The sequence below is a fragment of the Danio aesculapii genome, chromosome 12 (assembly GCF_903798145.1).
Source record: "Danio aesculapii chromosome 12, fDanAes4.1, whole genome shotgun sequence".
In the NCBI taxonomy this organism is placed as follows: Eukaryota; Metazoa; Chordata; class Actinopteri; order Cypriniformes; family Danionidae; genus Danio; species Danio aesculapii.
In genome coordinates this window covers 32,399,222-32,471,310 of record NC_079446.1, presented here as the reverse complement: position 1 = coordinate 32,471,310, position 72,089 = coordinate 32,399,222, and the positions used below count along the sequence as shown (strand labels likewise).

Sequence of the window (72,089 nt, the reverse complement as noted above, 5' to 3'; positions counted from 1 at the left end):
ACGATTTTAAAAAGGGAGGCGTGGCACCTAACCCCACCCCTAAACCCAACCGTCATTGGGGGATGAGCAAATCGTACTAAATTGTATGAATTAGATCATATGAATTCATCCGAATTAGCCACTAAATCAAAAAGTTACGAATTGCTATGGGATTGTGTTGGCCCATTCAGAGTATCTGTAATGAGCCGATTTTGTAGCTTTGTTTTGATAAAGTTAACTTTGGAAAAACATGTTCACATGACGCATTTGAATGGGGAAAAAACGAGAACATCAAGGGTAAACTCCCCTGTCCTTCTCACCTTCCTTTTCAGGACTACTTTTTAAAACTTTATTGCTTAAACAATCAACCTCAACCTGAAAACGACTGACTAAAGCACGGCCGCATGCGGCAGGAATGTTAACTCACGAGAGAGAGCCATTCTCCACGTTGATTGGCAAATGTAACGTGAAAATGTAACGTAAGATGAGATAGAAAACATGTCTAACTCCACGTTCATAAGTATAGAAGCTCTAAGATTACAATGAAATTCATTTTAAATGCCATAAAATCAGAAATTATCGTACATTATAGGATTTTTTTATTATTGATCGTACATTGTACAAAGGTCGAAATTATCGTACTAATACGATAATTATCGTATGTCTGGCAACACTGGTACGGCTTTACTGTGACATTTCCTCGAGTAAAAATGACATGTGGACAGTGGAAACGCAAGCCTGATAAAGGTGACCCGTACCGTACTATACCTCTAAGTGAAAATGAGCCAATATATAGGCATCTCTAAAAATATGAAAAACTATTAAAGAATGAAAATTGTAAAAAGTTTGAAGCTACTGTTTTCCATCCTTTAAAAAAAGAAAATCACATTCACTTATGTCAGTTCGATCTAATAAATGTCAAGCAGTTTATTAAAATACGATATCTGTAAACACTCCAGCTGGAATGGATTTCTGAGATAACACCATGGCAACCCTGACGTTTAAATGCTGACCCTCATGCATTTATTGGCAGATTCGATCCAAGAATATTTCCATGCTGTCGCTCACATGGGACCGCAGGAGAGCGTAAAAGAGTCGGACAGACATAAAGCAGGAGAGACAGAGTTGTTCCTTGCTTAATATGACCGAAGTGTGCCCTTTTGCGATGTTGTGCATCTCTTTCGTCTATCTCCAGTGCCCTCAAACTTCCCCAAAGAAAGCGTAGCAGAAGAGAGCCTCTGCAGCTTTGATAGGGAGGGGGGCTGTTGTGTAAATATTTGGTGTGAAAGAATGCCTTTTGAGCGTCTTAATCGTGCGTTGGGTGATCTCTCTCGAGCGGCGCGGCGGGTGCTGGCTTTCATACTCACTCCCGGCTGGTGATGGGGTCTCTGTAATTCCAGGAGTGCTGGGAGCGAGAGTTCACTACGGGGGCGTTAAGTGTGTCAAGAAGAACCGTTCCCCCCATTGCAAGCCCCAGGCCCTCTCCGCAAACATTAAAAAGCATAAACAGTCAATACCGAGTGTTACAGTCAGGGAAAAAAAAGTTGGGAACGTTGGCTTTCTGAGGAGTTACACAACATGGCAAGATCAGAGTGGAGCTTTGCCTCTGCTGCATGGCTTTTCACACTCTTGGGGAGGGAAAGCGCTTGTTCTGCTGGTGAATCATTCATACCAGGGGGTGCGGAGGGTGGGGGCATTGCAAATAGTGGAAGAGGGGGATCAAGGAAACCTACACCTGGTGCAAAGAAGAGGTCAAAGCATCCAGAAGAAGAAAAAAAGCCAAAGGAAGGATTGCTCTGCGTCATACCTTGAAGAGACGTCCGCTCTCCATCGCACACGGCAGTATTTAAGCACGCACGGCGGATAGACAGGCTGTCTATTATCGAGCTGACATTGAAAGCTGCCTTTCATGATAAGTGAGAACAGTGATGATGAAAAAAGAATCACACATCCGCGTCGGAGACTTTCCTTTTGAAATGTGAAGGTTTGTGTATCTGTTGTGTGTTGCGAGAGAGTTCTAAGTGAGAGTCTTTGCAAGTGAGGAATAAAAATCTGTCTTGTACACACACACACACACCGAAAATAATTTCTCAAAACACTCGACACCTGCCTCCTGACTCTAGATCTGTAATAAGTGGAAGTCCGGATGTTTTCAATGTATTTTTTTGTTTTCAACAGAGGCGCTTTCGTATGAAGACAGAAGGTGCAATTGATGTGAATTCTAGTGAAATCCCTTCGATATTGACTGAGTGTATCAGGTATTATTTGCACTCTCTTTTGTGCCCTGACTCAGCTGTGTGGTGTAAGCTTACACTTTTGCCAAACTGCTGATTACACTGGAAACAGAATAAAGTAAATGTAACATTTCTCAAGGTATCAACATAGTATTAAATCAAATTTACTTAACTAGTTAATGTAAAAGTAACGATTCAGCATGTGCATTTAATAATGTTAAAGAGGTTTAATATGTATTAAGTAGATTATAAGCCTTACCATTTTATGAGTGAGTGCATATTCTGTGCTTCTGAATGGCTTTATTTAAATTTCTGTCGTGTTTCATCAGTTGCAAAAAGCCAAATTGCTTATCATTGCAAATCTCGTCAGCGTCTTGTTAGGACACGGGGTTACAATGTAACCTGCTCATCTAATGTTTACGTTTGTAATACTTATATTATTAACTTCATGTAGAACTCTGAATCTGCATCTCATTTTGGAGTCTGCTACTGTCCACTGAAGGACGCATGCTTTGAGAACCTTTCTAAATGAATGAATAAAATATGTGTTTTAACAACAAGGCAACCTGGGGTGCTCAAATATAATTGGCTAAAGTGGCATTGGGCGGGTTAAAAAAAAACAAAAAGACAGCGTTCCGCACGTAACAGGTATTTTCAAAGGTGAATATTTGACTTTAGCATTGTTTTTTAGATAAACAAGAATGTTCACTTGGCATGTTTCATAAATATCTGCTAACATATTATGCTATTTTTATGCTTTAGAAGGAGTCAAAAACTTAACATACAGTACCTTCAAAGGAATGGACGAATATCCAGCTCCTTATTTAAACCTCTTGGAGACAACGTATCTAAAGTGAAGATCCAAAAGGCCTCACGTTGTAACAGCATTTTATCAAGATCCTCCACCTACAAAATCGCAAAAATATTAATTAGTCACAAAATCAAAACAGTTACAAATTGCTGTATGATTGCTTTGACCACATCATCAACAGCATAACCAATGATGCCACAATGATGATTGATACGATGAAGACCCACAACAACATTAAAAGGTGATGCTAATCCGTCACCCCAAACCGTTAAACTAAGATAACAGATAGTCTTGGGCTTTGGGATCTCGACAGTGTGTCAAAACCTCAGTTTCAAGTCAGCCATCCCTAGTTGTAGGAGTAGGTTGCATTGTGTGAGAGATTGTTTTATTGGCAGATTTTTTTTCTTGATTTAGCTGAACCAGCCTGTAAAGACTTTGTAAAAATTGTATAGTTTATTTTCTTTATTGTTATTTTGTCACTTTCACCTTTTTGCTAGATTTTTTTTCTCCATTTTGTGCCAAAAAAAATAAAATAAATCACGCTTCACTTTCATCGGCAGCCTCTGGGCCGTATGTAGTCCACGAGACAATTTGATCCGGCCCATCAGTCAATTCCTGATCACCCCTCAGGAAAGAAAAAAGAAAAAAATGTCTGTGACAGAAAGTGACAGTAAATAAATAAATATTTTTTGAAATAAATAAAATAGAAATGTAATATTATAGATACTATATAATACACAATACACATGTCCCTACATCTGAGTAACAGTTGGCATGAATGCACAATATGCACATAATGTTTGCGCTTTTGTGGTTCTCATCACTGATAATCATGGCGACAGGTAAGAAAAGAAGATGCAGAGTGTCACGCTTTTCAAGAAAAATGGACAAACGTTTATTTTTTTTGTTGAAGTCAAAGGCAAGCCGGTGTGCCTAGTCTGTGGGGATGCGCTTGCAGTGATGAAAAAAGCCAATCTCGAGTGTCATTACAGGGAGACAAATGCGCTTGAATAAAGTAAACACTCTTTGGTGGAGTTTGGGTGCCCAACAAGCAGCTTTTATAAAACCGCATTCTGAAAGAGAGTATGTTATTCATACAAGTTTAGCGGTAAGCGAGCTAACAGCTAAAAAACTCAGACCTCATTCAGAAGGAGAGTTTGCGAGTTTCTTATTGACGAGTGTGTCTATGGAGCTGCTTGCACCAGATAAAGTAACAGTGTTAGTTCATCTCAAAGAACTGTCGCAGAACGAATAACTGATATGGCACAAGACATTGAAACAACAACACTTAATGACACTGGAAAAAATTTCCAGTTTTTCTCTCTGGCCTCCAATGAAAGAACAGACATGACAAATACCACCCAACCAGCCATCTTTGTTCACAGAATTACTGCTAAGTTTGAAACGACAGAGGAATTGCTGTTTTGCAAGCCATTCAGGGCACTACCAAACATGAGGATTTATTTGAGCAAATTGTTTTGGCAATGAACAAACTTGTAATACCATTGAAAAGTTAATTGCCTTGCCACAGAGAAGCAGTTTCAACCATCACATTAGAGAGGTTAATGATGTATACCAGTGTTTCCCAACCATGTTCCTGGAGGCACACCAACAGTACATATTTTGGATGTCTCCCTTTTCTGACCCATTAACTTCAGGTGTTGGAGTCTCTTCTGATGTTATGATAAGTTGATTCAGGTGTGTTTGATTAGGGAGAGGTTGAAAATGTGTACTGTTGGTGTGCCTTCAGGAACAGGGTTGGGAAACACTGATGTATACAGTATGTTGAATAATGGCCCCAAACGATGTTGCAAAAATGTAAATGGCCCTTGATAGAAAAAAGATTCCCCAGCCGTGATGTAGTCTCTCACACTCATAATTCAGTGACATAGTAATTATTATACGTGAACAGGTGTTTTGTGGGCCTGGTCTTGACCAGTCAGAATCCAAGACCATAACTCTCCATTTTATAATAGCATTTATCATATCATCTAACAACTGTACGTACAGGCCCACAGTTCAGCAGAAGAAAAGCAAGGCGCTGACGACTCTCTGGGATTCCGACACTTTCCTTTTGTTGTCAAACAGAATCATTAAACATGCTCATTCCCATAATACCCTGGTGCGCTGTTATTAATTTATCACTTTGGAGTTAACTGTGCTCTAATACACGTGGCCTTAGATGAATGGCAATGTGTTAAATTTTGTTTGAATTTGGCTGCTATAAATTATGTAACCCAGGATTCTGGAAGCTTTGTTGCTTCTTTTAAAAGCTCCCTCAATGGAGGAGCTCACATACATAATGCGAACCGTGCTTTACTTTTATAATGAGGTGACCAGGAATGCGGTTTTTGGTCATGTTTTCCTGATTTTTAGGGCTCTTGTCGTGACTGACAGAGAGTCACCATCGCTTTCCTCCATCCGAGAGACAAAAACAAGCCAGCGCTTCTCCCAGGAAAGTGGGACACTTCATCCCATCATGGTTTTAGCTCTGATGTTAGCTGTGATGTCTCAACAGGCTGGTTTACAAAATAAATAAATAAAATGAATAAATAAAAAAGGGGGCGGTGGCGGAGCTATCAGAAGTTGATCGTTGTGGCTAAGGCAGTCTTTGATAGGCTTCTGAGGAGTGACAGGACTATTTTTCCCCAATGCTGTTTCTGTGAGACGGCTGTAAGAAATAAAATAAATATCTGCTTCATTTGATTGGTCTGAACAGACTGTCAAATGTCAAGCTGTTATCAAATGCAAGATGTGGTTTTTTATTTAAAAAAGAAAGATGCTGGGAGAGGGGGAAAATGTACACCTATGTCCCAGACAGGGTGCTAGATGTTCAGGCATTATGTGTGGCCCCCAAAATGAGAACTTTAAAATTTACTGCTAGTAAATAATGCAACAAATAAAGGAGCTATTCTTGCATTTTTCCCCACATCCATTTTCTGCTGTAGTCGGTAAAATATTATGAAAATGCAGAAGGGAATTTTAAATAATTTCATGTGGCAAAACTAATTTCTGAAAATCTGCTAACCTTAAAGCAATTACAAGTTGTCTGCTAAAAGTTAATTTCCAAACAAATATTTAAAGTTAATAATTTAATGGCCAATTTAAAAAATATTTTATTATTTTGCATATATGCCTTACATTTAATATTCCGCAACGTTAATTATTTACATTTATAATGAAACCTTATTAAATAATGTAATGTAATATGAACATTGAGAACTCTAGGCTCAGTTGAACCTCTTTTTGGACAAGTTTTTAATTAACAGTATGGTGAGCTGGTTTTACATTTGGGGTTATTTGTACTTGGATTTTAACCTGTCTTGATATACGTTTTCTTCTATTGTAAAGCACTTTGTGACTTCTTGTCTGTGAAAGGTGCTCTATGAATACATTTTACTCATTCAATCCCTTACTCACTCACTCACGTACTTACAATAACAGTATAAATTTGAACATTTTTGATTATTACAATATTTTTTAATTAACAGTTTACTCAGCAATTTATTTATTACAACTGACAATATAGAGATTTACACTGTTATAAAAAAGTCTATTTACAGCCTGGTTTGAAGATGTGATGTCTTTTCTAAGACTAGAAAAGAATAAACACACACTAAGGGGTTCTTTAGACAGGTTTTATACGCACTGGGAACCTATTTTACCTATGAATCTGAAAGAATTACCCTGCTGTTAAATAATCTGTATATCATCTCTTTCTATCCACTTCATGGTGTTTTTTGCCTTTAATATAGTTTCTCCTGCAAATGTTTTTTTCTTTCCCTGTTATTTGTAATTGTTTTTTTTTTTCTTCAATCATCACTGTTATGTCATGACATGCATGACCCCAGACTGTTTAATTATTGTATTTGACCCTAATTATTGTGTTAAGCTGCCTTGGGATGTTCAGGTCTTGGGGTGGGACTTGGGTTAAAACAAACAAACAAAAAATATTAGAAAGACGGAAACTATGTTTATTGTTGTGTTGTATGTAACGTTATTTTCCTTCAATAAAAAAAGGCTATTTAACATGATTGTTTGTTTTTTTACCCAAAGAATCCTGCAAAAATGCATATACTGCAAAAGCAGCAGCACAACTGTTTTCAACAATGATTATAAGAAAAACCTTTCTTGAGCACCAAAACGGTCTATTATCATGATTTCTGAAGAATCATATTACATTGAAGACACCAAAGATTACTGATAATTTAGCTCTGCATTTACAGGAATTAATTACATTGTACAATTTTAGAAAATAACAGCAAATGAATTCAACAATAATCCCATTTAGTGTATTTTTTGGTTAAATAAACATTTAATAAATAATTAATAATAATAATTCCTTACATTTTTTATAGTGCTTTTCAGGACACTCAAAGCATTTACACATTTTTTGGTGGGAATCTCCTTATCCATCCCCAGTGTGTAGCATCCAACTGGATGACACAATGGCAGCCATATTATGCCAGACCACACACCACATACCAGCTGATTGGTGGAGAGAAGACAGAGTGATAAAACCAATTATGATATAGGCATGGTTAGGAGGCCATGATGGACAAAAGCCAATGGGTAAATTTGGCCAGAATTCCAGGAGTTTTTCAAAAGACATCCTTGGATTTTTAACGACCACAGAGTGTCTGGACCTCAGTTTAATGTCTCATCTGAAAGATGGCACTCACTGAGCAGTATAGAGTCCCCATCAATATACTGGGGCATTAGGACCCACACAGACTGCAGTTTGAGCGCCCCCCGCTGGCCTCACTAACAGCACTACCAGCAGCAACCTGGCTTTCCCATGTGGTCCCCCATCCAGATACTGACCAGGCTCAGCCCTGCTTAGCTTCGGCGACGATGTGAGAGTTGCAGAGAGCTAGCTGCTGGCTGAATGCAGGTTTGGTGAGCAATAAAGACTTTCAAAAAAAAAGTTAATGAATCTTATTGACCCTAAACCTTTAAACAAATACATGAAATAGCATAAAATGGCACATATAACATTGGTTTGTTTATCTGACTCAATGTTTCTCTAAGGCCTTGACATAGCCTTAATAGACTGCTATATAAGAAGCAAACAACGTTTTTGACAAGTTACATAAAATATAAACAAAAACAGTACCTCAAAAAAGACAACTACTAGAGTTTTTATTATTAAAGTCATACTGAATACTCCAAAAAACATGGATTTCAGAAAAGCTGATAAAAACACATTTTTGTGGCTAAGGGCTTTGATTAAAATAAATGTTAAATTACTCAAATCCCATGTGCGCAAGATTGACTCCACTGTTTGCATTTTGAGAGCCGTTGTGAACTCCTTGTCCTGCTCTTTTCATTCTCAAACAGTTGTGGTGAGTGTGGATTCATGCGCAGAGCTGAACTGGCTTGCGGCGGTCCTGTCAGAATCCTGACACTCCAAAGACTGTCCTACTCTGTGTTTACACTAGAGGAGCCTCATGTCTTCATCTTGCCGGACTGGGGGAGACTAAAAAGAGAAATTTATCTGCAAATACACTTCTGATTCTTGCAGTCCACAGAAAGATCATCTAGGGGCATGTACACAACTGCTTATGTGAGCGAATGATTTATTGTGATATGAGGCTCCGCTGATGCTAAGGCAGCCTTAGTAATCGGTTGGTACTTTATCCACAAATATATTACAACACTCACAGAAATAAAAGTACGAGACCTGTCACTGGGGTGGTACCTTTTCAATAGGTACAGATTTGTACTTAAAGGGTATACACTGGTACCTCAAAAGTATATATTAGTACCTAAAACACTTAGGATGTACAATTTTGCCCTTTTTAGGTACTTAATATGGACCTCTTAGGTACAAACGTGTACCTTTAAAAAAGTAAAACCCCAGTGACAGTTCTCGTACCTTTATTTCTGAGAGTAAAGGAGAGGATGATTTATTTAGTTTCATAATGCACTAATCCTCTAACTATACATTATAAAAAGTTTAAAGGTTATTTACAAACCTATGTAGAACCAAATTGATCTGATGTATTATTTTATGCTGAATTCTTTGTTTTACACTGTAAAAGTATCTGTTAATTAACAGTTTCCTAATTTTGTGATTGTGAATTGCAGTCTGGGGCTTATAACTCTACAGCTTAAAGTGACTTTTATTGACATTTTAGTAGTTTGAACTAATATATTGTCTAAGAAATAATACAGAGAGAAATAAGTCTGTAAAATAACAGAAAATGTAGTAGCAGTAATTTAAAAAATTTTTGGACTATAATATAACACAGTAATCCAGACAATATATCACTTTAAATCAGGGGTTTTCAAACTGTGGGGCACGCCCGACCAGGGGGGAGCCAGCACCTATTAAGGGGGTGCGAGACATTGAGGCGTGCACTCGAGTAAATTATGATGACGATTCTTATGCGTTCACTAGAGGGAATAATATGATTAACGTTAGCTCCACAGCTAACTATCAGGCACCTGTAGAGTTAATGTGCTCCAGTAAAATATATACAAATAAAATGGACCAGGTGCTTTTTAAAACTAATGACGGTGAATGAATGAAAGTCAAACCGTGAAATCAAGTAGCTGTTGCCTACAATGGTAAAAGTGCAGATTCTCCTTTTTATTAATCACCCAAATAAATAAGAAGCAGTATCTGAAAATGGGCTTTTCTAGACTTCCCTTTCTGTGACATCACAAGCCCCAGTCATGACTTCTGGCAAACTGTCCCAATTAGCACGTAAAACTCTGCTGGCATTTTAATGCACAAATTCAATATACACCTTTAACTTATTTCCCATCTTCATTCATTTGAACTTTAGAGTGTTTAAGGCATAACACCAAATATGATATGTACACTTAGAAAATGATTCATTAGGAATTTTAAATTTAGAAAAATGCTCATGGCACTGAACTTCAATAACTGATAAAAACAAACAGATGTTCAGTCATTGACAGTATCTGAGAAACAGGCTGTAAAGCCTCCACCTTATTCTGCAACGGGGGTGGGGAGTAGCAGCTCATTTACATTTAATGAGACATAAACACAAAAATTGCCATTTTGAGCATAGCGTAATCCATGATCTGTGGGCTTTTAGAGCTGAACCATCACACTGTTATAAAAAAGGGCATAACAGGTCCCCACCAGCAAACAGTATTGCACTGTTCAATCAAAACATGCCCTGCATTTTTGTCATCTGCCAAATTAAATGTTTGAGTTTTTAAACCTATGAGTCCTGACTGGCTGTCAATGTATTTTATCATCAGCTGAAAATAAAGAAAAATCCTCCAGGAAGTGTTATATACTTCCTCTCTACCATTATCATTAGTTTGTGGTGTTGACTTTGTATTTTTTAACGTTCATAGCAATTTTATTTAGACCTTTATCATTATAATTCCCATCCATGATGTGAATGGGTCTTTCCGCTTTGAATTGGATCTCTGTTTTAGCAGAAAAGGAAATATCAAGTCCTTTTTTTCATATACGCCCATGAAAAAGCGCAATGTTAAGTTTCATTTAATTGAATCTCTATTGAAAAGTGTAAGTGGGGGATTGTGTTTTATTTATGTGTGTTTTTCCTCCTCTTCTCCTTTCTTTGTTGCTTCTCTTCGCTCTCTCTGACAAAAGACGCCAGCCTGCCAAGCAGGGCTGCTCTGGGACGAACCTGTCAATCACAGCTGACGGCACCCTGACAACATGTACGTTAAAAATTAAACTAGCTCTCAAAGCCGGCGCGTGACAGCCGAGCCTTTGAAAGTGGCTGCAGTGCTCAGCGACAGAAAAGGCAGAACGAGAGAAAAACATACTAAGAAAACAACAGTGTGATGGGAGTAGAGAGAGAGCGAAAGAAGGGAAAAACAAAAGTTAAAAGCGAAAAGAATAAGAACCGCAGTATTGATGGTGGGAATTGGTGTTATTTCCCTGCCTTTTTTAATTTGGTGATCTTCTCTGAGGACCTGCAGGCATTTCTAGGGATGCTGCTGCTGCTGCTGCAAGTCGCTCTTGATTCTTCAGGCCTTTCAAACAATCTCAAAGTTCTAACCAGTTCACCAACAGAGACTCGCTTCAGCTTACATACGCTGGCATGACCCAGACCGCTGTCAGTCTTTCACATCATCGAAAAGAGACGCAGCTTCTACAACGGTATAGCAGATGTATTTATCAAAGAAATAGAGTCGATGTTTCAATGCAAACATATTATAAAGGCAGGAATTACATTTCTCAAAGCCCAAATTACATTCACAAACATTATTTCTGCAGCTTGTTCTAACTACTTAGTTAAAATGAGCTGAAACAACACAATTCTTGAGATTTTTTTGGGACAGCTTCTTTTTTATGGTCAATCCACATAAGTTTGTTAAAATAATAAAGTTAACTTAGTCGATTTGTGTTGGGTCAACATGAAAGAATTATGTGGAACCCAGCAATTTGTACAGTGCTCTAAAAATACCATTTCTGCAGCTTGTTTAAACCTCTTTGTTAAAAAGAGCTGCTTTTTCTCAATTCTTCAGATTTTTTGGGACAACTTAATTATTTTATGTTCAATCCACTTAAATTTGTAAAACAATTCAGATTTAACTTAATCTAGTAGTGTTGGGACAACATGAAGGAGTTTTGTGGAACCCAACATTTTTACAGTGTTATTATAACATCTAATTATTTTGTATGTATGACAAAGTTAGAATAGCTATAGCTTTGGTATACATACAAAATAATTAGATGTTACTGTACTTACAAACTATACTTTTCAATTTCATAAATTCAGCAAAGATAGTTGGATTATATTAGACAAGAAAATACTACATCAGTATTTGTACATACAAAATATATACATAATTCAATGTTGCTTTGTCTAATAAATAAGTTGTGAAAGAAGTGTTTCAACATTATTAGAATTTACAATATGCATATTAACTGAATGCCTGGAAAAAAATATCAGCGATAATATTTGCTAGAATTTGCTAAATACAGCTGAACACACTGGCAGGTACATCCCACAATGCAAACTATGGCTGCATGATTTTGAAAAAAACTTGACATTGCGATATTTTGTTTTTCTGCTATATATATATATAGCAATATAAATATAAGTTCATCAGGGGATTTGAATAGCTCTATTTGGGAAGATTTAATTGCTTTAGATTGACTAGAGTGATCAAATTTTGCATAAAAATATCATAAATTACAAGCATGTATAAATAAGACAAAGCAAAAATAAAAGTGATATAAAGAGTACTTTATGGTTTTCTAGGAGGTCTAAGTATTAAAATATAGAAAGCAAACAATCACATGTAAAATAACATGCTCATTAGAGCTGCACGATATTGGAAAAATCTGCAATACTTTATTTTTCTGTGATAAATATTGTGATAAGAATACTGTTTTACAAGAGTTTGCATTTGATAGTCTTCTGGGGGGTCTAACAGAATTGAATAACCACAATAGGAAAAAAAAGCTTTTTTACTTTGTTTTATTTTGTTTCCAGTCCAAATATCTAAAAAAATTAAATAAAATTCTTAGAGCAAGTAAAAATATTGTTTTGTTTTCAACGTCAGAAGACATACCTCATAATTAAGAGATTTACCTCTTAAACAAGCAGAATTATCTGCCAGTGTGGTAAGTGAAATAATCTGGTTTTCACATTGAAATGTAGATATTTGGACTAGAAACAAGACAAAAATTCTAAGTATGATTTTTTTTGTTGCATAAATCATATAAAATCATACAAATACAGTGATTAAATACAATTCTGTAGCTTCTGCTCAACTATAATTCAGACTCAACATTGCATATCTTTGCGATGTGACTATTGCGGATGCGCACATTGCGATAGAGGCTAAAACGATATATCATGCAGCCCTAATGGTCATGATTGTAAACAATAATATTGTTATCCTTTAATCTTCAATAAATAATCTTATCCTGCGATGTGACTATTGTGAATACACACATTGCGATACCGATGCTTAAACGATATATTTTTCAGTATGAAGTATTCTTTGCCAAATTACAACATTGTTCACAGTCAAACAAATAGTGCTAATGTTGTTTTGAAGTCATACGTGCATGTGATTTCAGACCCAATATTCAAAGCACCATGGTAAACAATATAAAAAGCATGTCACAAGTTGTCACTGAACACATGTGCGAATATAAAACCAACTTCACCTCAATCCTGGACAGCAATTTACGGTTTACACATGCAACATCAGGTGACAAAACTGCATACCACTCTTACTAAATCAGCAGTATAGCTTATAATTTATATACAATTCACATATTTTCTGTATGCTTGGAAAGACTACATCAATTATCACATTTGCCAAAATTAGCAAATTACAACAAAATGTAAAGGTACACCATATTTAACAATGCAAAGCATGACTCCTAACAAGCAGTAACATTTCTATACTAAAAAAAAATTACGGTAAAATTTTGCTGAATTACAGTACGGTAGAATTTTACTGTTAAAAAGATGGTAGTAACGTAGAATAAACTTCTAAACTGTATGGTAAATTGCCTTATTTAATTACCTTATAGTCAAACATCAGTGTTTTGAAGTACTAACATCTACACAACGTAGCTTTGTTACACAGACAAAAATACAACCATAAGCAAGTGTGGATGAGAAAGTCATACAATGAAGCTTTGCTTATCACAAACAACTTTTCCCACAAGCAAAGAAACATACTAATATATAGAAGGGGCTCAATATCATTCATACAACAATTAAAAACCATCATACATGACTCTAAAGTGACGCAATAAACATTCTATATCAACATTACATGTAAAATAACACTACTGTGCATAACGGATGACAAAAAAAAAACGAAAGAAAAAACACTGATGTCAACAAAACAGCATAAAAATTGAATTATCATGCAGGGAATTTTGGGAAAGTGAATTTACGGTTATTCATCATGTATATTAATTAAACTTGCTCTTAACCAGGTAAGTGATTTTTACTGTAGCATTTTACAGTTGACACTGCAGTAAATCATTTATTTAAATCCAAGTTACTGTACATCTCACAATGCAAAGCCTTATTTGTAAACAATAAGTTTCAGTAAAAACTGAAGTCAATGATCTAATATCTTACCAAGGATATATCAAATCATTCATTAAATCATCAAGTTAAATATCTTACCTCTAATATCTCACTCACAATTATTGTGTACATGCAACATACTAGTCTTAAAGTTTCTGCAATATATTTTACACACGATACTTTTTTTACACACAATATATTAGAACACATTGGCATACTACATTCCACAACACAAAACATGACACATTAAACAACAGAAACATTTTAACTAACTTCTTAATCCTTCTCGAGCAAATTAGAAATAGCAAAAGTCTTACCTAAGGAGCTTTGCTGGACACCAAACACTGATCATGGAAGTAGGTGAGGTCATGTGACAAACTGAGTCAGGTCATGTGACATTTGAACGGTATATCACCATACTTTTTTTTTTTTAACTGGGAGTACAGAATTATACATAAAACAGTATACAAGGGAATTAACAACAAAAATTAATCATGTACATGAAGTATTTTTTTTTAGCAGCGGGGATGTCTTACGAGCTTTGGGATTACTCTGTATAGAAGTCAGGGAATCATAAAAAAGTTTTAGATCAGTGAAAAATAGGTTACAATTTGGTACAGTCAGCATTTATTTTGTTTTGTGGATGTGGTACTTTTGAAATAAAATAAGAGTTTTTGTCATTTTGTCCATTTCCAATAATCCAGAGTTTTAATCCATAAATAAAACCATGTTATCAGTTATATTGATACATTTATAATAGACTTCAAAAGGTAAGGTATATCACCGTACTACTCTTCTACTCTTTCTCTGATTTTCCTTTTCATTATTATTATTTAAAAATAATAATAAAACAACATGGCAACTGGCATGCTATATCCCACAATGCATTGTAAGATATGAGGTAATTCATTCATTTTCCTTCGGCTTCCATTTATTCATCAGGGGATGCCACAGCGGAATGAACCACCAATTTATCCAGCATATTTTTTACACAGCGGATGCTCTTCTAGCTGCAACCCAGTACTGGGAAACATCGACACACACTCATGCACACACATACACTACGGCCAATTTAGTTCATTCAATTCACCTATGGCGCATGTCTTTGGACTGTGTTGGAAAGCGGAGCAACCGGAGAAAACCCACGCAAACACGGGGAGAACATGCAAACTCCACACAGAAATGCAGATTGGCAAAGCCAGGACTCGAACCAGCGATATTTTTGCTAACCACTGAGCGACCGTGTCGCCAATATGAGATAATATTTAACCAAAAACAACAACTCATTAAATCTTTTTTAAAGTAGACAGTTCATTTAAAACCTGGTAACAAGGTAACACACAATGAATTACGAGTTAGCATGTAGCATTTCTTTACAAATAATGTAAACAAATGATTAAAAAGAAGGCTTTCTGCATATTATTATTGTCAATTTTAGTTGCAAAGAAATGTGTTCATTTATTATATATATAATTTGGAGGCGGCATGGTGGCTCAGTGTTCAGCACTGTCACCTCACAGTAAGAAGCTCGCTGGTTCGAGTTCCAGCTAGTTGGCATTTCTATGTGTAATTTGCATGTCCCCATCCGTAGTACATGTCCGTAGTGTATGTGTGTGAATGAGTCTGTATGGATGTTTCCCAGTACTAGGTTGCAGCTGGAAGAGCATCTGCTGCATAAAACATATGCTGGATAAGTTGGTGGTTCATTTCGCTGTGGCGACCGCTGATGATCGACTAAGCCGAAGGAAAATTAATATTTTGTTCTCATGGCTGATAAAAACTAACAACTAGACAAGAAACAGTCACGTGTCCAACATACATGCAGCAACACTCCAGAATAATGCAGCACCAAAAACAAATTGCTTTTACATGTGTGCACAAATCTTTTGTGTGTGCGTGTGTGTGTGAATGGCCTGCTGTTCTCCAGGTCGGCTCCTCACAGCAGCTGTTTAAAATGACCTGCGTCTGAGTCTGAGCCCAGAACAGCACCTGCTGCCGCTGATAGGATTTCGAGCACAGAGAGATGATACAGCCAGTAAACACATATCTGTCTGCGCACTTCTTCCAGGAATCATTTCACAAATAAATAGAGATTGTGGAGAGCGACAGTTAAAGCTCTACTGCACTCTAGTGGCGTCAAGCGGAAACAGACTGAACGTTCAAACGGCTCCCTGTTGGATGCAGCAGCAGATTGATGTGATCGATTACATCGTTTTGATTATTAGTAATTCATGATTTTTTTAAAGCCTTATTAAAAAATCTGCATTATTTAAATACTCTGCAACAACAGGTGTCTTAATCTCCATGCTTTTCACAAAATTTATCATTTATTTAAAGCAATATAACATAATGTGCAACAATAACTGGCTAGGCCAGTTAGTTAGCGATCAACTAATGCAGTGTTTCTCAACCACGTTCCCGGAGGACCACTAGCACTTGTACATGTGACCTAAACCAAGCACACCTGATTCAGATCATCAGCTCATTTGCTGAAAGACCTGGGTGTAACAGACAAAGGAGACACCCAAAACATGCAGTATTGGTGGTCCTCTATTATTATTATGTTTACATTTGCATTCAATTTTGTCATATGTTATATTGCAAGAAAGAAAACTGAAATCAAGAAAACTAATCTCCATGGAAAATTCTCTATTGAAATTACAGTCAGCAGTTTTTATTCATTATTATTTTGTTATTATAATAAATATTATAAATATTATATTATATTATATTATATTATATTATATTATATTATATTATATTATATTATATTATTTATATTATATTATATTATATTATATTATATTATATTATTTATATTATATTATATTATATTATATTATATTATATTATATTATATTATATTATATTATATTATATTATATTATATTATTTATATTATATTATATTATATTATATTATATTATATTATATTATATTATATTATATTATATTATATTATATTATATTATATTATATTATTATACAGGGTTCATACAGTCATGGAAAACCTGGAAAAGTCATTGAATTTTGATATGGCATTTTCCAGGCCTGGAAAAGTTTAGAAAAAAAAAAAACACCAAAGTTTCGGAAAAGTCATGGAAATTAGTTTAACAAATGTCTGTAAACTTGAATATAGGCTAGTTGTCTTCTTTTCTGTCTTTGGTCATAAACATTATAAATGCTGTGTAAGCATTCATTCATTCATTCATTTTCCTTCGGCTTAGTCTCAATTTCAGAGGTGGCACAGCAGGAAAGAACCGCCATGCGTAAGCATTATCTAAATAAATCTTACATACAATAGATATAAAAAATAAATTCAAACTAAATAGATTGTTGTGTGTTTTATGATGTGCTATAATACATTTAAACAAGCATTGTTTTTTATTATTTACCATGTTTACTATAGACCTTACATTAAACATTAGGTCATGAAAATTTACTTGAATGGAAAAATCATGGAATTTTAGTAGCAAAAATGTGTATGAATGTGTTTTATATTATATTATATTATATTATATTATATTATATTATATTATATTATATTATATTATATTATATTATATTATATTATATTATATTATATTATACTATATTATATTATATTATATTATATTATATTATATTATACTATATTATATTATATTATATTATATTATATTATATTATATTATATTATACTATATTATATTATATTATATTATATTATATTATATTATATTATATTATATTATATTATATTATATTATATTATATTATATTATATTATTATTTATATTATATTATATTATTTACATTATATTATATTATTTACATTATATGATATTATATTATATATTATATTATTTACATTATATTATATTATTTACATTATATTATATTATATTATATATTATATTATTTACATTATATTATATTATATTATATTATATTATATTATATTATATTATATTATATTATATTATATTATATTATATTATATTATATTATTTACATTATATTATATTATTATATTATATTATATTATATTATATTATATTATATTATATTATATTATATTATATTATATTATATTATATTATATTATATTATATTATATTATTAGACCATGTTGAGGGACGTAAACAATAACAATGGCCCTAAAATATATCCTGTTTTACATTTTTAATTTCCATAGCTTCTGAGAATTGAAATAAAAAGTTCACATATTGATGAATTATTTTATGACAATGTTTTAACATTAAGATATTATTGAATTGCCTCTTGTTGCAGTTATGAAATAGTTTGACAACAAGCAGGAAATGTTCATGAGGCAATGACATCACCATTTTGAAATGGTCTATATTATATTATATTATATTATATTATATTATATTATATTATATTATATTATATTATATTATATTATACTATATTATACTATATTATATTATATTATATTATATTATACTATATTATATTATATTATATTATATTATATTATATTATATTATATTATATTATACTATATTATATTATATTATATTATATTATATTATATTATATTATATTATATTATATTATATTATATTATATTATATTATACTATATTATATTATATTATATTATATTATAAAAACTAATATTTTCTATAAGAATTAAATGCTGTTTAAATGTTCTTAATTACACTGCAACAACAAAACAAAAACAAATGTAAATGACACACTTGAATCATTATCTGGCTATAGTATTTTGTATTGTATCTTGTTATCACACCCTACATGCCATTCTAATTTAACCAGACTGAAGGCTGAGTTTCCTGAACAGAGTAGTTTAGAAGAAAACAGTGCAGCACATTTTGGTGTTTAAAAAGGGGGTAAACAGTTTCATCAGTACAGTTTCATCATTATCGATCTGGGGACGAGCCACACACACACCCCATTAAGCGTCCTCCAGTGTATTATTAATGTGACGCGTAAGGTTTTTCAAACAGTCTTTGAGAGATATGGAGCACCAGCACGAAGGTGAACAAAACATTTCATTTCAAACGCTACTTCATTTCAAACCACTCAAAAGGAATTTCACACTGCTCTCGATTTTCTTTTATTTCTTCATGCCTTCACTTGCTCCCATATGAATGCCCTATTTTTCTTCAAGCCTCGCGCTGCTCATGAGAACTGCTGCGTCCCTTTGAAATAAACACTCTTATTTATTGCTGGTTACAAAGCAAGAGTGGCTTCTTCCACTACCATCGATTGCACATTTTCCTGTACATTCACAAACTCAAAAAAACATAACATTTGCATAGATAATCAACAATGACACCCGTCCCCAATCTATTATGATACTGTAGCCATGCAAAAAAAGCTTTGAAGCAGATTTCATGTAATGTTTATATTAGATGTATATTCATATGGATAGCCATCCTATGGTATGTTCATGTGGATTTTCTTTATATATAGTTGTGCTTGCAGAGAGTAATGTTCACCTTGTTTGTTGTTTGATTTGTAATACATTTTGTGTTTATTGAGAGAGAATTTGTAGGAGAATGGTAGATAATCAAATGTAAGGGGAACCAATGACTTTTAAAGATGATCTTTTTCAAAGATGAAGTGGTAATTTTGGTGTTTAAATGCAATTTATTTTACAAAAGTGATTTTATAAAACATATTAATTGCAAATAAAGTGCAAGGAAGAAAATATGGGTGAAAATGTTCCATCATCATTCAGTGTAACGGATCAATTTATGTAAAAATGAAACAACAAACACTTAATACCACCTGATTTTTAACCTAAAACATCAAGCTAAGTAATAAAGTACAACTTAAAAAAATGAATGGGTGTCACGGTGGTGCAGCGGGTAGCACAATCGCCTTACAGCAAGACGGTCGCTGGTTCGAGCCCTGGCTGGGTCAAAAGACATGCGGTATAGGTAAATTGAATAAACTGAGTATGTGAAGGTAGAGTGTGAATGAGTGTTTACGGATGTTTCCCAGTGCTGGGTTGCAGCTGGAAGGACATCTGCTGTGTAAAACATATGCTGGGTGAATAGGTGGTTTATTCCACTGTGGCGACCCCAGATTAATAAAGGGACTAAGCCGAAAGTTTTGCAAACATAAAATAAAGGTATTGAGCAAAAAAAATTGTAATAAATGCAAATCTCCAAAAATTGCAAAGCGAAAATCAATTTTTGAGAAATACAAATAAATGTTTCTAACAAAATTAAAGAACTGAAAATGGAAAATTAAGCTTTGAGAAAAAAAATGAAATTTGCAAACAAAAAAAGAACTGCAAATAAAAATCAAGCAGTGCGTTTATGGCAGGACCTGCCTTCATTTAAGCGACGTCATCACCTGGAGACACCGTATCACAGAGGTGGTCTTACAGCCCATTAGGTCCGGGCCTGATGTAAACACCCAAATTCCCTTGACCCCGCCCCCTTGTCAAATCAAGGCCACAAAATGAAACGTGCAGAAACGTGAAGTGCAAAGTGAAAACAACAATCGCAAACTCATGGTTAACTAAAAAATCTAAAGGAACATTGCAATTGACTGGATGAGTTTTGTAAAGGCAATGCTATAAAACATGTTTTGCAAACTGTAACTGTATATATAGTTTTTTAATTGCACTGCTTGACTTTTATTTACAGTTCTTTTTTGTTTGCAAATTTCAGTTTTATTTCTCAAAACGTAATTTTCCCTTGCAGTTCTTTATTTTTGTTAGTAAAATAAATTTTTATTTCTCAAAAATTTATTTTTGCTTTGCGATTTTTTGAGATTTGCATTTATTTTTTATTGTTTGCTCAATACTTTAGTTTTTGTTTGCAAAACTTTCTTTTATTTTTCAAGTATATATGACCCTAGATTGACTAGATTGATATAAATCCCTTAAACCAGCGATTTGGAATGACAATAAGCAGAAGCCCTGGGGCTGGCTGGCTGACTGAAATGAAAAGTCAGTGTGCATATACCCCATTATACATGTTTAGTGTGTTGTCGCTCAAAAAGCATTTTTGTAGTTTAATGCATTTTTAAAAATAAGTTATAGGAACAAAATTGTTCTAAAAAGACAAGGGCATCATTTTAACTCATGATGTTGCTTTGCTTTCTGTTTATTTTCAAATTTTCCTCTTTAGATTTTCATAATTCTACTGTATCAGATACAGTTTCATAAACATTAACATTGTAACAGCTAATCAAGCGAAGCAGCTTCTCAGCTACATTAATTTAACAAAGAAAACAACAAAAAAAAGTGCTCGACATCTTAAAGTTGTGATTATCCTGAGTGGCCTGGTTCGCAGTGATACCTGCTGGGACACAAGCGCAGGCCTCCTAAATAAATTGCAAGTGGCCTTGGGCAAAGAGAAGAGCAGTCTTTTGATCTCCTTTACAACTGAACGAAGAGAATTTGCAGGCTGTCAATCAAACCCATAAGTCTTCAGAACAATGGCAACGACCTTTATCTATTATTTTTTTTTAAAATCACACATTTCATTATGACAATGCTCTCTCTCTCTCTCTCTCTCTCTCTCTCTCTCTCTCTCTCTCTCTCTCTCTCTCAGGTCGAGAGGCGCGCGATCAATAATTGATACGGTGCGGTACGGCCGACTTTTCTCTTTTGCTTTGGAGCCCTTGTCACTTACTGATGTCAGAACACATTTGCTTTGATGCCAAATTTGAAGAAGCAAAAAATGGCATCATGTGTGATTATATATTTAAGGCGGCAGAAAGGTTGGGGTATAGATGGGCAGCTTGGGTGCACCTTTTTCCCCGTGTGTTCAAGGTGTCTATTGAAGTTGCTCGTGTTGTTGCCAGACGCTGCCTTAAACACACGGATGCATTGTAAGGAGATTCCTCCTTCTAAAAGAGGAGATGAAACGATCCGAGTTTGGTTTTTGTCATGTGTCAGTAAACACACAGGCTGTTTGGAGATGAGGGCAGATCACACAAAAGAAACGTCCTCTTTTAACTCGGAGCAACGGGGAAACGTCACGTGAGAGACGGCTGTCTTTACCTGGGCCGATCGGCTTCATCTGGAAAACACAAACCCAGTAATGCACACTCATGTTGGAGCAGGATAACTGGAGATGTGCATTTTGAAGAATATGAGGACTGTCTGAATTTAGGATAGGCTGCTGTTTCAACTATTTGAACTAAAAGCTTTAAAGTTATGGTCATTCATTTACACAATAACAACATTTTGGGGAATAAAAATGCAGAAAAAATACGTATTTAAATGTGTGTTTGAAGGCAGTTTATAGGTACAACAAACGCTAATAGGGAAGTGTGATGCTAACAACTCTTGTTCCTTTTCACACAAATTATATTTACAGGGACATATTAATGATAAATTGAAGAATTATTTTGTGCGGTTCTTTACACAACACTAAATAAATATCAAAAAGCACCTTAACAGTGTCTGTTATTTGTAATCAAATAAATTTTCATCACCTTCATATAAACAGCTTATATGGCGTGGTCAGTTTGATTAATACTGCAGCTCACTTTGTATAGTATTGTACTTGTAATGCAGATCACTCGGGTTTGAGTTCACTGCATGAAGCATGTTTCCACAAAAGATATTGAACTTATTCTTCACATACAAGTGGACGCAGCCATTGGAACCTTTTGGGCTTGAGATTTCTGGTCTCACTCAGCATAAAAAGCTGTTTTTATAGTCTAAAAATTAATGGATAATTTTTTAGACATTAAAATCCGCTCGTTATGCTGCTTGATGTTGTAAACTGATATTTTCTTATTATATTAATCAACTTTTTTTGTGTAGCCATGAACACACAGAGCAAACTGTTTTCTGCCGTTTATGATTCTTAGCCATTTCTACCATAGGTTACTGAATCAGAAGTTTCAAAACAATCGCAAAAACGATTGTGCACTTCCACATTGCAGAATAAGGTCAATACAATGTAATAAATTCTTTTGAAAACACTATTGGTTGGATTTAGGTCAGAGATTCACTAAGTGAAATGCTTTCACATGGACAGACATGTATCTGTGGTATACAACAAAATGAACCCTAAAGCCGCCTTTCCGCACACGTTATTTGGACACAACTGTCGAAATACGCCTCCTTGTGGCAGTCGCACAGAATTTTCAGTGCACCACATAAATTTTGTCATGCACCAAATAAAGGAGTGCAAGAGCCTTTATTCTCTGTCCATTAACCACCATTTAATAAATAAATGAATACTAGAAACTTATAGATCGCTAAAATTTTGGAGGGAATGTGGAGACAAGATAAAAAAAGTATTTTCATTTATGTATTATGAATTTATTCTTAATTCATTTAAGTATTTATGAATAGAAATGTTTTTTTAATATAAACTTTTTTTCTATTTCTCATCTCGCACACATGGATCTGCTTGGACAACACTGGAATACATCACATCCGGTCGGCTGGTTGCTTACGGTCTAGTTGCAGGAGTTCAAATATTTTAACGAATCCGCAGCTCAAATCGGATCCGAATTTTCCGCATACAGAGATGATCAGAACTCCACGCAGCTCCCGGACTACTCTCCACTGGAAACGAATGACTTCCGGTCTGTCGCTTGTCGTGTGTGGTGGAAAGGCGGCTTAAGAATAATGTTTTTCGAATTCGCAGAAATGTAGATAGCGCCCTCTAGTGGATTTGCTATCTGAATCATGCAACGCAACATACCCAGAGGAACCTATTTTACGTTTCGCAATAATGTAGGGGTTTGTTAGGATATAGGACAATATTTGGCTAAGACATAACTACTGAAAATCTGAAATCAGATAGTTCCAATAAATCTAAATACTGAGCAAATTACCATTAATTTTGCCAAACTAAGTTATTAGTAATACATGTTACTAAACATAAATGAACTTCTATATATTTACAGTAAGAAAAGCTTAAATATATATATATATATATATATATATATATATATATATATATATATATATATATATATATATATATATATATATATATATATATATATATATATATATATAACATGATCTTTAATTAATATTCTAATGCTTTAGAACAAAATAAAAATTGCTAACATTGACCCATACAATGTCTTTTGGCTAATGTAGTCCGTTGTCACATTTATACATAGACTACTAATGTTTTATGAGTAAAAAAAGAATAATTTCTGAAGATTATGAGACACTGAAAACTGCAGTAATCAAACTGAAAACTCATTTTTAAAATATATTAAAATAGCAAAAATTGCCCCGCTGTTTTTGATGAAATAGATGTAACCTGGTTGAGCATATAGGAGATTTCTTTCAAAAATAACACCGACCTCAAACTTTTGAACAGTCGTCTATATTTTAAATAACAAATTTTCAACATAGTTTTTGTGGCAGACATTATTAAACCCTCTGAAAGAAAAGTTTAAGAAAACGCCAAAGAAAGAAAAACAAAACTGCACGTAAACAAAGTCTATAAACTAAATAATAACCGCATCCATTATTTGACTGGCTTCAGAAGCGCCCCAATCCCTCCATTCTTCAGTGTATATTCCACCACTATTTCCTCTTTTAATTATCCTCCAAAAGAAAAGATGGAGCACATCAGACACATCTCCACAAAGCCGTCTCTGGCTGACTCTCAGAGTGGCCGGCGAGCGGAGGAACCGTCTGGCGCAGCCGATAGTGAGGTTTGTGCGCTGCCAGGGACAGACAGACCCACAAAACAACAGGAGGATGATCTCTCAGCAAAGAGACCCTCGTCTTCCTCCCCCTCGCACGCGTCCAGCCACATCACACCATCCTCAACAGCAGATTAAGGCCCGCTCGCTCAAACCCACAAGGCTAATTGGAGAGAAGCGGCAGCTGCCATTCACTAGGCCACAGCTTTTGTCCTACAACCATAAAGTACTTGAAAATTACACATTTTCTTTTTACTGGCTTCTTTAAACACTCATATCTGGGACTGCAAAGTCTCCTATATTGTCTGAAATATTAAAAATGAATGTTTACATGGGTGCTGTTTAATTCTAGATTATACATACAATTCCAATTTAATCCCATAAACAAGCTGACAGTGTAATAATGCATATGCAGTTTTGTCTGTCAAAACATTGCAAGTTAAAAGAGGCTTCCTAAGCCCAAAGTATACTTTGGCTTTAATATGTACTTGCATTTGGCAGCACGGTGGCTCAGTGGTTAGCGCTGTCGCCTCACAGCAAGAAAAACTATGATTCGAGCCCTGGCTGGGTCAGTTAGCATTTCGGTGTGGAGTTTGCATGTTCTCCCCGTGTTTACGTGGGTTTCCTCAGGGGGCTCCCCCCCACAATCCAAAAAACATGCGGTATAAGTGAATCAAATAAACAAAATTGGCTGTGTTTGTAAATGAGTATGTGTGGATGTTTCCCAGTGCTAGTTTGCAGCTGGAAGGGCATCCGCTGTGTAAAACATATGCTGGATAAGTTGGCGGTTCATTCAGTTGTGGCGACCCCTGATTAATAAAGGGACTAAGCCAAAGGAAAATGAATGAATAAATGAACAAATGAAATTGGTCTTAGTGTATGAGTGTGAATGTGAGTGTGTTTGAGTGTTTCCCAGTACAATGTTGTAGATGAAAGGGCATCCACTGCGTAAAACAACTGCTGGAATATTTAGCAGTCCATTCCCTGACAAATAAGAGATTAAGCCTAAGGAAGGAATGTATTTGTATATTTTGCAGTGCACACGAAGCAAACTTCACCTTCAGAACGTAATGTACAGACCCCAATATGACTCATTTACTTAAGGGTTAATTTACTGATTTAAAACAACGCCTATATTTGGCAGCTAGCTCTCTGCAACTCTCACATAGTTGCCCACTGAAGCTAAGCAGGCCTGTGCCCGGTCAGTACCTGGATGGGAGACCACATGGGAAAGCTGGGTCGCTGCCAGAAGTGGGGTTAATGAGACCAGTAGAGGGCGCTCAACTTGCGGTCTTTGTGGGTTCTAACACCCCAGTATATTGATGGGGACTCTATACTGCTCAGTGAGGGCTGTCTTTCAGACGAGATGTTAAATCACGGTCCTGACTCTCTGTGGTCCTTAAAAATCCCAGGATGTCCTTTGAAAAAGAGTAGAGGTTTAAACCTGGCATCGTAGCCAAATTTGCCCACTGGCCTCTGTTCATCATGGCCTCCTAACCATCCCCATATCATAATTAGCTTCATCATTCTGTCTCCTTACCACCAATCAGCTGGTGTCTTGTGTGTGGTCTGGCGCAATATGGCTACTGTCATGTCATCCAAGTGGGTGCTGCACACTGGTGGTGGATGAGGAGATTCCTCCCAATGTGTAAATGCTTTGAGTGTCTAGAAAAGCGCTTTTTAAATGTAGGTAATTATTATTATTAATTATTATTATAGATTCTTTCATATAACAGAGCATGTATAGCAATCAGAGAGTGAAATTTAATACCTTTTAAGACCTTTTTAAGCCTCTTTCCATACATTTTAAGACACACTGGCAAGATTTTAAATTACAGTATATTTACTAAATATTAATGTAGGAAACTAATCCAAAACTAAAACATTATTCATACATTGAATAAAAATCTAATAAATTTAGCTAATCCAGCAGGTTGGTGCCTATAAAACTGCAGAAATAATGGTGTTGCCTTGGTTACTGCAATAAACAAAGCAGCATGATGTCAAATCTAGCAGGATTTTCTTGATTTCATAAACTACACAGCATCCTTCAGGTAAACTTTAGCATACAACCATACATTGCATAATCAAAAATGATCAAATTGAATGCCCTGCAAAATAGCATTTAAGATTTTTAAATACGTTTAAGGGTATTAAATTTCTCTACATTGATTAATCAACTTTTAATACTTTTTAAGACAAAAAAAAAACTCATGTGAAATCACAGAGTTTACTGTCCATGTCCAAAGCTTCTCTTTCCATCTCTCTCTCTCTCGTTTCCCTCGACCGGAGAGCAGCAAAAGATCTTAAGTGTTGGCTTTTTGTTTCTCCAGGGGGAACCAAGAGAGAAAGCTTGGCTTTATTTGAAGTATTTCGCCCCGTGTTGGGAGGAAATGTCTTGTAGTGCTTTCAAGATTACTATTTGCAAGGCTGTGATGTGAAAGAATCATTCCTGTAATGCAGAGTACACGTGCTACAATAATCGCTAACTAAGCCAAGAAAAAAGGAGGGAAAAGGAGGAGATCATGAAGAAAAGTATAATTTAAGGACCATTATCTAAAAAAAAAAAAGATACAACACTAATAAATTATCTAGACTTGAGGTTCAAATGCCAGGAAGCTGTGTGTGTGTGTGTGTGTAATATACATATATATATATACATATATTACAATGTAACAATTTATTTTAATGTAATCTTTTGAATTCAATAAAGGGATAGCTCATCCCAAATTTAAAATTTTGTCATAATTTCCTCAACCTACACTTGTTCCAAGCCAGTTTGACTTTCAACTGTTGAACACAGAAGAAGATATTTTGAAGAATGCTGGAAACCTGTAACCACTGACTTCAACAGTCAATACAAGTTTATTCTTCTTCTGTGCTCAACAGAAAGAAACTCATAAAGATTCTGAGCCACTTGAGGGAGTAAATATTGAGTATATGTTCATTTTTGGGTGAACTATCCCTTTATGTGAACTTGATATCTGCTCTGATATAACTTCTGATGCTGAAAAGTACTTAAAAAATGTAACTTTTGTTAACATTTTTCTAGTTTAGTAGAAACAATTTACTGTCTGAGTTGAAGTGAAGTGCAAAAAAAAATTGTTGGAGCAGAAATGAAGGTGACATAAATCCAACACATAATTCAATTTGAAAACAAAAAATAAATGTCAAAACCTGTGAACCACAAGTTGATCTTCAGAGTTTAAGACCACACCGAATCTATTTTGAGAAAGTGGATACAAAAAAATAAGAAAACATTTAATAATAATAATAATTTCTTACATTTATATAGCGCTTTCGGACACTCAAAGCATTTACACATTTTTTGGAGGAATCTCCTCATCCACCACCAGTGTGCAACATTCACCTGGATGACGTGATGACAGCTATATGGCACCAGACTGCACACCACACACCAGCTGATTGGTGGAGAGAAGACAGAGTGATGAAGCCAGATATTATATGGGGATGGTTAAGAGGCCATGATGGACAGAGGCCAGTGGGCAAATTTGGCCAGGTTGCCGGGGTTAAACCTCTACTCTTTTTTTTTGAAGGACATCCTAGGATTTTTTAACGACCACAAAGCGTCAGGACCATCCAAAATATAGCGCTCACTGAGCAGTATAGAATCCCCTACAATATACTGGGGAATTAGGAATCACACAGACCAGGTTTAGCGCCCCCTGCTGGTCTCACTAACATCTTTTCCAGCAGCAACCTGGCTTTCCCATGTGGTCTCCCCTCCAGGTACTGACCGGGCGCAGCCCTGCTTAGCTTAAGAAGGCGACTATGAGAGAGTTGCAAAGTACGAGCTGCCGGCTAAAACAATAAAATAAAATAAAAATTAAGTTTCAATCATGTAATTGATATTCTTGATGGGTTTACCTAATTTATTATACATGTACTTTAATTAATAAAGTAGACTATATATTTATATATTAATTAAACACACATGTATATACATACATTTGAAGTCCCCCTGTTTATTTTTTCTTCCCATTTAACGGAGAGAAAAAAAATTTCAACACATTTCTAAACAATAGTTTTAATAACTCATTTCTAATAACTGATTTATTTTATCTTTTAAAGGGGCTAAAACTTTTGAGCTTAAAATGGTTTTTAAAAAATTGAAAACTGCTTTTATTCTAGCCGAAATAAAACAAATAAGACTTTCTCCAGAAAAAAATATTATCAGACATAAACATCCTTTTGTTTAAAAATGGAAAATATTTAAAAAAAGAAAAAAAAAATTAAAAAGGGAGCTAATAATTCTCACTTCAACTTATTTGTGTATATATATATATATATATATATATATATATATATATATATATATATATATATATATATATATATATATATATATATATATATATATATATATATTTACCTAATTTCTAAATGACCTAATTTAGAATAGCATCTCTTTTGCTTTAATGATTTCACCTCTACCTGTTCGGATGAAAAATAAATAATCAAATAAGGGTTACAAATTCAGTGATCTAAAATAGTGGAGAATATTAAATCTTTATTTTTCTTTTTTTTTTTTCCATCTTCCACGTAATGTCATTTGTTTTTCATTTTCCAAATTACTCATCATCTAAAATAGATTTGTGTGAAGATCAGACACATTGATAACGTTTGTGACTGTCAGCTTGAGCCATTGACAGCTAAAGAAACAAAGCTCCAACCACAACTTCTCTCCCTCACAGCCATGTTTTGAAACAATGCCGGAGTGGCTATCAAAGAACACTGTGGCTATTGTTTTACAAAAGCTGTCTTTCTCTGGAGTAAAACCGGCCAAAAAAAAAAAAAAAACAATACACAAAACAGAACGTTGCTCCTCATCTTGATGAAAGGAGAGATGTGGGGGCCTTTGAAAACAACAGAAACACAAGGCCGACTCTCTTTGGCCTTTTGCCTGTCAGCTGAGGCGTTTGCTCACTGTCCTAAAGTTGAAACAACCATCACAAAACAACACAAACATAAACACATGAAATGCATGACCTACCTCAACACAGCCTTGCATCAGAGCGGCTCTTCGGGCTATGGAAGCAAAAAGAAGGCAACATATTGTCGGAGGTTATGTCAACACATTCGCCAACAATCAATAGTGTCAGAATCACTTAGATGAGCGTGTCTGAAATGCACAGCGCGGGAAAAATACACACCAGATGGACTATAATGTGTCCTGTGATGAAATGCTCTGTGATGCCGCTATTTGTAATAAATAATTCAGTCAAAATCTCCGGACTGAGCGGTTGATAAAGTGTCTGTCAAGCTGCTTTGCCTCAGTCTGAACAGAATGTGACGCTTGTGTTTGCCTGTAATTGCATTTTTGATGGAGACATCAGAAAACAAAGCTATAGAGAGCCACTGCAGCTATATGGATTTAAAAAGTGTGATGATGTCAAAGAGTATCATGCTTGCAAACGGAAGGAAAGTGTAAAGTCTAACTTTTGTATTTTAGGGACAATTTGATTCTTCAAAAGTTAATAAAATGATGTAAATTTCATTCATAAAATTTGTTTCAAGTTTAAAAAAATTCTCCAAATTGTATGGATGGATGGATAGATAGAAATGTATAGAATGCCTAAAATCGAATGTCAAAGTATGAAATGATTGCTACTTTATACATTGCCTATTCTATAGAATGCAGAGTGCCATGTGTCAAAGTATGTAACTGGCCTACCCCCAACATTTTTTCCGCCACAGATGTTGGAGGTAGTGCTTGGGTCGTTGTTTGATTATGACGATCGAAGCACGTGACTGTTATTGTAAGACAGCGGCCGGTAGGAGATTCCACTACCACATCACAGACAATATTGTAGCAAATACTTCAATCTCAGTTCCAGTAAGAACATCATATGCTTTATTTCGTATTCCTTCCACTTACATATCCGTAATGATCAATAAAGGCTTTTGTTGTGCTTTTCTCACACTTTGGCTAAATGATTCGTGTCATTCTACACTACTGACAAAAGTCTTGTCATTGATCCCAGTTGTAAGAGCAACTAATAATAATTTGCCTTTTAGTTGATCATTTGGAAAAGTGGCTGAAGGTAGATTTTTCTGATGAATCATCTTTTGAAACTGCATCCCAATCATTAAAAATACTACAGAAGACCTACTTGAACCTGAATGGACCCAAGATTCTCATAGAAATCAGTCAAGTTTGGTGAAGAAAAAATTATGGTTTGGGGTTACATTCAGTATGGGGCATATAATAGAGCTGCAGAATGGTTGCCAACATCCATAGCCTGAGGTATCAAGACATTGGTGCTGCCCATTACATTACAAACCACAGGAGAGGGCAAATTCTTCAGCAGCTTCTCATATTTCAGCCTCCACATCAAAGAAGGTCAATGTACTCCAGGATTGGCCAACCCAGTCACCAGTCTGAACATTATTGAGCATGTCTGGGGTAAGATGAGGGAGGAGGCATTGAAGATGAATCTAAAGAATCTTGATGAACTCTGGGAGTCCTGCAAGAAAGCTTTCTTTGCCATTCCAGATTACTTTATTAATGAGTTATTTAAGTCATTGCAGAGATGTATGGATGCAGTCGTCCAAGTTCATGGGAGTCATACACAATATTTCCTGCACCATGACTTTATATTCAATACTGTACTTTATTTCTGTTAAGTGACAAGACTTTTGTCTAAGCAAAGTCAGATCTTACTGACCTAATTAAAAAATTAAAAATCAAGACATAATTATATTTTATTTTGGTAAAATAAGTGTAATCTAGAGGCCTTTGCCTTTCATATAAGCCACTTCTGATACCAAATGATCAACTTTTGTCAGGTAGTCTATATAATACCTAGGAATTCTATACAATACCAGGATTTCACACATTGTTGGTAACATATTTTTAAAGGTAACTCAGTCTTATGGGGAATTTTGTCTTACTGATGCCACAGATATTTTTATTGCACGGAGTTTTAATTACATTTAATTGAGTTTTTATATTACTATTTTACAAATAAATACTGTTAAATACTAGCATAACCAACATAACCTACGTCAACATAACCTCAACAAAACAAAAAAAAGAGGTAACCATTAAAAATGTAGAAAATTTTATTCTCGAAAGTTGCCAAAGTCACTGATAAACATCTTAAAGTAAATAAAAAATGTCATTTTACCTAATTTAATCACCAAATTAAATAATTTTTAACTAAAATAATTAGTTTTAAATATTGAGTTCTTTTTCATTAAACCCTTATGTTCATATTAAGAGACAGAAAAAACCTTTTCTTCTGGAACGTTTCCAAACCTCTCAGCATCCCATTGTGTCCACCTGATGGACCTCAGCTTAAAATAACCCAGTTCAAGACACTGCCTAATGAAAAGTATGATTTAACTTAAACGACACTTATACATTCTGTTAAAACTGTTTACATGCCATTTTTTCCTTCACATTGTGCCATATATAGAATGCCTTTTGTAGCGTGTTGTGAAAAGGTCATGGCTGAACAAGGCTCGGTGTGTGTTGGTAAGGCTCGTGAGGTGAGGCAGATTTGTATAGGTAAACTCTAGCATTGGGGAATAATGGCATAGTGGCTTTAGTTGTCTTTAGAGAAATGCATAATGGGAAAGGTCTGTGACGTTTTCAAAGGTAAACTCTAGTCTCTGTGACGGGCCTCTGGCAGCAGCGTTTCTACATCTCTAGAAGAGTATAAAAGCTCCAGCCGCTCTTCTGTGACTGAACGGCAGTACGGCGTCCACAACCTGCTCTGCAACCATGGGGAAGGTAGGCGATCAGAACAGTACCACGATAGTTAGTTAGTCAGTCAGTTAGTTATAGTAAGTAGGCTGGTTAAAACTGCTATTTGCATAAGATGGTGTGAGGTATTTGCCACATCATGGACGCATGCGATGAACACCAATGCTGAAAAACTGCATTCAATTCAGCAAAAAGGCAGCTGGTGGGCATTGCAGTTTTAGCAAAACTGAACTGCTATTGCTCAGCACTCCTTTTTTACATAATTGGGATCAGCAAACAGCATCCCATACTGGTTCCATCAGGTCAAACATGCCTTGTGCTGGTGACCCAGATTTTTTCAGCAGGAATCATTGGCTTGAACCCAAATCTTGACACACAAATGAGAAGATAGTATCTCGAAATTAAATGTTCAGAAAAGAAGATTCATATATAATATAATCTGAATATATGATCAGAAAACCAAGTTTGCTTTATGGTATTTTGATTCGTAGCCAAAAAAAGTAAATAAATATACTAAATAATAATATACATTTATACATACTTACTCCCAGGGCTGCTTATATTGAAGTTTATATTTAGCCACACCATGTTTAGCCACACCATGTTTAGCCACACCATTGTAACATCTAATTGTTAAGAGGTGGGCCGTTAGCCTAATGCTCAACGACTGATCTGGAGGACCAAGACATACACACATACACTACGGACAGTTTAGCTTACCCAATTCAACTAGCGTCTTTGGACTTGTGGAGGAAACCGGACCAATATACATACATACTGTATAGATATTTTAAAGAAACCACTACACTTTTTAAAATGACTTTCATCTTCTTAAATTAACTTTAACTTAAATTAAAATGGAATGAGAAAATATAAAGCATAAAAAAAGTAGAAAATGTTATTAAATATGATTATTTTAGAATTATTGATTTAGTAATCTAGTGCAGAGTAAATTGAGGATTTTTCTCAGGTTCTGGTGTGTAGGTAGGTTCAGTAATTTCACTTTTATGGTAGGTTATTTATACTGTAGGTTCTTTTCATTGGCTTTAAAGTGAAATAAAAACTCATTTTAGATAAAAAAATTCAGTCACGCTATATTTTAAGATAAAATTCTGGCTATTAACTAAAATATACAGTTGAAGTCAGATTTATTAGCCCCCTTTGAATTTTTTTATTTCCTTTTTAATTATTTCCCAAATTATGTTTAACAGAGCAAGGAAATTTTCACAAAATGTCTGATATTTTTTTCTTCTGGAGAAAGTCTTATTTGTTTTATTTCGGCTAGAATAAAATCAGTTATTATTTTTTAAAACCCATTTTAAGGTCAAAATGATTAGCCCCTTTAAGCTATATATTTTTCGATAGTCTACAGAACAAACCATCCTTATACAATAACTTACCTAATTACCCTGACCTGCATAGTTAACCTAAATTAACCCAGTTAAGCCTTTAAATGTCAAATATTATTTACTGTCATCATGGCAAAGATAAAATAAATCAGTTATTAAAACTATTGTTTAGTAATGTGTTGAAAAAAATTATTCTCTCCATTAAACATAAATTGGGCAAAAAAAATAAACAGGGGGGCTAATAATTCAAGGGTGGGTAATAACTCTGACTTAAACTGTGTAACTTTTACCTCAGTAAACTACAAATTTGCTGCTCATTAGTAGATTGCAAGGTAGAAGTTTTTTAGGTATTGTTTTTTTTTAGGTATTGGTTAGGATTAGAAATGTAGAAAAAGATCATACTTTATACCTTATAAGTACTAATAAACAGCCAATATCTTATTAATAGACAGGTAATACGCCAATAGTTAATAGTGGGAATTGGTACTTAAGTGAAATGTTACCACAATTTCAGATGGCACTTAGAGGCTTTTGCATCTGAACTCTTTATTTATATACTTCTATATAACTGATATATACAGATATTTCAACTGCATAGCTTATATTATTCCTCTGAAATCAATAGACCCTTTTCACATTTCTGGGTTTTTCAGTAGCGGAAGGCATCTTGGTAGGGTAAATTTAGAGTGCAGTGAATTGGAAAGAACAACAAATAATTTTTTACAGTCCTATTTGCTGAAATAATAAAAGAAAAACTCCTCGATGGTGTTATCAAGACTTTCAGAAAAAAAAAAAATTGTGTGAGACTGATGACATCAGCAAGAGGAGAGAATAACGTCAAATTTACTCTCAGCCCCATAGACGCTGCATTAGAAACACTTCTCATAAGCGGTAATTTGGTTTTTGTAATTTGATGCAAAGATGATATAATACATTCATAAATACATATAAATGTTCATATGTTTTTTAAAAAAATAATCAAGATATTAAACACTTTCAAGGATTTAAGATTATGATGACTGTAAAAAGCATCATAAGTCTTGTGAAAAGGGTCCATAACTTTGATCTTCTCTGAAGGTGGCAACTTCTAGCAGTGATCCTTCAAAATGTACTTATTTACTGAATAAGTTTTGACAAAATGAGTTAAGTTAGTGTTTTCTGCCCACTGTACCTTCTCTAATCAACATCTTTTCTGTGGTCAGATTGTCTTCTACGAAGGCCGCAACTTCCAGGGCCGCTCTTACGAGTGCTCTGCTGACTGCTCTGACACCTACAACTACTTCAACTGCTGTAACTCCATCCGGGTCATGGGAGGTCACTGGGTGGGCTACGAGAAACCCAACTTCATGGGCTATCAGTACGTCCTGGGCCGTGGGGAGTACCCTGACTATCACCACTGGATGGGCTTCAACAACTGCATCAGATCTTGTCAGATGTTCCCCCCAGTAAGTCAATCAAACTGATGGGTTTCATTTCACACAGTTAAACACCTTCACACAAAAAAGCAACGTCAATCAATCAGTCCTTTGAAGTATTTCATATATGCAGAGGGGGGAAAAAAACACAGGTTCACAGGTCCGCCAGGAGATTTAGTTATTTGAAATGGAGCAAGACACACTCGGATGACTGCGCAGCTCATCATCATTCCATTCATCCCTGCTTTTTTTTATTTTTTGGCAGAGGAAGAATCATGACACTGTCACTAGAGTTAGTTCGACGAAAAGTGACTAAACGTCTACTTGAAAATCTTTGAAAGTTGTAGGTTTACAGCAGGAAGTCGTGTTCAAAGGCTCAGTTTTAAACAGCGGCGTCAAGAATGCAGAGCTTTGCCTCCCAAACGTTCTGACAACTGGTCTCTCAAATGCGCTGATTATTGACTCCTCTAAAGCCCTAAACACTGTTTTTGCTCTCCACTCCAACAGTACAGAGGAGCCTACCGTATGAGGATCTACAACAGGCCCGAGATGTACGGACACATGATGGAGTTCACCGATGACTGCCCCAATGTCTATGATCGCTTCGGCTACCACGGCATCTACTCCTGCAACTGTATGGAGGGCTTCTGGACCTTCTACGAACACCCCAACTATAGAGGCCGTCAGTATTTCCTGAGACCCGGAGAATACAGAGCCTGCAACGACTGGGGTTGCATGAATCCCATGATTGGCTCCTTTAGGAGAATGAGGAGCAGTTTCATGTAAACGCTGTTTTGCTATTAAAGACTAATTAAAATGGGTTTCGCATGCTGCCTTTTCTTCATTACACTCGCTAGCGAAGAAAACTGAGAGTCTGTTCAGCTTGCCAGTTGTTTTTCAAATGAGAGATCCATTGATCTACTTCCCAGTGCACATCAAAATAAAGACTGAATGTCTGTTTCAAGCCAAACCTGCCTTTTTAAATCTGACGTTCATTTTAGTCTCATTCCAAACCATGAAACGTGGCCATTTGAGAGGATAATTTCTATTCAATTATGGTTAACACTTTATATTAATGGACTTCTTTAGACGTTATGTTGACTATAGGCAACTTTGCAAGCAGTGTTGGTAAATGATAATAATAATAATAATAATAATAATAATAATAATAATAATAATAATAATAATAATAATAATAATAATAATAATAATAAATAAAAATATAAATAAAAATACAAATAAAATATATAATAAATTTAAATAAATTAAAAATAAATAATTAAATAAAAACAAAATGCAAAAAAAAAACTGTTTCACATTACTTTCTTTACTAAATAAATAAAAAAATAAAATAAAAGCGACTTAAGATTTCAATATATTACTGTTGTTCCAACATTGTTACAAGTAAACATCACTAATCCTAACCCTATTCTTCTAATGAGAGTTACCAGTACATTACAATAATCTGTATTGTTACTTATAGTCTAGTCAGAATACCTAGAAAGGGAGCGTTAAAATAATAGCATAACCCAATTTAAAATTGAAATAAATTCATATTCCAGCATTTTATCCTCATTTATGAGCCCTGCCATTTACATGTCTAAACTAAAAGCAGAGTTCGCAACTTTTTTGTCAAGCGCTGAAAAGTGCAGTGGTGCTGTCTTTGAAGAGTGAAAGAAAAAAAGACACAAAGGGGGGCACACGACGGCAGATCTACAGTCGCATCCACTCTATACAACACATTGTGCTGACCAGACAGAGTTTTGTGAGTCACACAAAGCCCTGATCCATGCCGGCTCTATAAAGAGGTCCTGACCTCAGAAATGGTTTGGTCTGCTCAGAGAACAGTCACAATGTCCAAGGTAAGTGACCAAATTGTGTCTGTAAATTATACAGGAGGAGATGTTATTATAAAAAACAGAGATAAAAATATATATTAAAAAGATGGAGATACTTTTATAAAATTATAAACTTGAAGCCACATCAGATATTACCAACAGATTATCATTATAAAATCAGACAAGAACCAATTTAGCATGTCTAAACTGAATAATACAAGCTCCGAAAAATGTGTACATTACTGTCTGTCTGTGTGATTAGCAAAGAGTGTGATTAGCAAAGCATACCTGTAATCCTGCGTTGTTTTTTTATTCTTATTGACCAACAGATTACTTTCTATGAAGAGAAGAACTTCCAGGGCCGTCACTATGATTGCACTGGAGACTGCGCTGACATGCAGTCCCACTTTAATCGCTGCAACTCCATCCGAGTAGACAGTGGAAGCTGGGTGGCTTATGAGAAGCCCAACTTTTCTGGATACCAGTACATGCTGTTCAAGGGTGAATACCCTGATTTCCAGCACTGGGCTGGATTCAATGACTGCATTCGCTCTTGCCGCGTGGTTCCTGCTGTGAGTACTGTACAGTCAGCTGTAGTAGAAAACAGTATTATTGTTTCAAAAGTATCAATCAAAAAGCATGATGTAATACTTCTACAATTTGCATCAAGTTTTAGATGACTTATATATGAGCTTAAGTAGTTGTTTTTTTTTAATGTTGCTTTATTTTTCGATTTTAGTCTTTAAAAAATCTGATGTTTGCTGTATTTGTACAATTTTGCTGATTGTATCAGACCTTCTTTGCACAGTATTTGCAAAATTTTTCAACAACAACAAAAAAAACGAAGGATTTTTCAACAAAGGATACTGTATTATTATTAAAAAAGGTTGAAAAGAAGAACAAACTTTAGTGTTGGCTTCTAAAAAACAAACTGAATGGTTTTTGAATGACAAAGACACAATTTTACATTTAATAAAAAAATGATTGGCTTTGATTACATAATTGTGTGAGCAGTGTCATACATGTGCTCTATTAGATAAAAAACATTTAAATAACCATTTACAATAAATTTATTGAGTATTTTTTACATTGCACTAGCATTTTAAAACCCTGGTATTAAATTACATTTGTAATTAATTTATGTAGATATATTAGATACATCTGTAAATACAATCTTGGCTCCAACCACTTAACCAACCCAATTAACAAAACCATTCTTTACTTTCAACTGTAGATTAGTTTATTGACACAAATTTACGTAGCAGTTAAAAACATCTTCACAATAATAATAATTTAAAAGATTTAAACATGTTTAATGTTTCCAAACGAGTTTCCCTGTTTGAATAGATATAGGCCCACATTTAGAGTCTCTAAAGATGAAGGACAGACCAAAAATATGAGTTTTCACCTTTAGTAAAGCTCAATTAAAGTTGTACTCACTGTGAAAGTCTGATGGGTTTGGTTCTTTCAAATTTCTCACTCAAACGCCTGAAACTTTTTAAGCCTTTATGTGCTATGTATTATCCAGGGAAGTGTTATTTTGGTATCATATTCTTTAATCTTAAAAAAACAGTAGATATTATTATTATCTACTGTTTCCAAACAAGTTTCCCTGTTTGAATACTTCACCTGGTGGCTCATTAGTCATTTGAATAGATATCGGCCCACATTTAGAGTCTCTAAAAATCAAGCAATGACATGAGTTTTTGCCTCTAGTTCAATTAAGGCTGTACTGATGGGTTTGGTTCTTTCGAATTTCTCACTCAAATGCCTTAAACTGTCAAGTTAAGCCTTTATGTGTGTGCCATGTATCATCCAGGACAGTGCTATTTTATTATCATATTCTTTAATCATTAAAAAAAAATATTGAAATATCTATTGTTTCCGAACAAGTTTCCCTATCTGAATACTCACCTGGTCACCCATTGGTCGGATGAATAGATACAGGCCCACCCCAAACTCACACTATTGGCTGATCCAATGAGCATAATGTCTGCTTAATCAAACAATATATAATATTACATTTAAATAAAAAGATTCATAAATATTTATGCAGACAAAAGAAAAACCATAGACTTTACCTAATAAAACACACATTTTTTCTCCCACAGTACACTGGAAACTACAGGATGAAGATTTTTGAGCGCGCCGATTTTGGTGGTCAGGCAATGGAGCTGAATGAAGATTGTCCTGATCTGCGCCAGCGTTTCCACAATGGTGACATCTCTTCAGCTAATGTGATGGAGGGCTACTGGATCCTCCATGAGCACCCCAACTACTCTGGTCGCCAGTTCTTCCTGCGTCCCGGCGAATACAGGAGGTACATCGAGTGGGGAAGTCCAAGTCCCACCATCGGCTCCCTGCGACGCGTCACTGACCCCAAATGAAGATCCAAATCCACGCAAACACCTCTCCCAATGTGTCGACAGCACCGCCTGTCCATGCAATGACCATGTCTGACCTTCGGGGCCTGTGGATCTGTTGTGCTCAATGTATTTGTGATGCTTCTTGTAATGCGGCGCAATTGCCGTTTAGCCTCGCTTTAAGCAGCGCTATCTGTCTTCTTTGGCATTGACGATCGTGCAAATTGTGTATTTTATCTGCACCCTTCCCTTTCGCAAATACAACTGGAAATAAAGGAGAAATTGATTAAAATCAAACCAGTTTGTCATGAAATGAATGAAAACATGTCAAAAAATGTTGTACACGCAGCACACATCCATTGCCTTGATCATGCATGACGTCAGCTCGAGCCTGAGAGACAAAAGAAAATTATTAAGGAAACGGCTCGTTCTTTGAACAGAGTTATTAAAGAACAAAAAAAGGGGGTATCTGAGGATGGGAGCACAGAAGACTTTCATAAGATCACATGATGTCTAGCAGACGCTTTGGGCCCTTGAAAGAGGCCCCATATTAGCAGCACATCATAGGGCAGCGCAGACTCAAAGAGGAAAAGTCAAAGTGGCCTGGTCTTCGCCCCGAGCACGCGGCTCTCTCTCAGAACACAAAACAAAACCAAGTCCATATCTCAGCTCATGCATTTTTTATAAGGTGCGCATACCCAGCTCTTTCAGAGATAAATATCAATTATTGAAATTGTTAATTAGAAGCTCGTAATTGGCAAAGATAGAAATGAATAAATAACTTTGACGATTAATTATTGATTTAAAAAAATGGAGCTCTGCAGGGAGCACGTTTGGAGTCTCTAAAGATCAAGGAAAGACCAAAAATATGAGTTTCAAATTTCTCACTCAAATGCCTTAAACTCTCAAGTTAGGCCTTTATGTGCTGTGTATCCTTCAAGACAGTGTTATTTTAGGATTATATTATAATCATTTTTATATATTCATTTTATTTGTAGTTTTAGTATTTTTTTTTATTAGTTAGATTTTATTAATTTAGTGCATCAAGGTGCTGTACTGTATGTACAGTAAGTTGATGACTATTCTAAAGCATTTAAAATACTATAATATGCTTGCTGATATTTAAGAAACATGCTAAGTGAACATTCTTGTTTATCTGAAAAACAATGCTGAAGTCAGATATTCTGCTTTGAAAATGTATTTTCCGTGCAGGAACCCTTTCTTTGTTTTGGTAATTTTAACCTGCCCAACGGCAGTTTTGCCAATTATATTCCATCACCCCGGGTTGCCTTGTTGGAAAACCACCTATTTCATTCTTACATACGGCACCTTTAAACAATGAAAATGAGAATTACTTTCTTGGCAATTTGCTAAAAGGTTTAGGTTTTCTGTACACTGTAAAAAAATGGCTGTGATTTCAAAGGTAAAAAACGGTAAAAAAGCTACAGTAAAAATACGTAACCTGGTTAACAGTTTGTTTCCTTAATATATACGGCGGATAACCGTAAATTGACTTTCCCAGAATTCCCTGCACGGCACATCTCTTTTTATGATTTTTGTTGATGCTATAATGGATCTTATTAGTTATTTCCCCATTAGTTATGTACATTAGAGATTTATGTTGCATCTAATGTTGATAAACAATGTTTCATGACTTTAATTTTATGCATGTTACCATACAGGTGTTAAGTAGCTGCATGAATGACACTTAGCACCTTCTACAGACTAATTCACTTTTCTTTTTGTGGGAAAAGTTGTTAGTAATGAGCTTTGGATCATTCTGTAACTTACTCATTACCACCTGCATATGGCTGAGTTAACGTGTCAATCTGTCTATCTGACAAAAAATGTGTAGATGTTGGTAATTCAAAATACAGACAGACTACCTCTATAAATTAGTAAAATACTGTAGTTTACTGTAAAAATTAGAAATTACTTTTACGGTTTGTACCGTATTTTTAACGGTGAAATACTGGCAACCACAGCTGCCAGTGATTTACAGTAAATTTTAAGGATTTTTTTTTAGTGTACATATCGTTAATGTGTCTTAATTTAATGCCTTAATTAGGACAAATAATGCATAATAGAAACTGAAAGTAATGCAAGCCAAAGACATCAGAATACAGTTATTCCCCTAAAATTGTATGCACTTTTGTGCATAAATGCTCCAGTACACTGGTGTCATTGATCAACTCAAAAAATTAAACGCATTAATTTCAATCAAGGTCTCTGATTAATCAGAAATGTCAAATATAGGATTTAATTGTAAATATTCAGTGGTGAAATAAAGAGATGTATGGCAATTTAGTTAAAGGAAACAGATCCTGCAGTGCTGTTACATCTGTGCAAGGTAGATTTGATTACTTGAAGGACTGACCTTTTTGTTTGAGCTCTTTTAACATCGCAGTTGCAATGCGGTGGCGCAGTGGGTAGCGCTGTCGCCTCACAGCATGAAGGTCACTGGTTCTTTTACAGAACATGAAAGAAATATCATACATATTCCCCGGCCACTTTAATAGGTACACCTTTCCAACTGCTCGTTAATGCAAATTTCCATCCCTTCATGACCACAGTGTTCCATCTTCTGATGGCTACTTCCAGCAGGATAATGCTCCATGTCATAAAGCAAGAATCATCTCAAACCGGTTTCTTGAACATGACAATGAGTTCACTGTACTCAAATAGCCTGCAGTCAGCAGATCTCAATCCAATAGAGCACCTTTGGGACAAATCTGCAGCAACTCCGTGAAGCCATCATGTCAATTTGAACCAAAATCTTATATTTCCAGTAGCTTGTTGAATCCATGCCACGAAGGATTAGGGCAGTTCTGAAGGCAAAAGAAGGTCCAACCCAGGAGTAGTAGTAAGGTGTACCTAATAAAGTGGCCAGTGAGTGTATAAAGCCATCTACTATTTATTTAATACATTTCTCATTTAACATAATGGCTGTCATTTCAAATTTAGGTTGGATTACAATTATAATGATGAATCATATTTTGTATTGAACTAAATTAAACATTTTAATTGCTTAACAGCCCCATTTAATGTATTTTAGTCAAAGTTAATTTCACAAAATGGTTGTAATTGGTTGGTTTTCTTTTAGTTCACTGTAATAGTCCGGATAAGCAGATTAATACCAAATCAAGAATTATTTAGCAGTCCTAATATAAAAAACTGCACAGTTAAAGTAAAACAGCAGGATTAGGGTCAACACTTGTAAGCAAAAAAAAATAAAGAAATAAAATAAAATGAAAGTCGAACCTGAAAAATCAACATAACCTTTGCACATTAGTAATATTTTCCCTTTCATAGAGCGGCACCTGTACTTTTGTCTTCTGTTTTGGCAGTAACATTCTCCTCATTTGAGCATTTTTAACCTCTTTCATCCCAAACAGCCATTGATCATAGATCTTACGCAGCAAAGTTGGAACACAATAACACATGAATAAGACTCTGTTTCTCTTCATCTCTGCATCTTTTTAGTTCCTGATGAAGGCTCATTGAGCACGAACTGCACATTTTGGAGAATAAAACGAATTTGTGAGTCAAAAGGCACTGGCACTTTCATGGCAAGCTTCAGTCTTCTCACAGTCTCTTCTTTCCTAATAGCAACATAATTAATCCTCTGTAGTATTGTTTTCACTTTTCCATGTCCCACTTAGTGCTTGGCAAGTCTCTTTCTATCCCTACAGAACAGCCTCTTGATGTTTCCAACACTGAACTGCACTTACGAAAGATTGTTAATCAAGTTCAGAACGGCACCGGATACTCGTCGGCTTCTCCAAACATCTTTCAGGTACAAATTAAACTTTCAGGTCTTTGCGCATCGAATCATGCATCCAGAAGCTGTTTGAAAGTACAAAAAAGACATTTATTCTACATACAAAAATTGTGAACAACTTCAGAACGCCGTAAGCATCACCATCCCGGGTGGATTTTACAATAGGGAAATGATTTGCACAGTATTTGTGATTAAAAAGCAAAAGAAATTTGTAAATTGAGAAGTGGTGCACAGGAAAACTGATTTTCCTTTTTTTTCCCTCTTTTCAAAAGCAGCATACAGATGTTTTTTTTAAGTTAATAACACAGTTTTTCCTATGCTGAATTGTATAGGTGGAACACTATGGTACATGACAATATTTTCCTCCACAGTTATCTTTTTCAGTTAGTACTCATGTTATATTCTACATGAGAAGCACGATACTAAATAAAAAATACTTTACTTTCTAAACCTGAAGTTGTGTACAAAATATGCTGCCATATTGTAATACACATTTAATTTAATGCTATGATTAAAGGGATTATTGTACTGAAATGCCAAATTTTATTCTTAAATATTACATAAATATAGCATTGGCAATTCGGTAGGTCTCAGTATTGGAGCGGAAGTGTCATTGCAATTAACGTGATCATGATACGTTTGGCTATTTAAAGGAAAATATGCACAAATCATAAAATGACAACATGAATATAGCCTGCAGTAAAATCCCTTATGCATCTGTGTGCCATTGACTTTTTTTGTAGCTAGGTTCAACTGATTTACACAGAAACCAAGACACATTTAACTAAAGGTTGAGGTGAACTCTTTGGCCCTTGAGACTGTCTAAAGTATGGGACAAACAGAAGCCTTTAAAGCATAGGTCTTGAACTCAATTCCTGGAGGGCTGCAGCTCTGCACAGTTTTGCTCCAACCCTATCAAACTCAGCTGATCCAAATAATCGAGGTGTTCAAAAGAGTCATGAACACCTTCATTAGTATGATCAGCTGTGTTTGATCAGGGTCGGAGTAAAACTGTGCAGAGCTGTAGCCCTTCAGGAACGGAGTTTGCTTTAACTTATGCTTTAAAGGCTTCTTAAAGGGATAGAACACCTAAAAAAATGCTTCTAGTTTACCCTCAGGAAATTCAATATATAATGTGGGTGGGTTTTTTCTTTAGTAGAACAATAAAAAGGTTAGTTGGCATTCTCAGAGTTAAATACCAGATACAAGCAAAACAAAACTAGTACCTGTGCCTCCTGACGATACTCAAATCTGATGAAGCAAAATGATCCATCTGTGCATTATTAAAATTGTAGGCACAGAAAATAGTCTAGAGTATGGTCATAATGATCATAATGATGTATGCAGGTGGTTTACTTTCTACAAGTTGCAGCATCCAATACAAGCACATGTATCATTTTGAAGAACAATACAACTCACACGACCTTTCTTTCCATTGCTAACAACTTGTTAGTTTGCATCTGTCCATTGCCCATCATTATAAATGCTCAAGACTGCTTGCAAAATCGTGTGAATAAATGAAAAAATGTTCTAAACAATGCTCAGTTTCTTGTATAAACTAATTATTTAAAATTGATTAGACCTCAACGTACCATCAGAAACGATGGGTATTAACTTTGTTCTGCTTGCATGTCTTTAACTATGAAAGTGCTAGCAGCCATTTGTTTAGATTTAATAAATCATCCCAATTTTTGCTAAAATTATTGATTATATAATTTATTATATTTATTTTTTTAATTTATAATTGCTTATTTTATGCAAACCAAAAAAAAAAAAGTCACCTACATTCTTGAATGGCCTGAGGGTGAATAAATGGTTTTTTTTTTATTATTTTGGGAGAACTATCCCTTTAAATATACGTGTTTGACTGCCCATCCTCATTTGATTTTCCAAACACATTGCCTCACGGGAGTCTTTAAATGGGTTTTAAGTAGGTGATGTGTATTTGATCCTTGAGCGCAGAAGCATTTACTTCTCAACTCTAGCTGGTGGTTCTGTATCCAGGAAGGAGCTGTGCCACTGGTAGATTTTCATGCAGATACGTCATGCTGCCCTGCTCCGAGAAATCTGCCACTGTGTGGCCTTCGCCCCGTAACACCCACTTAGTAGTGAGAAGCCCTTCCAGCCCCACAGGCCCACGGGCATGAATTCGGGCAGTGCTGATGCCAACCTCCGCACCTACGGAGCACCACATGATTACCATAGGATGAAAAGTCAACATTTCAAAAATTTTGTGCGTAGAGACTGATGGAAAAGAGATAATAATTACCAAGGCCAAACCGATATCCATCAGCGAACCGAGAGCTTGCATTCCAAAAGACACAGGCACTGTCTAACTGCTGGAGGAACTGCTCTGCTGTGTCCTCTACAGAGTATGGAGAAATACTTCATTAATGCATTGCTTTGTCAATTCATGTTCAGCAGAGATTACAATCTTTCCACTAGATGGCACTACAGCACAGCAATTCAAGTTGTCCTTAAGGCGAGAACAACTGACAGTTTTGTGATTTGGGCGTAAATGTCAATTAATTTAAAAGGCTGTGAAAAATCTCTACTTTAGCAGTACTAACACCACGTTTTATAGTTGTGTTTATATCTATATTCTGAAAGTTTTTACAAATGGTGAAATATAAATTTGCCAAATATATAAAATATAAATAACAAAAACGGCAACTTTTTTTTTTTAGGCTGTTGACAGTATTTAATTATGGAGTAACAAAGGAGATGACCTAAATTCACCTTTCAACTTTTGAGATGCATATAGTCAGTGCTGAAGCCAAATCAGGAGCTAGTCTAACGAAATAATAATTACGGTCCAGAAAAAAATTAGTAGCCCAAATGTTTGTTAAGGGGGTAAAAGAAAGCAAAAAAAAAAAAAAAAAACCAAGAGAAACAAATAATATAATAATATATAGAAATTTGTTGAATCATTTGTTTTGTTTTTTTTTTGCAATATTTCAAATTAATTCGCAATGAGTTTAAATGCATTATCTTTCTATTTCTAAAGATGTTCGGAGACTAAAATATTTAAGAAATATACCCATTTAATAAATCATTTTGTTCAAATGTACCCAAATATATCTCCTATATTCACTGAGAATTGGATAAAATATATGAAAACATTAAATGATTATTCATTTACAAAATGGGGTGTACTTATTTATTTTGAGCACTGTATATAGTAAAATAATTTGCCTTCATTTAATTCTCAGATTTTTGTACTTGAAATGCATGCAAATTAGCACATATTTAATTAAACAATGGGTAATTGCAGATTTAAACAGTTTAGAAAACTTCTTTTGGCCATGTTCACCTGCAAAAACATTTGTATCTTGCCTTAAAACATGTGCATCTAATAACAGTTAACATCAGCTTAAAAATGGATAACGCTCGTAACAAGGATACTGACACACTAAAGTATCTAGATTCATGACACGCAACAACTATCTTCCACTACACAGCAGGTGTGTGTTGAGCTTTACCATTCTCAGTGACGATGACATCAGTGTGTGAGCTGCCGTATTTATGGATGTGATCTATAGCCTCCTGCATGCTATCCACCACCTCGATACAACACTCCAGATCTCCATACTCTGTACGCAAAGACTTCACTTCTGATGGACTGAAGGTCAGATATGATGCAAACTTAGGGCCAGCATGAATCTTCACCTAGAAGAGTTAAATTAACAATGACTTTAAAAAATATATATATATACTCAGAAGTGTAGATTATCATTTTGAAATAAGCAAAGAAATGAGAGAGAAAACTTATTCTGAGACATAAAAGTTTAGTATTTTTATGTTTTTTTTTGTTTGTTTTTTTTTTCTAAGGAAACTCAGGATTTCTTCTAAATTAATTCCGAGTGAAATTAAATACTTTTATAAAGTAGATTTTTTCATCTATTTTTATTCAATGACTACGTTTAAACTTGAAATCAGTAATCAAATTATTTGCCTTAATCTGAATAAGAAAAAAATAGGATTAAGGTGTTTACATGAGATGCTTTTTGAATGTTCCTTTCATGATCCCATGTTGTAGCACATAATTCAATTAACGTCATTGCGTCACCACACTATGCACATTTCATGCAATTTTGGGTGTTTCATTCTTAATTTGCCAAATATAACTGCAGTTTGGCACTTTCACTTTCATTCAGGAACATTTCATGCATGCCCCCCTGACAAACGAGATATTGGATGCAAGTATAAACTGCTGGAAGAGTGTAGTTTTAATGGAATTTGATACTGCACACTGTATGGGGGGAAAAAACCTTTGCGAGGCAGGTGTCGGTGGTTCTTCACTCACTCGGTAGGTGCAGAGAATGATGTCAGACAGCAGTATGTGTATAGACTATCGTGTCGCAAAATAAAAATCCTACATGACGGTAACAGTTTGAAGGCGTTTACATGTCTGTACTCCACCTGAATAATGAGACTAAAAATCGGCATACTCCACATCTTAATGAGTTTTTTGTTTAGTTCGATTATGACCTTAGTCTGATTAAATTAATTTGAAGAAAAAAAAAAGAAAAAGAAAACGCTGTTTACATAGTAGACTCTTAATCAGAGTATTGTCTAAATCGTATTTAAAATCGGGTAATTGGTGTCTATGTAAACGTACTCATTGTATCCTGAAACTAATTACACAAAGAATGAATCAACAGTTTATTGCATTTATAGTATACTTGTTAGCACCAAATACTGTACATATGCAACTGCATATTAAGATTTTCTTTTAAAAATGGAATACATTTTTTTTAACCTATATTAAATGCCAATATCTGACAATATTATTGTTTTTACAAATTTCTATAAAAAAATATCTGCCTTGCTGCCTATGTAGGAAATAAACCTTGTTAAAAAGCATAAAAAAATTATTAGAAATTTTTTAAATGCTTGCACATATTTGCATTACATGTTTTGTTTTTATCACCCTGAGGCAGAAACAGCCTTCTACAGAAATAGATAAAGACAGACTTGGTTACATTCCTTTAAGCACAAACCAAATAAAGGCAACAGGTTTGAAACAAGTGGAGGGTGAGTAAATAATGACCATTTTCATTTTTGAGTTAACTGTGCCTTTAAGAATGAAGGACATATTATGTATATTATCATATGGAGTCTTACTTGTTCTGTTCTCAGCATATCAATGATTTGATCAAATACTGGAGTCCTGAGAAGATCTCGATGCACCAACAGAGTTTCCATTGCGTTGCAGGCAGCAGGGTAGTCACATTTAGAGTCTCGGACTAGAGAGAAAACCATCATGAAATGTGAACTACTGTTGTCATAATACTGCAATTTCTCACTCTGACATGATACCAAAAAAAATATTAAGATTCAATATTGCTTCAGTACGACAACATTATTTCAATATTATAACAGATTTTCGGCCTCACAAAGTAAAGTATCAAGTTGACAACAATAATGTGAAGCATTATAATCAAAAATTAAACTCAATGACTAAAGGGAACTGTAGGAAAAAAAAAAAAACACATGGTAAATCCCTTACTGATTTTGATGGCTTTGTCAATACTGGCCTCGTGGTCCACATAGACATGGCAGATCCCCTCACTGTGGCCAAGCACAGGGATGCCTTTGGCTGCTCGCTGAATATCTCTGACCAGCTGCGAGGAGCCGCGGGGAATGATCAGATCAATCATCTTCTCCAGACGACACAGATCCTCCACCTCTTCACGAGTGCTCACCTGTCACATATCAACACCTTTCAATGACTTCAGGTTTTGCCATCAGAGGAATACATTTTAGATTCACTAAGGCCCTGTGTCCACTAATACGTTTTAGTTTTAAAACGGCGTCCACACTGGCGTTTCACCTAGCGTTTCTGAAAAGATCTCCGTCCACACTACAATGCTGAAAATGCACATCACGTGTCCACACACACTCTGGCACGCACTGCAGCATATGCGCGCGTCTGAGCTCTAGCTCTAGCCAGCAGCTGCTTTTAGGACAGAACCCCAGGTGAGAGCTGTGCACGTCAGACAGTTCATCAAGAATCTCCCGCTGGATCTCATCTCGCTGGAATAGTTAAACATGATATTTAAGTCATCTTCTTGTCTATATCCAACAACATATTCCCCAACTTTGGTCTTTTGAATCTACTACTTGTTCTCAGGTAACATGTTTTGGCTGAGCGCAAATATAAGTGAATATATAATATAACCACGTACACTGATTCTGCACATTGACTGATTGCTAGCCCTTATTTCCTATGTTGTAAAAACTTATTGTACGTTAATAATGGCCATTATTGATTATTAAAACTGATATTCAGCAAAAGAGACAAGATACGTTTCGTATATTTCAATAAAAACGAAAGCAGGGAGTTAGGTTATAGGCTCTGTTTTGTTATAAATATGCATACAGTGAAGATGACGATCATATAAATATGCAGCTACACGACACTTCAACATTTATGGTGTCTGTTAAGTTGTTAATATCAAAATGAAAATTGACAGTTTCTTATTTCATGTTTTCATTTTATTGTTAAGTGAAACAACGTAGCCAGAGTGATGCGAATGACATTATAAAGAACACTGTTCCCTTTGAAGATTGACCCTGTTTCCTTGGGAGTTTGTTTTCTCTATCAAACTTGCGAAGTCTAAACTTTGTGTAGGCTACTTAATATTGAGGAAAAAGCCACAACGCCTCTGTTTTCAGATGCTTCCGTTTTCCCCCATCCACATTAACACGGAGCAGCAGCATTTTAAATTGAAAATGGCCTCTTCAGTGTTTTCAAAATGCTCCGTTTTCAGGGCTCGAAAATTCCAAGGTAGTGTGGACGGATGGCGTAACTGTACCAAAACTTATGCGTTTTAAAACAAAAACATATGTGTAAACGGGGCCTAAAAAGGAATACATTAAGATTCCTTAAAACTTTAACTTCAGAAGAATTAAAAAATTACCAATTGATGAAATAATCCTAACTATTAATAAAACAAATACATTTTTTTTGTTATTTCGACCAATTGTCATTTTCTTATAGGAAAAACTACAAAAAGACAATATTTGTGTTTAAAATTGGGAAGAAATGTTATCAAAGCTTTATAGAATAAACAACATTTTACACTGAGCATTTTACTCAAACATTTACCTAAAAAATCCAGAGATTTTATTTGGTCACTTAATGTTTTTCATAGCAATATACATACGCAAATGCAGAAGTGTTTCATTTACCAGCTGGATGGCATCTTTGACTCCATGAATAGACAGGGCTTCCTGTGCAAGCTCATGCAGGATGCGATTGGTGTTGGCTGCCTCTTTGCCACCTTTCAGCAAAAGAGCATTTCCACTGGCAATGGCTAAAGCAGAAACCTGTTGAGACCAACAAAAAAAATAAAAAGTGTCATTAAGGAGAGGTTTAAATAAAGCTGTTTACTGTACAGTAAGTTTGAAACACTACAAAGATTTTCAGGTTCAGTCAACAGGCCTCCCACCACCCACTGACCAACCCATCAAAGAAACACTCCACCTGTTTTGGAAAGAGGCTCCTTTTACAACTCACCTAGAGTTTAACAGAAGAGTTTTACTTTTTTATTTAGCCAATCACCAGTTTGCCAGGAGCACTTTTAACTTAGCTTAGCATAGATTGGATGTGACCATTAACATTTCATTCAAAAAGTTCCTAGTCCTATTGACCTAGAAAATATCAAATTCATTTTTTCATCTGTCTTGGTACACAGCGAACTACAGAAGATGCAAGCTTGAAATAGGAAATTATTATAAACTCTTTGGTCTTTTTTGAGAGAGATGCTAATGGTCTAATCCAACTCAATTATCTATGCTAAGCTAAGCTGAAATTGCTCCCATTAGACCCAGAGAATGGCTAAATGGATTCAAAAATGGTAAAACTCAATAATTGAATTCTAAGTGTCTCGTAAAATGAGCTTTTTTCCCCCATTTACATTAACATACTCACAAACAGAACACAAACAACCCAAGATCAAAAATAAATGACTATTTATGCATAATTGTGAATTGTGTGCTGACCTGAGGCAGGCAGTCTGGCCGTGACTCAAAGATGACCAGCAGTACTCCTATGGGTACAGTGATCTGCTCCAGCTCCAGGTTGTTAGCAACACGAGTCCTGCGCAAAACTCTGCCAACACTGTCCTGAGAGGACACCGCGATCTGACGCAGACCGATGGACAGACTGTTCAGCTTAGACGATGACAAACTGAGCCGCTTCAGCATAGCTGGAGACAGGCGACCTGTAACGTCACACAAAAAAAGGGTACTTTGCAATATGCCACTTCAATAGGGGGAAAGAAATCTCTTTACATATGGTTTGGAGAGTAGCAGTCACTTCTGGTTACCTGTGCTGATAGCGTTCTCCATGTCCTTCTTGTTGGCAGAAAGGATTTCCTCTTTCCTCTCAGTGAGAAGGTCAGCCAATGCACAGATGATGTCACCTCTCTGTGGACAACAGAATGATTAGATCGATGTAGACATTTTGTTTTTTACCATTTTTAGATAGAGATTGTTACGACCCTGTGGTGGTCATGTCTAATCTCTCTGCTCTGCCTAGAAAACCTCTGATTGGCCAGTTCTGATTGCTTGCTTGCTCCTGATTGGCCTACAGTATTTTAAAAGCAATGACATAACTTCCTTGGCGGCCATCTTGTTTTGCTCACTTGCTTTGTGTTCTTTGAAATGTTTGTATGTTGGATAGTGCAGAGTTTTTGTATGTGTTAAAGTTTGTGACTACTGAGATTTGTGAGTACTGTTTGTTTTGTGTTTGCGGTACTTTGTTCCACTGACTTGTTTAAACTTTTTGCCTGTTGATATTGATTTTTGGATTGTCCCTTAAATGTGGTTGCTTGTTCTGTAAATAGTGTATATACTATTGGGATTGTAAGGAGTTTGACGCTATTTTATTTGTAAAACCTTTTGACCTAGTTAATTGTATTTTCTTTTATTTTTGATCAGGTAAGGTCAGGTTTTGGCCTTGTCAGCTCCCGAATTCAAACCCCAATAAATCTTAGATTTCATATTTTCTTTGTATTGTCTTTCATGTTGTGCACTATCCCTAGACGGTGTGCAACATGAAATATTGTCATTAGATGGTGAACAAGAACTTGCTGCAGACTTTTATTTCACTATACGGAGGTATTTCCTACTGAATAATTAGTATGGGTGGGTTTTTTTTTTTGTGCTGCTCCTCTCATGAAATGAATGATAAAGGAGCATGGCTAAGCAAGTTTTGCCTAAAGCTGTCATACTGGCATCATCAGAAAAGGACAGGCATTCCAGAGCGAAAGCAAATGATTGAATTTCTATTAAAGATTACCAAAACAAACTGAATTTTCCAGTCCATTAACTTGCATAGCTAAATTGCGTGTAAGACTAACAATGTGCGCAAGCAAAATAAACGTTTTCAATTTAGATTTCTTGCAGACATCAAAGGAATGATTCACATAAGTAAGAAATTGCTGTAATTTACTTGGACTACATTTACTCCAAGATGTACTGTATGGGATTTTTTTTCTTCAATACAACATAATACATTTTTAGCTGAAACCGTGGATATTCGTGATTCATAAGAGTCAACAACATTGAGAGTTAAAAAGAAAACATAATCAATCACCATAGCTACTGTTTATACATTAAGTTCTTATTAAGTCAAACTGAAACAACTGATCTGCAAAAAAACTGAACATCATTTACAACATTATCGCTTTTAATACACAGCCTCAGCACAGTCTTCTTAAGCATGGTTTAATTTCCTTCAAAAGACTTCAATGTAAAATCAGGAGACATGAGCCATGTTTCCATCTACCTATTTTTATGTGCATTTTGGATATGCACATTAAAAAAATGGTTGATGGAAATGCCAAGATGCGCATAAATTAAAAAAATGCTATTTTTGAAAATCATAAAAAAAACGTATGCACATAACAGAGTAGAATAAACTTTTTTTTTCGATATGAAAAATGTGCATGAACTATGATGGAAACACTTTTACCAAACAAATTCCAGTATGTGCATTAAAGAAAAAAAGTCATGTGATCTTTGTTATAAGAGGTCATGTGATGATAAAAATGTGTATTAATAGACAAACCAGCAGGATGAGCACATTGTACATCTGAAACGTAGTTGTGGTCATTCTAAAATGGCATAACCATTTCAGTTTTAGTGGTATTATATTATTAATTACCTCCAGAATAGTCAAAATCGTCTCACACCTTCAAATGACACTTCTCTCACAACTTCTACAATGCTTCTGTGTTTTTTAAAGTATAAAGTAGCAATGGACTTTAGAATCTTATGAATTGCCAAGGACCACAGTTTTAGCTTAAAAAAACAAACAAACAAAAAAAAAAAACACACCTTTAATCTTTTACTGGAGAAAAAAGGCACCTGGACTCGAGTGTGAATACATGAGCAGCAAATGTATTATGTATAAAAATCCTTATTAAATATTACACACAATATGATTCTAGCCAGTCATTAAAAATAATTGTTTAATATTTCAGCTAACCTGCTCTGGTTCAAGGGAAGCAAGAGTCCTGCCAGCAGAGCGAGCCATTTCTGTCTGCTGTTCCACCGTGGGGCCTGTGCATGAAGAAAAGTAGTTTCTTTTTTTAACAAACAAGCATAACAGAGTCACCAGAGGAAACCTGATTCAGCACTGCACACTCACCTGCTGGCTTGACCTCTGAGAAGAAGGTTCCCACTTTCTTGCCTTCAACAATATCAGTGATCACATGACCTGTGACTTTGGGGTGTGTACCGTTAGCAATGACAACAGACGTTCCTCCTTGGAGAGCCCAGAGAGCAGCTTTTACCTAAAGGTTAGTTACACAGACTGTTAGTTTTACTTAAGTGAACCTGAACTTCAACTCTAAAAACTGGAGTGAAGTAGTTTCAATTTACTACAACTTCTTCTATGTTAAGCTGCTTCGACATACTCAACATTGTAAAAGCTCTATAGAAATTAAGATGAATTGAATTATTATTACTATAGGAAGAAGTATATTGAGTGACTCAGATAGCCGTTAATAATACCTTCGCTTCCATCCCTCCGATGCCGACCCTAGACTTTGTTCCGTAAGTTATAGATTGCTGGTCTCCAGGGTAAAATGTGTCCAAGAGCTTGGCATCGTCTGACCCTGGTGGACTGTCATAGAGGCCTGGAGAGAGGATCAAAAGAGCACAGAGTAAAATGGTTTATGATTTCATTCCAAAATGAAAAGTCTGGCATTATTTCTTGACATAAAATGAGCTAGATGGCATCAATTGCAACTACATAAAAAGCAGTGTATATCTTTTTTTTATGTAAGTGGCTAGCTTATTTACATATTAACTATAACTTTTTTATTAAAAATCATTTTAAAACAATAATCGTTATATATTTTAATAACTTATTGTAATTTATAATATCAGAGCTGTGATATATTTTAGGCATTTTTTTTATCTGTTGTAACACTATAAATGTAACTGGAAAAAAATTTTAATTGGTCATTTTAGACCAATTTATGTTAAGAAAAATGTATTTATATACATAATTTATATACATATTTAAATGAAAAGGCATATTGTTTATATATTTATACAACAGTTCTGTCTTAGTTCTTAAATCTGATTGGCTGATAGCTGTGCGATATTCTGCAAATAACAGCACTCGTCCAGCCTCTTCACCCTTCAGTGTTACTCCACCCACATACAGCGACAAGCAGAGGACACTCAACAATTTGACAAATATTGCTGCTATTGGACAACATAACTTGTGAGGCTTTTTAGTCAAGAATGTACAGTAGTTGTTTAGATTGCAACTATGCAGTTTATTTACAAGCATAGTGCCTATTTTAAAAATGTATAATTTCTGAGACAACATGTCAGCGGCCATCAGTCTGTCTTACTGAGAAAAGCAAAGTTTGACGTTATCTATTCACAAAATGGCGACAGAGACAGCATGATAAGCCCTTAGAGGAGAAAAACAGCATCATTTCTAACTACAACTGTTCAAAATCAAATCATTGTTAAACTGGTAAGTGACTTTCTAAATCGATCTCTCTCTTTTGTATGTTGTAGTGCTGTATTTATACCATCTAATTGTAGTGTAGTGTATCGAGTGTGAGATGGGACTCCGATATCAGGAATGTATGTATTTTGTGTTGGCCAATGTTTGTAGAACCATGGGTTACTTTTTGGTTGGCTAGCGGTTTCTAATCAGTCCCCTGTTCTCGTTACTGCAGACTAGTTCAGTAAAAAGATAAAAAGAAGAAATGCGCGTTTTACATTATCGCAAACACAACAGTAATCTGGCAGTGTTTGTGCTGCTTTGGCTTTTTCTGAGTTAATTGTTGTGATCTCCTAGCTCTAAAGTGACGTGCAAGTTAGCAACAGCTTCTGCTGTTCTGATGGTCAGTTGCAGATGTGAATAAATGGTGAAAAAAAGAAGTTCCTCGTACAAAAGAGTTTTTGAGACTCCCCGTGTTTGATTTTTTAAATATAAACATTATTATGCCGTCAAACAGTTGTATAAAAGCAATATCACACTCATAGCAGTGCAATATGGCTGTATATCGGCACTGGTGGAAGGCGTACGTTGGCTCGAGACCGCAGGCCGAGTGCCTTAGTGTCCCACCAGTTCCGATATACAGCCATATCACAGTGCTACGAGTGTGATATCACACTGCTACTTGTAATATTGCTCATGTATATAATAATATATATTTTTTGAGACATTTTGTTTTTTCTTTTTAAAGAATGTATTATGTCTATTTTTTTTGCATTTTATTATACCTTTATTTTTATTTCTAAACAAACTTTACCAATGCACTAACATGTAAATATGCCATAGATACAGATAAATCCAACATATATATTGACTAATATGGTACTGATAAATGCATTAAATCTGAAATCTTACCCTCTACATCAGAGAGAGCGATGAGGAGATCTGCCCTCATTTCCACAGCAAGCCTTGCAGCAAGACTGTCATTATCCTTAATGCTGATAACCTACGGTATAAAAAGAAAAATACAGAGCATGAACACTGTTTCAAAAGAGCAAGCTAAAGAAAGTGACCCTTGTCTTCTGACACCCTCAAAGCAAGACATCATCTCTATATATCATTCTGCATAAGCACTTCCCTCTAAACTACTAGCATAAAAATAGTTGTGATGAACAGTGACTATCTAGTGTATGAAAAAGCAGAATTCCACAAGAACCACATTTGAAGCCGCAGCAAGTGCATGATAGAGCAAGCATAGATGAGCCCAGAGAATAAGGAACAATAGTGTGAATGAGGTAATGTTAGTTTCCTTCCAGTTTCTACAGGAATGGAGAAAAACCCCTCAGGCTGCAATAGTGCAGAAGATAAAGATCAAGCCTCTGTATTTCTCTGTATCCCAGCATGCATCATTAAAGGCCCCTCCCAGCATGCAGTTCCAGAAGGAAGAGGATGGTGGCAAGGCTGCTGGACAGATTCTCTCTCCCCATTCATTGTGCTCTGTACCCACATTTACCCCCTGTAGGTCGCTATTGGGTTCTGGGGGAGGCACCACGGCATCATTGGTGTTGATGATGGGAACGATGTTCATTCGCAGCAGCTCGTGCAGAGTGCTGTTCAAGTTTCTTCTTTTCTGGTCGTCGTGGAAGTCCAGGTTTGTTACCAGGATCTGATATAATTAAACAAAAAAAATCATCAAAATATATACAGTTTAAGAGTCAGTACTGTACATCATTTTGCACCTTCCTACCTATTGAGTTTGTTGCCATATTACAATCATACCATTAGCATGATTGAGTTGATTGTTTTGATGATTATTATGTTGAGTTTTGATATTTCCTATATGTTTCATAGATTTTATGTAGTTATATCATGTACTTAGACCACAGAAAATTAAAAGTTGCTATATATATATATATATATATATATATATATATGTGTGTGTGTGTGTGCTTACCTGGGCTGTGCAAGTGCTATACTGAGTGAACATTGCCTCATATAGAGCCATAAGGCCACTCTGTCCTGCAGCAGCACAAGCTCTCGCCTCTAGAACCGGCAACGACTTAAAAGAAAAAAAATCTAGCATTAGCATTATAAACTTTTGAACATGAATGGAAAGTTCATTTAGAAGTTACATTTCATTTCACACATCATTTACACACTCTGGTGGTGTTATAATGCTGTATCCCCTTCTTTCTATTTTGCACCTTGAAATTAAAAAAAGGTCTGATTGTGCATATGTTGCAATAAGATTAAAAACACACTTACACAAAAGTATCGTCTATTAGTGTTCTGGGGTATACAAGAGTCTGATGAAGGAAAAAAAACCTACATTTCATGTTTAATCCTGACCTTAACTGTTAATCTTTGTGCATGACTGCACATTCATGAGATTAATATCGAAGTTCAAATCAGCCAGAAAAAGTTGAGAAATCAAGATAAATAGAAACAAAGCAAAAATAAAATGAGGTAAAAATACCAGTTGTGTTCATCAAAACAGAAAGTAATCTGTCAGCAGTCACATGACGTCAGATTAGCAGAGATCCGGTGTGAAGTAATTCTTCTCAGTCAAGAAACCACATAGAAACTTCCTTTGTGCTTTCTACATGTTGTCTAGATGTTTTAATAATACACAATTATCAAATTTTTTTGTCGAATTGAACTGCTGCACCAATACAATTGTTTCATTAATGAATAGACATGTAAATAGTCAGTTTTATGTCAGGACTTTTTGTGGCATAAAAAAGAAACTAATGTTAACAGGTTATTATAAACTTAAACACCTATTGCACATTGCTAGTTATTGCATTAACTAATATTAATAAATGAAACTTATTTGTTAATGTAAAAAAATCACAAAAGTATTTGTGTCTCTTCAGAAGATTTGGATTAAAGTGAACAATCATGTGGCCAGTTTCTACAATCTCCTCATACAGTGAATCTCTTTTTAAACTTTAACAATTTGGCTGAATTGTAATGCAATCATATTTTTCTAAAATAAAATTAAAAAAACTGATTTATTTGTAAAACTATGAATTTAAGTAAATTTGGAGTTTTTAATTTTGGATCAACTTTAACTTTAAAGTTTACATTTTTGTTACATTTTCCATTTTAACCCAAAATATTGTTAACAGGTTTATAAAGTATGTCTCACCATGTCTTTGAGCTGATTCTGGCCTGAATGCAGGGCTTGTCTGACACTTTGTGAGAGAAGTATTTCATGCCTCAGCCTTTGTTTACCAAATGCCACAGCACCACTGGTCACGATCATCATCTCCCTACCCTGATTCTGAAGCACGGCCACCTTAAAACAAAAATCAATATAAACATCAAAATGTGCCAAAATCAAAAAGGGCTACTAAAATATTTTATAGCATCATGGCTTGTCTTTACAAGGCATTTCTTTTGCAAATACTCGTCCTCTGCTAATATTTACCTGCTCTACGATTGAAGCAAGTCGTCCCAAAGCGAGGCCACACTCATCACCTCGGGTTACGACGGCACTTCCCAACTTGACGACGATTCTCTTGGCCTGGCGCAGCTCACTTCGGTGAGCGAATGACTTACCATGCGCCCGTGCCAGCGGCACTGTAAAAAAAGGCACATTACTCCACTGACGCACAGCATGGAGTGTGTGAAATGGGAAGGAAGAGGGATCTGCATGGGAGAGAGAGCCAGGGAAGCACCCAGTGAGGAGTCATGCCATGCAGTAAAGCCATGAGTGCATTGATGGAGTGTGCTAGTATCCACTGAATGTTTCACTGATGAATGTAAGGATAATGAGGAGAGGATGTATATGAGTGGAAATGGCAAGAGAAAAGCAGAGAAAACAGGAAATGTGAAGTGCATGTTCAAGATGATTATCACTGGATCTGTGACAAAAGTTCCTCTATTGTTAATGTATCTGCTAAAAATGCAAATATAAACATAATAATTATTAACCATATGCTGTTCTCAAGATTGTGTTGGCACATCCTAGTGGCTGTAATATTTGTGTGTGTGTCATATATATATATATATATATATATATATATATATATATATATATATATATATATATATATATATATATATATATATATATATATATATATATATATATATATATATATATATATATATATATATATATATATATATATATATATATATATATATATATATTTAATTTATTATCCATTCATTTTGTTTGTTTGTTTTCAATCTGTTATTTATTTATTTTTTTGTTGTTACCATCCCATGTATATTGATATGCAACTACCAGATAGCAGATACCAGATTTAAAAAAGCTATATATTATACTGTACGAAAGCAATTCAAAAAAATGAATAAAATAAATAAAAAAAAACATATGCTGGTCTCCAATATAATAACAGTAATAATTAACTCATATAATAATACATTTGTTATGCTTTTTTACTGCTGTTGTAAACTAATCTGTATGGAGCAGGCGTATAAACAATCATATACAGTTAATCATAATAATAATTTTATGATCACATCAGCTTCCAATGAAGTGTACTGTACTCATTTCATAATTAGAAATGAATTATTGTATAAAATAAATAGAAAATGTATAAAATTTAATGAAAAATGTACTATGTTAATGTTTTCATTAATGTTCATTTATTAGGACAAATAGAATGTTATTATAATCCATAATGTGAAAAGTAATCAGCTTAATCCTATTGCCAGTATTCTGGCTATTTTCAATATTCTGGCAAATAGCATTAAGCTGAAGCTGATTATATTAATATTATTTTATATGAATATTACTTTGATATAAATAATGAAATATATTTTAGATATTATTTATATTTATATGTATATTAGTTATATTTATTATACATTTTTATATATTATTGTATTAATAATAATGTTATTATATTAATGTTATTTTACATTCAATATGATTTTTGCCCTAATGAATGAGCATTAATATATCTAAAAGCTAAACTATGTTGTTTTAAATGGCACTAAAAAGTGTACAGTAAAAATTTGTTTTTTAATTTGGGACTAAAAGATCATTTTTGAGAGTGTTATTAGGTACTGTAACGTAAACTTAAAGCATCAACATCATTTCATTACTACAATGACACAATGTTTAACTCTGAAATGTCAATTATTGGGTGTTAAGTTAGTTCAATGTAGTTTAATATCCTTATAAACTCTGCTTAGCTTTATATTTTAATGATCCATGCAAAGCACAACAATGCCTGACATCAAACCACATTAACAATTACCAAATGCAGTCATACTTTTTATCTGACAAAGTCCATGCGATCAATCAATTAAAAAGAAACATGGTTCAAGCCATTCCCCGCTGCAAGCTTGTAAAGTGCCCACCAAGACCCCGCTGCATTCTTTATGAATGAAAATAACATAGTAAAGGTTGCCACATCAGCAGAGACAGAGACAGCACAGCCAAACGCTGACAGGACAGAACTCAAAGAAGAGCAGTGACCCAGTGAATGAGAGATACAGACATGCTGAAAATTCAGACCGAGCATTGTCAATGAAATCAACTACTTTAGATTGTAGTCCATTATGTCTACTTTAACATCTGTCAGCTATTGACTAGAATATTATACACTGGTACAGAGAATCAGTTTTCCAACACAATTTCTTTTAATACCTATTTCTCTCTCTTTCAAGAGCTATGAGAAACTTTGTACTAAACTACATACTTTTGCCTTGTGAAGCAGCTCTTCTGAACGTTTGCAGAGCATTTGGTCTTGCTAAAAGCCGCGAACAGGAGAACATCCTCTGGAGAGACATGATGATCTGATCTGTACTGTAAGCACAACAGAAATCATCAGATATTTTCAAAACTCTACACATATATTAACCAAATCAACTCAGTTAGTTTGACAATTCAAGCAAGTTCCTCATATAAATAAACTATGTGACATCATATTAATAAACGAAAACAAAAGCTCGATGTACAGCACAAACACATATCTGACCTACATTCAATTCAGATTCGAAGTGAACATTATTCTTTGAAACCTTTCATAACAGAAAGTGTTTATAATGAGTGTTTTACGTGATTTAATTATTTTACTTGGCTTTTTTTTATTTCGCGAGAAGAAATTTGATTTAATAGCATGTTGTCAACAATAATATTCAACAAAATACGAAGTTCTTAATAATTATTCTTAATATGTTTTAATAACTAACTCACAAATGTATACAAACAGACATTACAAACATTATCAACATGCCTTATTCCACTAACGTTATTAACTTTCTTTAGAGACACGCCGGATGATGCAAGAAAGAAAGATGCATGAGGTAGCGTTATATTTGAATAAAAGTGAACGTGTAATGCAACATTGTGTAAATATCATTATACATACCTTAATCTGTGCAATAAATATTATTTATTCAGCTCAAGTTCACTGCCACCGCTGTTCTTCTGTGCCACATCAACTCTCAGCAGCTCCTCGCATGGATTCAGCCATGTTGACGTTTATCCACGTCGATACGCAACGAGCGTACGCAACCTATTACCTTCAGTGCCGTCAATTCACAAACCTATTTACGCTCGCATGATTTCACCTCATTTACGCAATCTGCGGGAAAAAAATACAGTTTCGTTTCTATAACAACTAGAGCACTTATATCATTCTATTAAGAGTCAGAATGTGCATTACGAGGTATTTTCATCGGTATCTCGACCACAATGGCCAACGTTGTTTTATAGTCCACATGTGTTTGAATCTCATTCTCAAGCACTAGAGGGCGGTATCTTCATCTCTGACTGACGGGTCAACGACATTCCTGCAGCAGGTCGTGGACAATGGACTATTCTCAATGCTGATATTTTGCATAGTTTTCTTAGGACTTTGGAGAGTTGGTGACCCAGTTCTGCCTCCATCAATTCTCCTATAACAGCCCCTTGTCTTGACTGAATCGTTAAATGTTTTGTAAATTTATTGTGAATGATGCAGTGTAGGCTCCAGAGGTGGGGTCATTAAAGCAATAGTTCACCCTAAAACGAACATTTGCTCACTATTAACCCACCCTCAACTGTTTACAAACCATTACGAGTTTGATTATTCTGTTGGAACACAAAAGGAGATAATTTGAAGGAAGTTGTAACCATTGACTAAGTATGAAAAACAAATAGGCTACTATGGAAGTCAATATTTACAACTTCCTTCAAAATATTTTCTTTTGTGTTTAACAGAAGAAAGACAACGTTTTTTGAAACAAATAAAGAGTGAGTAAATGATATCAGAATTGAATTTAGATTTTTTTTAAATCAATTGTAAATTGATCTTTTAAAAAATAAATTATTAAGTGCAAATAGTTGGCTGTTTAAAAGTATTAAGCTTTGTCGTGATCAATAAAATTGATAATTTATTTATATTCAGATACATTTTGTGCAATGGCATGTAAATCTTTGCTTGGCGCTTGCATTTTATTAATTATGCTGAAAAAAATGAACAAGGTAGAAATAAAAAACATAAGGCATAACTTTGTTAACCCTTATGTATGGTTGGGGATGTTTTCATCCACTCTGGGGTGATTTTGAGTCTTAATTTGGCCATAACCGTTTCTGTGTTTCAGCTAGCAGAATGATTTTGGTGACAAATTTGATTTTGACACATATTTTGAGAAAATGCTTTGAATTTAAAAAAATAAAAACCTCAACAATACACTCTGGGCAAATTTACTACCCCTTTTTTATGTTCAGGATAAAAACATCAACTGAACTGCTGTAAAAAAAAGCATCAGATTAATATATTTCTTTGGCATAAATCTGTTAATTAACCTCAGTCCTGATCAAAACTACTACTTGCCAAATTCATAAATGATGTCACTGATTTGATTAAAAAAAAGAAAATTCTATATAAAAAGTAATTGTGGACTGGATTTTTTTTTTACCTTTTATCAAAATCTTGGACGTAAATTAACATTGCCTTTGATACATTGTTTTTGATTAATTCTCTTTTTTTCCTCCCTAATTTAGTGTTGTTGGCTGTTTTTGCCCCCTTGACCTCCATTATAACCACATTTTTCAAATTGCAAAACCATGACACCATATAATCATGCATTTTTGATTATTGCTGGTTTTCCCTGTTGGGAAGGGGTAAAATATGTCATTTTTACTGTTGATCATCACTTGGTTTAGTTTCTGGATTTTATATGGTGTATAACAGTAAATTAAAGTGTGTGTATGTGTGTCTGAGTGTGTGAGAGTGACCTTTGCGCCTTGATGTGTCTGAGAAAATCAAAACTTGCATTCCAGCTCTCAGAACTACATGGAGTAAACAAAAACAAAGACTGTGTATTTATGCACCAGGTTATAATGGAAGTCAATAGGGCCAAAACAGCCACCAACAGTCAATTAGGGAGAAAAAATGAAAATCTAATAATGCGTCAAAGCCAATGTTGTTACTAATTATACGATAAAAGGTAATAAAAATTCAGTCTACAATTACTTTTTATATTGAAAATACGTCATTATTTGATTTTTTCTTTTTCACTAAATCAGTGACATCATTTGTGAACTTGGCAATTAAAGAGTTAAAATCCTGTAAGTTTTAAAAACATTTATGAGTTTTGTTCAAGACCGAGATTAATTAACAGATTTATGCAAATAAATTTGAAAAAATAAAAGGGTAGTAAATTTGAACAGTGCACAAGGGTTAAATACAGCATTTTTAATGAACTTTAGGTATTTATTTCGAAGTTGTTTTCTAAGTATGTTTTCAAGAAAATTCTGAGAATAACTGAAACCACAAAATGGATAATAAATTAACAGGGTGGACAGTAATATTAAAAGTACAATAATATTCTAATATAATCTATTTATAGAAACAAACTTTGTTTGAAATATTAACATTACGAAAAAAAAAACTTCTACAATTTCTATAAATATTAAAAATATTTTTTGCAAATGAGGGAAAAAAAGGTTTGAGAAGACGTTGTTATTTTTGCCATGTGGTAATAAAACAACAACAACAACAATAATAATAATAATAATAATAATAATAATAATAATTATAATGATAATAATAATAATAATAATTGCAATAAAGTGTTTTCAAATTAAATCACAACAAAGGCAATCTAAAAAAACAATATAATCAAAAATAGTTTACATAATAACAATTCAATTCATGTCCTACATTATTTCAAGTTTAACACAATGTTTAATTCTAAAATGTGACATTATGGAAGTTACATTAAAATTCTGTTATTTAAAAAAAGGCAAACACCAGACTTGATTTCTACATTAAGAGACATAATGTTGCATAACAAGGAATGACCCATAAAGCCTCATCTAATCCCTTCCTTCTTCGTATCATGACTAAAAACTATTTAAAAGAGTGTGTCACTAACAAGCATACCTTAAACAACACAGCCCAGATGTTCAAACAGGTTTTATTAATTTTCCACATTCCACACTCTCTTAGTTAAAAGCTTTGAACCCTAAGACAAGTCCCAGAGTGTTTCCTGGCACAGATAGCAAGAAACACCTGGCAAAACTCTTGTGTTTGACAAAACCCTTTATCTTCTGCTATGGAGACCTCATTTGAAAGACAAGAAATGTCATGATGCATATATTTTCACTCTTCATTAATGCATTTTCCAGTGTTAAAGTGAATGAATGGACGAATTCATATACAGGGCATGATAGTAGGCTTTAAAAGTACTGAAGAACTCTTTAGAGCTTTGCTAAACTAGTTTAAAATCTATTTCAGAGTGTACCACTTAGAAGCATCTCATTCACAATATCTCCTCCATCACATTATGCACACTTTTATCTTAATAAATCAAATGAAAATGACATCCGTGCTGAGTGTTCTTAAAATAGAAAATTTCACAGAAATGTGTTGAGTTAAAGTAATAAAATAAAAATGAAACTTTGATCTAATCACTGAAAGCAGAAATTATTTGCTGTATATGAACGGAAGCATGCAAGTATTTCTCATTTAAAGAGAAATGTTAAAAAAAATGTGTTCCATAGGATTCCTTGGAAGTTTCATTATGAAAAATTGCTGTTCTTTAGCATCTATGATGAAATCAAAATGAACCCTGGTGTGTTCTTAGAATTCTGTATGTGTCATTTGTCCTAAGAGTAAAAAATGACGCCTTGACTAAACCTCCACAATAAAGCAGAAAAATTGTGTTTTAATCCTCAAATCTATTTTTGCATGAAGAAACAACCTCTTCATTCATCACAAACTTGGTGAATGTCTATATTTTCCCTCATCAGTGTGCAATATTTCATCAGTTTAATCAGTGGGCTCCTCTTGTTTTTTACTATGGTAAAGTTTTATATTTAATTAGAGGGATACAAAGTTAGCATTAGCTCTACTGTAAAAGATCTGGATGTTACATTAGATAGCAACCTAACTTTTGAAAATCATATTATACACTATATTACAAAAAACACCTTCTTTCATCTGAGAAATATTGCTAAGTTATGAAGTATGGTATCCATCGCAGATGCAGAAAAGCTAGTTCATGCTTTTATGACTTTTAGGCTGGATTACTCTAATGCTCTGTTTGCTGGTTGCCCAGCATCCTCTATTAATAAACTTCAGTTAGTCCAAAATGCAGCTTACCAGGCCTAGAATATATGATCACATCACCCCAATTTTATCCTCCTTACACTGGCTGCCTGTTAAGTTCCATATTGATTATAAAATATTGCTTCTTACCTATAAGGCTTTACATAGTCTAGCTCCTGTTTATCTAACCAACCTTCTGTCTTGCTACAATCCAACCTGCTCTATAAGATCTCAAAACTCAGGTCTTCTGGTAGTTTCCAGAAAGTAAAGGAGGTCTACAAAAGGAGGTCAACCCTTCTCATTTATGGATCCTGGAATAGCCTTTCTTTTAATGTCCAAGGCTCACTCTCTCAGTTCAAAACTAGATTAAAGACCGATCTTTTAGTAAAGCATACACACAATGCATCATAAAATGCCATTAATGTGATCCAAGAAATGTGAAGAGATGATGCCAACCATCGAGGACCTCAAGGACAATACGAAGAGATGATACCCACTATAGAGTACTTCTAGAGGTATCTATAATCCTGGACCAGGCCATATCCTGAGCTGATGCTGTGGTGGTCATGGAAGAGTGGAGAGCATGAGCAGGTTCTTGAAAGATCCCAATGACAGACGAGTCTCCAGATTGATCCCATGGACCTGTATGATCACCCGCAGGTGACCTCACATCTACAGCTTCTCCATGATGGAAGTCCAGCGTTCTCCAGCCTCCGGTGCCCAGACTGCAGCTCTGCACAGGAAGTTTGGCCAGAGGAGAAATGGTCTTGCCCAACTGAGCCTGGTTTCTCTCAAGTTTTTTTCCCTTCACTTTTGTCAATCGGTGAAGTTTTGTTCCTCGCCACTGTCATCACTTACTAGCTTTGAGACTTGTGGAGCTGCACATCGATGGATTTGCTCTTCAGTGTTTGGACTTTTAGCAGTGAAAATTAAATCACACTGAACAGTACTAAACTGAATTCCAACTCTGAAAACTGGAACGACAGTTTCAACTAACTAGAATTTCAATAGGACTTCTATGTTAAGCTGCTTTGACAGTCTACGTTGTAAAAGTGCTACATAAAGATGAATTGCATTGAATATTTTTCTATGCTAAATTTACCTGTATAAAATGTTTTTAGCTACATAATATAAAAGTATATAAAAGCAGAAGATTTTCACTTTCTCTCTCTCTCTCTCTCTCTCTCTCTCTCTCTCTCTCTCTCTGTAATAATAAATGATATAAAAATGATTTAGTTTTCATATCTGCTGGACAAGGGTTAACAGGGATGGTTAATGAATTAATTTAAAATAAGTATAACTTAACTCGGTGCATGTTGTGCACCACAAATGTGCCTTGTTTAACATGTTGCAGGAAACCATTTCAAAGGGAAGAGAGTTTCTCCAAGAGAGAAGCAGATGGCTGACATCATTGCCAGACGGTCATTATAGTAGGGCTGCTGGCATTGAATCAACATTTCCAAAGTTTTCTGTTTAGGTTTTCAAGGCGGGCTAGTGCCATTAGCACTCTTGGGGTTCATTTAACAATTTTCGGTAACACTTAAATGTGTGGAATGAACTGATATACAGTATACAAGTCTGTGCAAAAATGGCCAGTTACACCTTTGACTTGATGTTAAAAGAATTAATATTTCAAACAATCATTTATCATGCATGAATGGCTTGGCTGAGAAGCTCATTTATTTACTTGGCTCCTTGGAAGTCTACAATAGGCAGCAGGGTGAGACAATGAGTGAAATCCACAGGGTTTTTTATGGGAAGGTCACAGGCAAAATTAGACTGTGGTTTCAGTAACACTGAACAGTTCAATCTCCATATCCCGGGGATGTAAATGATTAATAAAGCCTTAATTTCAAAGGTTTCCTATGAGCGCATCTGGGTTTTTTTTCCAGTCAAATATTTCAGTCCAATTACATTGTTCCACTGCTAGGGGAAAAAATATCACATGGAAACAATATGAGACACTTGATTACGTTGTTACCACACAAGTACTGGGGATATAAACATGCACCAGGAAACAGCTTTTTGAAAGTTTAATTGAAAGAATATGCTGTTTAAATCTGTTTTGGGGGCCCCAGGAAGTCATGCAGACTATGCATTTTCTTGAGGAAAGTCGTAAAGGGAACTGAACTTTCAAAAAAGTTATGTATTATGCATTTGGTATCACAGAGGTCCCTTGTTGTTCTAAATATAAAAGGCCAGCTAGTTTCCACTTAGAGTGACCACTCTTGTGTAATTGCCTCAAAGACTTTTATTGTCTGAAATATGTTCAAAATATGGCTCGGCAACGTTTACCAAAACACATAAAAATGCATATTAGGACTTTGATCTACTTATTTTGCATCAAGATAAACACTCAGAATTAGAACGACTGCTTCAAATAAAAAAAACAGTTCACATAAAACGAACTTTAGTATGTTTTTATTGCACAAAACAAACCACCATCAATCACTGTGTGCTTTAAAAAACACACAGTGAAAGTGAATGGTGACTAGGACACAAGATGAAGCAGAAAGAACATGACAAAAGGCATAATTCACTTAAAAATGAAACTTTACACACTTATTACTCATTCTCAAGCTTACTTCATAATATTCTGCTTTGTGTTCAACAAAAGAAAGAAACAAACAGGTTTGGAAAAGTAAAAAGTCAACGATGAGCAAATTATGAAAGAATTTTCAGTTTCCAAGGAACAATCTCTTTAAATATAGCACCATCTGATCTGTTGGAAACTGCGCTGGTCTTTCAAGAATGCGGAGAGGATGGATGAGCATCTCTGTTACTTAGCACTCAAAATAAAAACAGTTTAATTTCAGTAAATTGCGAAATAATTGTTTTGTTGCCCACATACCTTCTTGGAAATCGTTTGTCATTTAGTTCCTCTAGTGAAGGAAGTGAAAATGCTGCACAAGTGTCTCACTTATATACACTTTCTTCAACATCCCATTTTCATTAAAACAGCATTCTACGTTAACTAGAAGTTAAAGTACACATTATATTATAATTCATAATATTATATTACTTTTATTTGTCATTGGTTTACAGTTGCACTGTAGTGTTTCATTTTTAATGTACTACAGTATTAATTTTAAGAATCTTTTTTATTTCAAGAAACTTTTACTACACAAGATTCTATAGCATAATATCATACATACTGTATCATAAAAACATGTAATTCCTGAATTATTTATATTGATTTAAAGCATAGGTCTCAAACTGGATTCCTGGAGAGCAGCTGCTCTGCACAGTTTTGCTCCAACCCTAATCAAACACAGCTGATCCAAATAATCAAGGTGTTCAAGACTACTTGAGACTATTAAGGAGGTGTGAGTTGGAGGTGGGCAGCATGGTGGCGCAGGGGGTAGTACAATCACCTCACAGCAAGAAGGTCGCTGGTTCAAGCCCCGTCTGGGTAAGTTGGCATTTCTGTGTGGAGTTTGCATGTTCTCCCTGTGTTCGTGTGAGTTTCCTCCGGGTGCTCTGGTCCAAAAACAATGATAGTTGTAGTGTATATGTGTGAATGAGTGTGTATGAATGTTTCCCAGTTATGGGTTGCAGCTGGAAGGGCATCCGCTGCGTAAAACATATGCTGGATAAGTTGGCGGTTCATTCTGCTGTGGTGACCCCAGATTAATAGTGACTGAGCCGAAAAGAAAATGAATGAATGAATAAATTAGTTAGACATACCTGCCAACACTTGCCTCGGAAAATCCGGCTGAGGCAGAGGTGGAGGGGGGTGGCCACGGAGTGGTTGAGATGTGCAGGTTTCAGGTAGCCGTTGCGATCGGACATTACACCAATGTCGGCAATCCAGGGGTGTTATAGCCTGAAAAAAGCTGAAGCCCGGGGGGCGGGGGGCGGATTCCGGGATTTTTTTGGGAGACAGAATAAAATGGGAGATGGGTCTGAAATACGGGAGACTCCCGGGAAAAACAAGAGTGTTGGCAGGTATGGAGTTAGAGGTGGTTGGAGCTAAACTATGTAGAGGTGTGGCCCTTTGTTTGAAAGATAGACTGTAAAAGATATGGACGTAGGATTCGGGATGTCATCCATAGGTTTCTGAAGAATGCAAAAGAAGCTACAAGTAGGCGTGGCCAACCGTTGCCATTCTGTTCGTGCATCATTGCACTGACTGGGGATACCAAACAATGGCAAAGAGGCAGAGCGCAAGCGGTCATTTTGCTTAGACAGGCTTTTCTTTGGGAGAAACGATTAATACTTCATTACCTGCGAATGAAGGAAAACACGAATTACTTCCAAATACTTCAAATAGTCTGTGTTAGTAAATGCAAGGCTATTTATAAAATCAAGCTATAACACTGTGTGACAACATTTCAGATGACTGTTCTGTAGCCTACAGCTAATTAATCTGGCAGATTCTGCAGTGCATTACAGATCTAAAGAAAAATATAATTGATCAGTTATCTTAAGTAAAACAATTACATTTATAGAGATGGTATAAGTATATAATTTCAGGCCACGTGAATGGTTTGTGGGCACAATTAAGTGCACACGGCACGCCATATCATTCGATAATTATTAAAAATAATTCAGAAAAGCAATTGACTGTGTAACGGCACATAAAACAAAAGAAAAATACGATGTATACGCCGAGTCCCACGGCTAATCAGCCAGAATCAGCTGAGGTGAATTGACGGCGACCAGCGAGACCTAGCTGTCACTCAAGTGGCCACGCCCCTAATTATGCCGACCTAATATAACTTAATATAAACGAAATGGATGAGTTATCAAAAAATTCACCCCCTCATAGTTGTCTTGCAGGGTAATATTAACTATATGAACCAAAATCGTTGTTTGTACCAGTCTGTAAACACCTTTTTTCTGCTGTAAAGTTGGCCATTTTAACAGTGGGCTCAATAGAAATCTGCTCTATTATGGAGAAAGGACTAGCAGAATTTCAATGAATTGCAGTTTCAGTTACTTCCGTATTTGCTTCACGAGGGAGAAGAGGAGATGCCGCTTGGTTTGAGAACACTGATTCAAAGGATTTGATTAGAATAAGTCTCTGCAGATTTGATTGATCATTATTACTATAATTTATATATTATAAAATTTATTATACCTTATATTTTTATTTCATTATTAACTAATTCAACAAAATAAATACTTTGCCAAAGCATTTTTTTATTTCCTAGTTTCTGCCTTTTCATTAATTCATTCATTCATTTTCCTTCAACTAAGTCTCTATTTCAGAGGTTGCCACAGTGGAATGGACCGCCAACTATGCCAGCAAATGTTTTACACAGCAGATGCCCTTCCAGCCGCAACCCAGTAATGGGAAACACCCATACACTCTCAACAAACTTTGGACTGTGGGAGAAACCGGAGCAAGCAGAGGAAAGCAATGTGAACACAGGGAGAACATGTAAACTTCACACAGAAATGCCAACTGACCCAGCCGAGGCGTGAACTAGTGACCTTGCTGTGAGGCGACAGTACTGACAAGTTTCTGCCTTTTTATTGTGGGATTGTTTCAAATCATTTTTTTAAGAGGAAATGCAACCTAAAAAACTTTACTTTTTTATGTCATTTCTAATCTGCATGACCTTTTTTTATTCTGTGGAACATGCATACAGTAAAAGGATATATTTAGCACAATGTCAGCTCTCTTTTTCTTACAATAAAAGTTTCATTTTAGCTTCTGTGTGATTCATAATTTCAAAAGTCTTTTCAGGCACTAACCAGGAGCATTTTCAAACTTTCCCAGCACTTAACAAGTTATGCAAATTATTTTACAATTAATTTTACATAATTGGCATATTTACATAAATACACACTTCATTCATTCATTCATTCATTTATTCATTCATTCTCCTTCGGCTTAGTCCCTGATTGGGGTCTCCACAGTGTAATGAACCACCAACTATTCCAGCGGATGTTTTACTCAGCTGATGCCCTTCCAACCACAACCCAGTACTGGGAAACACTCATACACTCTCACATTCACACACACTTGTTTACCCAAGTGAGTGCAATGCAAACTCCACACAAACTCCAGCTGGGAATTGAACCAGCGACCTTCTTGCTGTGAGACAGTGCCACCCCTTCATCACATTATGTCATGTGTTATTTGTTATAGCATTTTGAAAAATTGATGATATGAGTAGTTCAGATGCAAAAACCTCAAAATGGCGTCTGAAATTTCCATTGAAAATGAACATTTTTCTCAGCCTCCTTTGTTTATGTTGAGATATTTTTCTTTAAAGACCAGGAAAAAAACTTATTCTTTGCCATAAAAGTGATATTACTGAACATACACACAGGAGCCTGATAAAAATGCTCATTTTAGAGGAAAATTTGGTCACACTTTATTTTGATGGTTCCTTTGTTGAATTTAAGTTACATTGCATCTACATTCCAACTCATTCTCATTAGATTAAAAGTAGACTGTTAGGTTGGGATTGGGGTTAGGGT

General features: G+C 35.0%; 3 protein-coding genes across 7 annotated transcripts; 2 read left to right on the top strand and 1 right to left on the bottom strand.

Annotated features, from left to right (window-relative positions):
- Positions 1-29,675: 29,675 nt before the first annotated feature.
- crygmxl2 (crystallin, gamma MX, like 2) lies at positions 29,676-35,952 on the top strand. Its single transcript, XM_056469005.1, has 4 exons — positions 29,676-29,755; positions 32,393-32,429; positions 34,954-35,196; positions 35,674-35,952. Exons 1-4 carry the CDS (start codon positions 29,676-29,678, stop codon positions 35,950-35,952), a joined length of 639 nt encoding a protein of 212 aa, XP_056324980.1.
- Positions 35,953-37,019: 1,067 nt separating this feature from the next.
- On the top strand, positions 37,020-39,527 carry crygmx (crystallin, gamma MX). 3 transcript variants are annotated; one of them, XM_056469498.1, is made up of 3 exons: positions 37,020-37,028; positions 37,334-37,573; positions 39,116-39,527. In XM_056469498.1, the coding sequence occupies exons 1-3, from the start codon at positions 37,020-37,022 to the stop codon at positions 39,389-39,391; spliced, it is 525 nt and encodes a 174-aa protein (XP_056325473.1). In that variant the 3' UTR covers positions 39,392-39,527. The 3 variants fall into 3 exon arrangements, with proteins under 3 accessions (XP_056325473.1, XP_056325472.1, XP_056325471.1); XM_056469497.1 differs by having other exon boundaries at positions 37,334-37,576; XM_056469496.1 differs by lacking the exon at positions 37,020-37,028 and adding an exon at positions 37,203-37,218 and having other exon boundaries at positions 37,332-37,576.
- A 3,689-nt stretch (positions 39,528-43,216) lies between these two features.
- aldh18a1 (aldehyde dehydrogenase 18 family, member A1) lies at positions 43,217-61,624 on the bottom strand. Of its 3 annotated transcripts, none has more exons than XM_056469318.1 (18): positions 61,485-61,624; positions 60,813-60,919; positions 58,562-58,713; positions 58,280-58,429; positions 57,083-57,187; positions 56,636-56,794; positions 56,044-56,134; positions 54,177-54,301; positions 53,812-53,956; positions 53,650-53,723; positions 51,485-51,584; positions 51,159-51,379; positions 50,346-50,483; positions 48,661-48,856; positions 48,276-48,397; positions 46,631-46,817; positions 45,418-45,513; positions 43,217-45,326 (listed from the first exon to the last, which is right to left on the bottom strand). In XM_056469318.1, exons 2-18 carry the CDS (start codon positions 60,901-60,903, stop codon positions 45,130-45,132), a joined length of 2,349 nt encoding a protein of 782 aa, XP_056325293.1. In that variant the 5' UTR covers positions 60,904-60,919; positions 61,485-61,624; the 3' UTR covers positions 43,217-45,129. The 3 variants fall into 3 exon arrangements, with proteins under 3 accessions (XP_056325293.1, XP_056325295.1, XP_056325294.1); XM_056469320.1 differs by having other exon boundaries at positions 56,642-56,794; XM_056469319.1 differs by having other exon boundaries at positions 60,813-60,914.
- Positions 61,625-72,089: the final 10,465 nt, after the last annotated feature.

Bases quoted from the DNA above. Each gene is read 5' to 3' on its own strand.
- crygmx (XM_056469496.1), top strand. The intron at 37,577-39,115 runs GTGAGTACTGTA...TTTCTCCCACAG, and splicing joins CTTGCCGCGTGGTTCCTGCT to TACACTGGAAACTACAGGAT.
- crygmxl2 (XM_056469005.1), top strand. From the start codon at position 29,676: ATGACCTACCTCAACACAGCCTTGCATCAGAGCGGCTCTTCGGGCTAT. The intron at 32,430-34,953 runs GTAGGCGATCAG...TTCTGTGGTCAG, and splicing joins GCTCTGCAACCATGGGGAAG to ATTGTCTTCTACGAAGGCCG. The intron at 35,197-35,673 runs GTAAGTCAATCA...CCACTCCAACAG, and splicing joins CTTGTCAGATGTTCCCCCCA to TACAGAGGAGCCTACCGTAT.
- aldh18a1 (XM_056469318.1), bottom strand. From the start codon at position 60,903: ATGTCTCTCCAGAGGATGTTCTCCTGTTCGCGGCTTTTAGCAAGACCA. The intron at 58,714-60,812 runs GTATGTAGTTTA...CTTTTTTTACAG, and splicing joins AGCTGCTTCACAAGGCAAAA to TGCCGCTGGCACGGGCGCAT. The intron at 56,795-57,082 runs GTAAGCACACAC...TAATTATATCAG, and splicing joins ATAGCACTTGCACAGCCCAG to ATCCTGGTAACAAACCTGGA.